Below are 58,084 nucleotides of genomic sequence, written 5' to 3' on the forward strand. Positions count from 1 at the left end.
AGGTTCTACCACCTCCACATTGCCACTCTGGGGACCAAAATTTCAGCACATGGACATTGAGGAGATACACTCAAACCATATCCAAGCCATACTTAATTCTGTTTCTGTGGGATCTTGGATTAGTTGTAAATCTATCTACTTTTCAGCTACAGATTCTAGGAATCCTTACTTGGTCCACCAATACAGTTTGGATGTTATCAAAGCCATGTCAGCTGAGCTTTGAACAGTACACAGTTTGGAAGACCAAGTGTATCCCTCATCCACAAGGTTGTGAGACTGTCTTTTGATGAAGACACAAACTTGAGCCTATAAGTTATTGAAGTCTTTGAGCAAGCATCAAAATGAAAGAAAAACCATCTGCAGATAACACAGACTTGATGTTTATAGTTCAATTATTACTGCTATTTTTCAGTGAAATTCATAAGAATAATGCAACTGACAAGGAAATTTAATTCTTTCTGTACAGAACAAGTTTTTTTTTTAACCCTCTACTTGCTCTCTCTATCTCTATATAGATGGCCTGCCCAGATACCAATCAATCCTTGAGAGTCTAGGGATTTGGCCGCAATAAGACTCAGGGGCAAGGAGTTGTCCAAAACCAGCCCTCAGCCCAGCAAATAGTAATGGCTGGCAGCTTAAAATAGATCTGGGGAGGGCTCATTGACATAGCATGCCAAGCAGTTCAGCACCTTGGGTCTTTTACATTCTGGAAATTACTTTGATCGATTTTTATTTCCTTCTAGTCAATAGGCCAAAAAATACAGACCTTTACCAACGTATTTATCACAATTTGATGATTAATTTAGATCAGCCAAGATACTTGTTCTACAGGGACACAGAAATTCAACCTCTGTTCAGAAAATCCCTGACATCTGACATAGGAGGATTTATAGGTTTAGTGGAAATTGCTTTCTCTTGCTCACCAGATTACATACTGCTGGTTGATTTTTTTGTGCAAGTAAACATCCTCCTACTAATGAACAGACCAATAATGTCTTAAGAAAGAAAAAGAACATCCGTTTCCTTTTTTCGGATTTTGGAGAGGACTGTTTGGATTTGGAAGCCCATGTTGGCTGTCCAGAATATGAAATTTGGCATCTTCCTTTTGTGGTGGGGATGGGTTTTGGCCACTGAAAGCAGAGTGCATTGGCCAGGAAGAGAAGTACACGAGATGTCTAAGAAAGGCAGGTGAGTGGATGTTGTGGGGCAGAGGACTTAGGGAACGAGGATGTGCAGAGCTAGCTTATAGCATTGTTCTGGAAAACAAGCATCCTTTCCAGCTTCTGTGCTTTGTGTGGATGGCTTTATCCTCCTTTTCCCTTTGTTCTCCTCTTTCCCCTATTTTAGCAAGTTAGAATTATGTTTCCTTTTATAATAAATTTCTCTTATTATTGTATATTGTAATTCATTGTATTACAATGCCATTGTAATTCTTTATTATCTGTCCTGGGTGAAAGATAGATTATGGAAAAAAGAATACACACAATTTCCTTAAATATCAGGGACAATTCTTTGATGTCTATTATCCTATGGTTAGAACAAATCTGTGCATTCTCAAATCACTAATGGGAAACTTCCAATCTGTGAGAATGATTATTATTTTTAATTGTTTGTTAGATACACATGTGAGTTTCTTTTGAATCTTAGAAAAGCAGTTTTTTTCAAGCTGTATGGCTAGAATGATTATTAGATTGTTCCCTACCTATAAATTGGGAGGGGGTAGAAATGGAGCTGCCAGGACTGTACGTACCACCCAGTCCGTACCAGCCTGTGCATATGGGGCTTAGACAGGAGCGACTCCCCACCTGCCCCTGCACACGAAGACTTACCTGGGCAGCTCTGATGGCAGCACTGGTGTGTATGTGGGCTGCACACCTGCTTCGATGGCACTGGTCAATAAAATAGGACACTAGAGACAACCTAATGGATTATCCCTACTGTATCTTTGCTGATGAGGAAATAGAGTCAGTGAGGGGATCTGATTTTTGAGCATCAGCCTAACTCCAAATCCAACTTTAGTTTTCTCTATATCTGGATGTAAATATGAAGGGTCAGAAATATCTATTAATATGAACGGGGATCCAGGTTTTGGCAGTGTGGGGAAGCAGGAGGGCTGTATGTCTTGCTCTTCAGTGTGCTCCTCCCCGAGGTTTGGGAGAAGCCCTCCCATATGGGCTTCTAAACAGCGAGCTGAAACTCACAGAACTTATTTCAAGCTGTACTTACAATATTACAGAACTAGGACCTGAAATATCTAGTGGTCACAGTGAGGTCTGGGGCACTGAGAAAGAACACTGTGTCCACCAGTTAGCAGTTGCTTGGGCAAACAGCAAGGTCTGTGGAATGGTGCAGTCACAGAGATTATTTGAATCAAATATGCTCATAGGAACTAAAAGCAGTAGGAAGAAACCCTATTGGTTGTCATAAAAAACTTCTCAGCTTTTCTTCTAAGCCAGAGTTAGAATGGTAACTTATTAGCAAATGTCAATTATTAGAAAATCCCAGAGAATGAAAATGGCTTTTGTTTTTAAAATTACATTTAATTAAAAATTCTTTTTCTTTAAATTTTTTATTTTTAAAGTTTTATTGTAAATTGATAAATTATAATTGTATATACTAATAGGGTACAAAGTGATGTGATACATGTATACAGTGTAGAATGATTAAATCAAGCTAATTAACATATCTATTACCCTAGACTGGTGATGTAATTTGTAATCTCAGCATTCTGGGAGGCTGAAGCAGAAGGATCTCAAGTTCAAGACCAGCCTGGGCATCTTAGTGACTTAGCAAGATCCTGTCTCAAAAAATTTTGAAAGGGCTGGGGATGTAGCTCAGTATGAAGGCCCTGAGTTCAATTCTCCAATACTACAAAATAAAACAAAAAACATATCCACCACCTCAAATACCATTTTCTTGTGGTTAGAACATTTGAAATGTCTTCTTTTAGCAGTTTTGAAATATACATTATTAACTATAGTCACTATACTGTGCATATATGTAAAAACTACATTCCTTTTGTCTAGCTGAAATTTTGTACCCTTTGACCAGCATCTTCCGCCAATCTTCACCTCTGGTAACTACGTCTCTTCTGCTTCTATGAATTCAGTTGTTTTAGACTCCACAGGAAAAACTGAGACGGTATACTGTGGTATTTAGATAGGTCTATTTTTAGACATTAAATTTAAGAACTTGATGATATATCCCATGGAGACTTCTTTTAGGCATTTAAAAACAGGCAATTAGAATGGGGTTAGAGTTCTGGCCTATGAAGGAGACTGAGAGTCTTAGGTATTTGTAGATCTGTGCCTGGCTTATTGAACTTAGCATAATGTCTACCAGGTTCATCCATGCTGCCACAAATGGTAGAATCCCTTCTTTTTAAAGGCTGGATACTATCCCATTCATCCAATGGTGGACATTTAAGTAGAGTCCATAATTTGGCCATTGTGAACAGTGCTGCAATGAGTATGAGAATGTAGACATCTCTTCAACACACTGAATTCAAGTGCTTTTACATACTTGCAAGTAAGATTGCTAGGTCATTCCATAGTTCTAGTTTTCAAGTTTTTCTGTTTTTTGGGTTTTTTTTGTATTAAATTCTTTTATTGGTACATTGTAGGTGTACAACACAATTACATTTCTCACTGGGAATTGTACCTTTATATAATGCACCTTGGTTCTTATTTTTTCCCCATTCCTAGCCCTCCCTTCACCCCCTCCACCCTTCCCTATTTACAAAGGCTTTATTTCCATTTTTTCCATTTCTCATCATTTTTCCTTTCCCCTCTTTCCTTTCCCCTGCCCCTCCCACTACCCCTACTCCTTTGGACCTTTTCTTCCTATTTTGCATTATTGATTATTCATTCTAATCATTGGTACATTTTAGGTATACAATATAATGACATTCATCATTGGAAATTTGCACCTTTTCATAGTCTCTCTTGGTTCTTATTTTTCACCCTTGCCCAGCCCTCCCTTCAACCCCTCCAGTCCTCCCTACTTACAAAGATTTTGTTCCTATTTTTCCATTTTCTCATATTAATCCCATTCCCTTCTATACTTTCCCCTAGCCCTCCCACTTCCTTCCCCTTTGCCCCTTTTCTTCCTATTTCACATGACCTATTATACATTTAGTCCTTATTTACACTTTCAGTTTCTCACACCAAAGAAACTATTCGGTATTTACACATCTGTGTCCTATTTATTTCACTTAAGAGTATTGCCTCAATGTGCATCCACTTAGCTGTAAATGTCTCTAATTTCTCATTTTTAATGGCTGAGTAGTACTCCATTTTATTAAAAAAACACATTTTCTTTATCCAGTCTCCAGTTGATGAGCATTTGGGCTGTTTCCAAATTTTAGCTATTACAAACTGCGCTGCTATGAACATGGGTGCACATATATCACTGTGGTATGATTCTTTTAATTCTTTGGGGAAGATCTCCAGCAGTGGAATAGTGGGGTCAAATGGGACTTCCAGTCCTAGTTCTTTGAGGTATCTCCATACTGATTTCCACAGTGCTTGCACCAGTCTACACTCCCACCAGCAGTGGAGCAGTGTTCCTCTTTCCCCACAGCCTCGCCAGCATTTCTTATTGGTTGATTTCATGATAGCAGCCAGTCTTTCTGGAGTGAAGTGGAATCTCAGCGTTGTTTTCATTTGCATCTCTCGAATGACCAGAGATGTTGAGCATTTTTTCATGTATTTATTTGCTATTTCAACTTCTTTGTCTGAGAAATGTCTGTTCATTTCAGATGCCCATTTTTGGATTGGGTCTTTAAATTTGGGAGGTCTCATCTTTTGAAGTTCTTTATAGATTCGAGACAGTAGACCTTTGTCTGAGGAAGAGCAGGTGACGATTTTTTCCCACATTGTGGGTTGTCTCTTCACACTGCTGGTGGTTTCTCTTGCTCTGCAGAAGCTTTTTAATAAGAAGAGATCCCATTTGTTGATTGTTTGTGCTAGTTCACAGGCAACTGAGGTTTTGTTCATAAAATCTTTTCCTACACCGATGTCTTCAAGGGTTCTACCTAACCTCTGTTCCAACTGGTTCAGAGTTTCTATTTTAATATTTAGATCTTTAATCCATTTTGATTTTAGTTTACTGCATGGTGAGAGATATAGGTCTAGTTTTAATCTTTGGCAAGTTGAAGCCCAATTTTTCCAGCACCATTTATTAAAGAGGCTGTCTTTCCTCCAGTGAGGGTGTTTGGCTCCTTTGTCGAAGACGAGATGGCTGAGTGTGTCTGGCATTGTTTCTGCATCTTCTAATCGGTTCCCCTGGTCCTCAGGTCTGTTTCTTTGCCAGTAGTACCATGCTGTTTTTATCACAGTAGCTTTGTAGTAGAGTTGCAGGTTGGGGATTGTGATACCCCCTGCCATGTCTCTGTTACCTAGAATTGCTTTTGCTATTCTGGGTCTCTTCTTGCTCCAAATGAATTTTTGGATTGTTTTTTCGAGGTCTATGAAGTATGCTGCTGGGATCTCAATTGGAATTGCATAAAATCTATATAGCAGTTTTGGAAGTATGGCCATTTTCACTATATTAATCCTTCCTACCCAGGAGCAGGGGATGTCTGTCCATTTTCTGATATCATCTTCAATCTCTCTTTTCAGAGTGCCATAGTTTTCAGAGAAGAGGTCTTTGATTTCTTTCATTAGGATGATTCCTAGGTATTTCAGTTTTTTGGATGCTATTGTGAAAGGAATTATTTGCCCTATTTCTCTCTCAGTGAGTCTGTCATTGGTGTAGAGGAAAGCTATTGCTTTTTGTGTGTTGACCTTGTAACCAGCTACTTGACTGAATTTGGTTATTAAGTCTAGAAGACTTTTGGTGGAGTTCTTGGGGTCTTCTATATAGAGTATCATGTCATCTGCAAATAATGACAATTTGACTTCTTCATTTCCTATCTTTATTCCTTTTATTTCTTTCTCTTGTCTAATTGCCATGACTAATGTTTCCAGAACTATATTGAACAAGAGTGGTGATAGTGGACATCCTTGTCTTGTTCCTGATTTGAGTGTGAAGGATTTCAGTTTTTGACCATTTAGTATGATATTGGCTGTTCGTTTTTCATAGATGGCTTCTATCAGTTTGAGGTAGAGACCATCTATTCCAATTTTTTGTAGGGTTTTTATCATCAATGCATGTTGGATTTTGTGAAATGCTTTTTCTGCTTCTATGGAGATAATCATATGGTTTTTGTCCTTGGCTCTATTGATATAGTGTATTACATTGATTGATTTTCATATATTGAACCATCCCTGCATCCCTGGGATGAATCCCACTTGATCAGGGTGTATGATCTTCTTGATGATCTTCTGCATTCTGTTTGCCAGTATCTTATTAAGGATTTTTGCATCTATGCTCATTAGTGAGATTGGCCTATAGTTCTCCTTTTTGGTTGAGTCTTTCTCTGCTTTGGGGATCAAGGTGATGCTTGCTTCCAGGAATGAATTTGGGAGTATTGCTTCCCTTTCAATTTCATTGAAGAGTTTAAACAATAGTGGCAGCAGTTCCTCTCTAAATGTCTTATAGAATTCAGCAGTGAAGCCATCAGGGTCTGGGCTTTTCTTAGTTGATAAGTTTTTAATTACATTTTCAATTTCATTGGTTGATATTGGGTTGTTCAGAAGTTTTAGGTCTTCTTTGTTCAACTTTGGTAATTCATATGTATCTAGGAATCTGTCCATTTCTTCTGTGTTGTCCATCTTATTGGCGTATAGGTTCTGGAAGTAGGTATTGATGATCCTCTGGATTTCTGCTGGGTCTGTTGTCATTTCACCCTTTTCATTCCTAATTGCATGGATTTGGGCCTTTTCTTTCCTTTTTCTGAGAAGGTTGACTAAAGGTTTATCAATTTTGTTGATTCTTTCAAAGAACCAACTCTTGGCTTCATTGATTTATTGTATCGTTCTGTTAGTCTCCATTGCATTGATTTCTCCTCTGATCTTTATAATTTCCTTCCTTGTATGAGCTTTGGGCTTGTCCTGCTCGTCTTTTTCTAGAAGCTTGAGGTTCACCATCAGGTTGTTTAATTGGGATCATTCTGTTTTCCTAATATGCGTATTCACTGCTATGAATTTCCTTCATAAGACTGCTTTCATTTTGTCCGATAGATTCCGATATGTTGTATTGTCATTGTCATTTAATTGAAGGAACTGTCTGATTTCTTCTTTAATTTCCTCTGTGACCCATGGGTTATTCAGAAGTGTGTTGTTCAATTTCCATGTGTTTATGAAATTTTTTGAGTTTCTTTTGCTATGGATCTCCAATTTCATCGCACTATGGTCTGATAATATACAGGGGATAACTTCAATTCCTTTGCACTTACTTAAACATGTTCTATGTGTGAGTATGTGGTCTATTTTGGAGAATGACCCATGTGCAGCTGAGAAGAATGTGTATTCTGATTTTGTGGGGTGGAAGACTCTGTAAACATCTGTTAAGTTCATTTGTTCAACAGTTCAATTGAGTTCTAGTATTTCATTACTTATTTTTAGTCTAGTTGATCTATCTATTTGTGACAGTGGGGTGTTGAGGTCCCCCACTACAAATGTATTAGTGCATATATGGCTTTTCATGCCGGTTAGTATTTGTTTTATATAGTTGGGTGCACTAGTGTTTGGTGCATAGATATTTATGATTGTCATCTCTTCCTCTTGGATTCTTCCCTTTACAAGGATGTAGTGTCCTTCTTTGTCTCTCTTAATTAGCGTTGGTTTGAAATCTACTGGATCTGCCAAGAGGATAGCTACTCCTGCTTTTTTTCAGGTTCCTGTTGCATGCAGTATTGTTTTCCACCTTTTAACTTTCAGTCTATGAGTTTCCTTTTGAATTAAGTGTGTTTCTTGGATGCAGCATATCCTTGGATTTTGCTTCTTGACCCATTCTGCCAGTCTATTTCTTTTGATTGGTGAATTGAGACCATTAACATTGATGGTTATAACTGAAACATATTGACTTGTCATTGCCATGACTTTTTCTTTTTGTTGGGTTCTCCCTCTTTCCATTTAATTTCTTGTCATGCCAGATGGGTTCATTGTGCTTTGCTTCCTGGGGTTGTGATCCTCAATGTCTGTTCCTAGGATATTGTGTAAAATTCTTTGGAGTGCTGGTTTGGTATTCACAAAGTTCCTAAGGTGCTCTTTGTCATGAAAGTATCTTATTTCTCCATCCATTTTGAAAAATAGTTTTGCAGGGTACATCAATCTGGGTTGGAGGCTGTTTTCTTTTAGGGCTTGGAATATGTCACTCCAAGCTCTTCTTGCCTTGATGGTTTGTGTTGAGAAGTCTGCTGTGATTCTGATGGGCTTTCCTTGTATGTGATTTGTTTCTTTTCTCTGCTTGGAGAACTTTGTCCTTCTGCTGTGTTTCTGGAATCTTAGCAATTATATGCCTATGTGTAGATTTTTTTTGATCAAGGCTATTTGGAGTCCTAGATGCCTCACTTATCTGTATGTCAAGCTCTTTTCCCCTGCTTAGGAAGTTTTCTGCCATTATTTCTGTGAAGAGATTTTTTATGTCATCTGCACTCTCTCTTGTTTCTTCATTGAGCCCAATCAGTCTTATGTTATTCTTTTTTGCATCATCTAGCAGCTGCTGGATTGATTTCTCATGTTCCCTTATAATTTTGAAGCAATTTTTCTTTTCCTGGTCACTAATTGCAATCTTATCTTCTATATCTGAAATTCTGTCCTCACATCGGCTCATTCTGCTGTGTAGACTTTCAGTGGAGTTTTTCATGTCCTGGAAATCTGTTTGTATCTGTTTTATGGATTCCATTTGTTTCTTATGTTGGGATTTCATCATGTTCCTCAGCTCCTCTCTAGATTTATTAGTCATGTCTTGCACTAGGGGCACAATTTCTCCTGTTATCTGAGAAATTATTTCTGATTTCATTTTTTCCAGATCCCCTTTTGTTGCCAGTTCAGTGGGTCTAGGTGGTTGAGTATCAGAGTGTTCCATCTCATTTCCCTTTGGGGTTGCTGTAGGTGATCTGGAAGTCTGGTTTTGAGACTTATTTACGTGTTTTCTCATTTCGAGTGGGGCAGGGGGCTGTTAGCGCCTGCACGGATTACCTCCTCTGAGCTGGGTGAGGTGGGACAGGGGCCAGGAGCAGCAGTAGGGATGGTAACCCAAAAGCCCTTTCCTGTGGGCTGGGAGCAGCCAGAGGGATGGTTGCTGGGAAACCCCTTCCTTTGGCCCAGGAGCAGTGGGATGGTGGCTCAGAAGCCCCTCCCTCTGGGCCAGGAGGGGTGGGAGGGATGGTGGCCCGGAAGCCCCTTCCTCTGGACCAGGAGCAGTGGGACGACGGCTCAGAAGCCCCTACCTCTGGGCTGGGAACAGTGGGACTCAGTACCTTGGTCTGGTGGTCTGGTGTCCTCTGCGTCTTTGTAGTGTGGAATCAGGTGGCTGCCTGTCTGCAGCGGGGTCATTAGGCATCTTCTGTGTGACTCAGGACCTCGGTAGGGTGTGCACAGACCTGCCTGTCTGCAGGGGGCTGATTCGGTGTGTTCTCTAGTTTTCAAGTTTTGAAGAACATCCATACAATTTTTCAAGGACCTCCATGCAGTTTTCTATAATAGCCGTAATAATTTTCATTCTCACCAATAGTATACAAGGATTCTCTTTTCTATGCATCTTGTCCAGCACTCATCATTTGTCTTTTTGATGTTGGTCATTCTGACATGTGCGAAGAAATATCTCACTGTGGTTTTAAATTGTGTTTCTCTAGTGATTAGGGATATTGAGAATTTTTTTCATTTATCAGTTGGTGATTTTTATGTTTTTTTTCTTAAATTGGGGTTCTTTGGGCTTTTAAAATCATTTTGGAGGTATGGGATTTCACTGTGTTGCCCAGGGTGGTCTCCAACTCTTGGGCTCAAGCAATCCTTTCATCTCTTCCTCCAGAATATACTAAGGATTTAAGGGCCTCACACATCAAGTGCCCTACAATGGAACTACATCCCCAGCCTCTTAAATTTTATTTTTAAATTTTTTGTACCAGGGATTCAAACTTGGGACCTTGTACTTGCAAGGAAGGCAGGGCACCACTGAGCCAAATCCCCAGCTAAATTTTATTTTGAGACAGGGCTTTTCTAAGTTGCCCAGCCTGAGCTCAAACTTGCTATCTTCCTGCCTGCACCACCTAAGTAGCTGAGATTACAGCAGTGTACCACCATGTCAGTCTCCAGTCTGCCCTGCTAAAAATCTGGGGTGGGGGGGTGGGGGGAGGGAAGAAAAGAAAAAAACTCTGGGGATTTTTTTCTTGCTATTGAGTTGACTTCCTTGTATATTCTGGGTAGTAACTTTCATTCTGTTAATTATTTCCTTTGCTGTGCAGAATCTTTTTCGTTTGATGAAATCCCACTTGTCTACCAGGGATCAAACTCGGGACCTTGTGCTTTTGAGGCAGGCAGCAGAACCATTGAGCTACATCCCAGCCTTATAATTATTTAATTAGATGTATCTAATTGGATGTATCCTGGATCAACTGGCATGAGATAATTTAAAGCTTTGGTATATTTAGCCAAATTTCTTTCCCAAGTGAAAAGTGGACCCACTTTGTACCCAATCATACAAGTTAAATTCTATTTTTATGTGGCCTATCCTTTTAAAGAACTCACTTAGTTTCATCCAGACTCTAAACCATAAACTGCTAGTAAGTTGTATCGAGACTCCTTTCCATAGTTCATGCTAATAAAGTAAGAAGCAAGATTAATACAGACATATGGGGTAAGGCAGCCACGGTGACTAGGGTACAAAATGTAAGGAGATGATTGTACAAACATAGGGGTGACTGTCCCTTTAAATATTGTTCTGTGAGCATCTCATTTGCTTTCCCTCAGCTATGCCCTGGGAAATAATTCATGTTTTCACAAATCCCCATGGGAGGCATAATCAGATAGGACCCTGTCTTCATGAATCATACAGGGTAAAGATTAGAATTCTACAACATTGGGCTGTGTTTCTAGAATGAATCAATGCTTACTGTCTCCTTGAGAAGAAAGAAACAACCTGTCTTATACAACAGGCCCCTGAAAATACCAGCTCAGGCCTTGGGAGGGCAAAATGACCCTACCAGAGCCAGAAGAACCATTATCTGACATTGTTTATTATATCAATAAATTCACAATATATTGAGAACCAAAGAGGATCTGACCAGCAGATTTCCATTTCCAGTTCAGAGAGCTTGCTTGCTGCCTTGGTGTGTGGATGGGAAGGGTTTGAGAGAAGAGAAAGAAAGAAAGTAACTCAGAGTCTATATCTGAGACCAGGTGAGATACAATGAAAGGCTGAGCTAGGATAATATCAGTCAGATGAACAGGGGTGGGAGAGATGGAGCTCAGAGCTTTGAAAGAGCTAGACTTGCCAGAATTTGATTGGCCTTTGGGTGAGAGAGAAACTGCATATTTAAATTTTATGATTGGGTTGATGTGGTGCAGGGGGTAGACAGCAGGAGAAGGAGCAGTTTTGAGAATAAAGGGTTCAGTAGACCATACAGACCTGGATGGACTTGCAAGATACCTAGAGATGCCTGTTGAGTTGCAGGAGATACAGGTCTGCAGCTCAGGAGGGAAATTGGACCAACAGATGAAGATTTAAGGATCTTGAGTTCAATCTCATAAAGGGAGTCCTCATGATCAGAGGTGAATGAAGTGCCCAGAGAGATCACATAGCATGAAATAAGAGTAAGGCCAAAGAGATCTTTTCTGGGAAGCCTTCCTTGGCCTGCCTCTCAAGTCTCAGGTGATTTACTTCTGTGCTTCCCCAACACTCAGCCATGCCTCTTTAGGAGGACTAATCATTAGCATTGTCTTTTTCATCTCATTTGTTACTACTTCCAGACTATGAGTCCTTCAGGGCTCAACCTGCACCATTTATCTTTGTTTCCCATGGTCAATTGCAATGTCCAATACTTGGTAAATGCTCAAGAAATGCTGGGCATAAGTAAATGAGTGAATTCTACCCTTTGCTAATCCTGTACTTCATTAATTCATCCATCTATCCATTCCTTCAACAAATATCTATTGAGGATCCTGTGCTCCAGTACTGTGCCTATGGCTTGAGAGACAATGGTGAACAACATAGACCTGCTCCTTCCTCCAAGGCATTGACAGTCTAGTGCAGGGAGACAGACATTCATCAAATAACATTTGCAGAATGTCAGACCTTCAAGGACCTTAAAACTCCCTTGTTTTATAGATGAGAAGGACAAAGCCCAAAAAGGTACAAAAAACTTGTGCCATCATCCCACAACATACCTGGAGTTTCCCACCCTTCAGTTTTCCACTTCCTGTACACTCTCCATCATAAATTGAAAACAGACATTTATATTGATAGATACAAAACTTAAATTGAACCATGAGAAAATGTTTTTAGTAAGTCAAAAACTGAATGTCAGCTGTTTCACGTGGTTTAAATTAATGTTTTCTTGCTTAATCCTTACTACAATCCTGTGATTAGTGTAAGTTAGTGTTATTGCCCCATTTTATAGGAAATAGAGGTGCACAAAGATCAAGTAACCAGCCCAAGGTGAAACCCTAGTGTGTGGCCTCTTTGGGAGTCAAACTGACTAATGCTAAACTTGCGCTCCTTCCCATACTGTAAGCTGCCTCATCAAGTAAGTGTAACTTTAAGCAAGCAATTGGAACCCTTGACAATGACATTCTCCCAAGCAGCCTGAGTGGTTACTCACCCCCTGCTGTGGGGCTGTGCTCTCTGTTCCAGTCCCCAGGAAAGAAGAGCCAGGTAGAGAATTTCAGTCAGCACCTTGACAGCGACAGCAACCTGGGCCTCTTCTTGACAAACATACTCGTTTTCATTTGTTGTTTTGTTATTTGGCAGATGATACATTTAATTGTGAGAATCTCAAAAGAGATTTACCAAGAGTTTTAACATATTCAAACTCACATGAGCACATAGTGAATAGAATTTAATCACTAAACAAAGGTTGCTCATAAAGGAAGTGATGTTGGTATGGGAGACAAATGATATGTAAAAGTAAAAAAATAGTCCTTTCTATAACAAATGGGAAAAGTACAATCTGTTCTGTCAAAGTGAGTAGGTGGAAAAAATTCAGAGCTCTAAATTTTAAAAAAGTAACCCAGTGTCTTCCAGAGAGAAAGCATAGAAAGCTTACATTCAGAACAATCCTAAAATTCATATGGAGCCAAAAGAGACTCAGAATAGCAAAAGCAAGTTGGGGCAATAAGAGAAAAACAGGAGGCATAGCAATACCTGACGTCAAGCTATACCACAAACCAATAGTGATAAAAACAGCATGGTACTGGAACAAAAACAGATATGTGGATCAATGAAACAGAATTGATACAGAAACCTCTCCAGACATATTTAACTATTTGATCATTGACAAAAGGTCAAAAGCATATTTTGGAAGAAAGATAGCTTATTCAACAAGTGATGCTGGGAAAACTGGTTATCTATTTGAAGAAGATTGAAACTATATCCTTATCTCTCAGCATATACTAAAGTTAAAATAAAAATGGATCAAAGATCTAAACATTAAACCAGAAACATTAAACTTACTGGAAGATAAAATAAGTAGAACACTTGAAGTCGTAGGTGTAGGAAAGGATTTTCTAAGTGGAACCTCAGTTGCACAAGAAATAGCAGCAAGAATCAACAAGTGGGATTATACAGACTAAAATGCTTCTGCACAACAAAAGAATCAATCAGTAGAGTGAAGAGATAACCTTCAGAATGGAAAAAAAATTTGCCAGTTACTCCTCAGACAGAGGACTGATACGTAGAATATACAAAGAGCTCAGAAAATTTAACCACCTAAAATTAAAGACCCAGTCAAGAAATGGGCAAGAGAAATGAACAGACACTTCACAGAGGAAGAAATACAAATGGTCAACAAATATATGAAAAATGCTCAACATCTCTGGCCATTAGGGAAATGCAAATTAAAACAACATTAAGATTCCATCTTACTCTGCAAAGGATGGCAATCACAAATACTGGCATGGCTATGGTGAAAAGGAACCCTCCTGCATTGTTGGTGCCAATGCAAACTAGTTCAGCCACTATGGAAATCAGTACGGAGATTTCTCAAAGAATTGAAATTAGAAATTCCATATGACTCAGCTATTCCCCTGGTAGGTATCTTACCCAAAGAGCTTAAGTTATCATACTACAGTGATACGTGCACACCAATGTTATAGAAGCACAATTTATAATAGCTAAATCCTGGAAGCAGCCTGTATACCCATCAACAGATGATTGGATAAAAAAATGTGGCATTTATATAGTGGAATATTACTTGGCTATAACAAGTGACAAATTTGAAACATTTGTAGGAAAATGGATGCATCTGGAAAATATAATGTTGAGTGAAATAAACCAGACATACAAGCTTAAATACCATATGGTATCTCTCATGTGAATGAGTCAAAGTACAAACAAAAAAAAGATAAAGGATGGATAGAAAGGAACAAGGGGATGGATCACATGAAATAGGAAGTGGACCCAGGGAACAGGGGTGGGAGGGAGGGGAAATGAGAGGAACAAAGATGTTCAGATAACCCCAATTAATGCAAACACTATATGCCATACAATAAGCTAAGACAAATAATATCAACAGGAATGAAAAATGGGATAGGAGAACTGGACAAGGAGTGAGGGGAGAGGGAGGGAAGAGGGAAAGGATTTTAAAAAAGAAATATGCTGTAATATGTATATGTAACCATTCCCCAAGAAGATTGTAAACTACATGAACTGCAAACATGTACAAATAAAATTTAAAAAATTTAAAGAAACAATGAATTAGAAAGAAAGAAAAAAAGAAAGCTTCTATTCAGGCACATGTACAAGGAGGAAAAAAAAAATAATGGTCTAGATTGAGATGTTACCTAAAAAGCAAACAGACAAAAATACTCTCAATGTACCCTTATTTCTCCCAGGAGGGTAATGGCAGGCTAGGTTTATGTGTTAGTGAACAATCAGGTTGGTAGGAACAGAAGCCAGTGAAGGCGGCAGAGAAACAAAAGATGACCCCAAGATAGGACAGAGCTGGCAGTCAAAGCTTGGCTAGTTGTACCCACACTATACAGCCACTGCTCTCCTTTGGATCCAGACAACACCTCAGAGCTCCTTAGACACGCAGACCTTGGGTGTCAAGGAGAGTTTATGCTCTGTATTAGTCAGGGATCTTCAGGGAAACAGACTATTAGTGTGTACATATGTACATCCACATCTATCTATCTATCTAACATACCAACAGTATATATATATATATATATATATATATATATATATGCACATCCATATACATCTATCTACCTATCTATCCAGCCATCCATCCAGCTATCCATCCATCAGTGAGGGAGAGGGAGTGAGGAGAGATAGAGACTAGGATATATGCGGGGGTTGCCAAGTCTGAAATCCGCGGGGCAGGCACAGGCTGGAAACTGGCAAGAGCTGACACTGCAGCCCTGAGTATGAAGTCAGACTCAAAGTAGAATTCCTCTTCTTTTGGTAAACTTCAGTCTTTTTTTCTAAAGACCTTCAACTGGTTGGATTGGATTAGGCCCACTCCATTATGAAGGGTAATCTACTTTACTCAAAGTCCACTGATTTAAACATTAATCACATCTTTAAAAATACCTAGATGTTTAATCAAAAACTGGGCACCATAGTCTAGCTCTGTTGACCCATAAAACTAATTATCACACATTCTAGAGACTGTGACTTGAAAAGCAGATTACTAGTTACCAAAAATCCGCCAAGTAAGGAATGAAAAGGGATAAACCATTTAAATCCAATGAAAAATACAGGATACTCATTATGTGGAAAGGTGCAGCTTTTACAAAATTCCAAGAAATGGAGTTAAAAAAGTAGTTTGAGAACACTCATGAAATAAAGAAGAACTAAATACAAAGCTACAGTGCTGCTGGTGGGTCTCTGTGGAAACTGATACTTACATTGATGGAGTTTTCAGCCTTACCTTCAGCTAATAGGACTTTAGCTATGACATCCCTCACACCTCAGGGATGCTGCTACTTCTTGGAAAGACTTGAAGCTCTCTAAGATACCTTGCAGCCCAATCCTTCATTTCACAGATGAGGAAAAAACCTCGAGAGAAGAAGCTTACCATGTCTCCCAGCAGTCGAAAAACCTGGGGTTTGGAATAGCATGCTAGCTTCCTAACTGCCTACTGTCCTCCTGAATCATCAGGTCATTCCTCAAAGAGCTGCACAAAGATCAGGGTGTACAGAATGCCATAGCAGGGTCACTTGTGGAGAAACTAGGGACCAGCACCTGTTATATCAGGTACACAGGGAAGTAAACCCAGAGGGTCTGACCTAGGCTGTTCTCTGAGCTGCTGTCTCACTGGTTCAGCCATGCTGGCCTCCTCATCAAGGGAGTTCCATCTCATGGCCTTTGTCCTACTTGTCACCTTCTCAGGGAAGATTCTCTGGCCACCTACATAAAACAACCTCAGCTTCCAATGCCCACACCCTAACCCCTTATCTGTTATCATCAGAGCTTAGAATTCATGTGCCCATAAGGTAAGGTAGAGCCCAGTTTGTGTGCCCTTGAAGATTTCCTTTGGGGTACAGCTTGGGTACAAACAGCTATATCCAACCCCAATAATTTTTCAGCAAGCCTGAAGAGACAGTGGTAGGAAGTCTGCCTACATACAGTAAGAAGTACAAGCTCTGGAACTTGGCCCTGCAATGTACTTGCTCTGTGGCCTTGGATAAGTAACCTCACACCCTTGAGGCTGTTTCTTCTGTACCACAGAGTCAGTTGTCTGACACTTCAGGTTTGTTACCAGGATTGTGTGAGCCAATGTATGCATACTTTGACTATTGTAAACTCAGTAAACTCACAAAGACTTATGCCATCCTGTGCTGGGCACAGATGAGACAAGTTTGGGCAGGCCTTTATTCTTAGGGTTTTTTTTGTGTTTGGGGGACAGTTGTACTATAAGGCCCTGTGGAAATACTTCCCTTCTCAGCTAACCTGGAGGACCCTCCCAGGAATGTGAACAGGTTAGGGTGTCTTGCTCTGCCTGAACACACACCAATCTGATGTCACCAACATGATCCAACACAGTAATAGTCCTGACTTGTTTTGTAGTCAAAGTTCTAGAACATGGCCAGGAATCAACCTGGAGCTTTACCCTAGCTGTTTGCACAGTAATCTTTGATGAATATCAAGAAAGCATCTCTCCATCTCTAGTCTTCTGGGTTCCCTCTTATCTTCCATGTTTTCTTTGCTGCAAGGTCCTTAAATTTCATGAGATGTCATTTATCTTAGTCTGTAGGCTTGAGTTCCATTTTAAAAAATTATAATCTTCAGCAATGGCTAAACTGTGGAACCATCTAAGGAGGAAGGAAGGCTGTTGATGGCTGGGTCACCCTCAGACCTCTGATTTAGTTGGTCTGGTGTGTGGCTTGGTATCTGAACTCCTCAGATGAATCCCCAGATGTGCAATCAGGGCCGAGAGCCAGATGATTTCATGCTCTTGTGTTCACTATCCTATGGTGTAACTAATTTTATACTTTCTTTTCAATTTGAAGAGTATTCTCTTTGACAGGGAATATAACAATAAAATTAGATTCTGTTAGCAGACTCTCAGCCTTATTGTCATTGTTAACACTCATATCTTCTCCAACCAGCATATTTCCTTCTCCTGACTCTCCTGGCTAGATTGCACCTTTATAGAATTTGAGTTATCTTGCACATGTCTCTTGAATTTATAGAATTTGGGTTGTCTTTCACAGATCTTTTGAATCTCACCTCATATAGGCAATGGCTTTCTTGACATATTTTTTATGGGTCCTCTCAGATCTCAGGAATACAGTGCTAGGTGTGTCTATAAGATCAGCTTTACACATTGCTGAAGGGCTAAAGAGAACTATAAGATAGAGGTCCTCTTCTACTGAACTCACCACAGAGTGAGAGATAGTCCGAAAGACACTTCCATGCAGGAGAGCACTTCCTAATGAAAGTACACATGTAAAGAATTCAGTGGGAAGGAGAAAAGCCTAGGAATACTTCCAGGAGGAGGTGGCGCTTGATCTGGGAGTAAGCCAAGCTGTCTAGATAAGCAGGGGTATGACAAATGGTAAGTAGGACATTTCAAATAGGACATCAGGAGCAAAGCATAGTGATACAATTGGCAATTGAAAGAAGTTAAAATAGAGTGGAGCAGAGGCTGGGAAGATATGTAGGAGCCTTCTTATGGGATTCCTATGTCCAGATTCTATGGATTTGACTTTAAGGGTGAAGGGTTTTAAGAGAGGAAGTAGCATGATTGTGACTTTTATTTCCCAGTGATGGGAAAATGGATGGGTCAGAGAAGGGCAAAGCCAGAGGCAGGAAAACCTGTTGCTTCTTTTGTGAGAAATAATAATGCATAAGACAGTAGGAGTTGGAATGGAGAGGGCAGAATAGGGCGAGAGAGGACCAGCTGGCCAAGTGGTATAGGCAAAGCCCTGGCTGAAACATTCAGGGTCTCTGTCCACACCGGAAAATGGCACCCCTACGAGCAGATACACCTCCAAGCAGTTGAACCAGGGCTGCATTCACAGTAGTTGTTCTCGGTGGTGCTGGGTGAGGGTAAGAAAGAGAGGGGGGATGAGATATAGAGGATGACTGCTGGGTCACTTGGATTACATGCAAGAATTTCTTTCACTGGTGATTACAAATGGGAAGAGAGCAGAACCATTTTCATTAGCTAGTTCTTGCTATCTTGTTAAAATTAACTTCTCTATCTTCTCAAAGATGGTGTAGTCAGCAAAGTGAAGTAGAACTTACCAGGTGCTCTGGTGGTGGCTAAATGAGCCCTCCAGCAGCCCTACATCACAGGCCCCAACTCTCACTCCACCTCCCAGAGGATTCACAGAGCTGCTGTGGGAAAACATCATCCACATACAGACTTACTAGGAACTTACAAGAAGTAGACACCAAGAAGTCCCTAGGTGGGAACCTTTCATTCCATCCAAAATAAAAGTGAATGTTCAAAAAATATCCATCCTCTGATCAGTGCCAAGAGCTGTCTCAAATGTCACCCTATATCATCTTAACTTAGGACATGTCTATCCTTTCTTCATACTTGCCCAGGGTCTCATTCAATAAACACTTGGTGGCACCAATTTTCTGCAAGGTCCTACTAACTTCTACATAAGAAAAAGACAAGCTCAGACCTTTTGCACTGAACCTAAATTCCTGCCAGGGGGAGGCAAGTCTCCCAACAAGATGCGGTGGCCACCTGTGCTTCTAACCCCTGGGACAGAACCCCTGGGTCTGACTCCTGGCTCCATTGCTTTTAAAAGTTATTGAAATCCTCTGTGTTTTAGTTTCCTCCTATATAAATTAGGGAGAATAATAAGGCCTGCTTCACGGGGTGTTGTGGTGAATAACTTAATACATGTCACATGACTTAGAGTAATACCTACTAACCAGCAGTGTTAGTTGTTCCTATTATTTATTTGGTGTTATAGTGTACTTCATTTTGACATTAATAATCACACCCATGGCTAGTAAAAAGATGCTAATGACATGAAAAAATATACCATAATCTTGAAACTTGAGTTTAAAAGCAAGTTACAGTATGTTTTCCCTCTAAGGGTCTCTATGGAATGATGAGGATTATTTTTGTGTTGCTTACATCTCCTTTATGCTTAATCTATTCTTTAATTGTTTTTACATGGGTATTTAGAAATTTAACAACAATGGGAAAGACTTTAGGGATCCTCTGTATCAGTCTTTCCTAGGCTAGAATCTAAGCTTCACAAAAGCAACAGCAAGGGCAGCTCAGAGCGTGACAAACCTCCCTGTTTAGTCAGTGTGCAGTTCTGTTACAGTCCTGCTGGAAGCTAAAGGTAGAGGTGGGCCAATACTCAGGAGGCTGGGGTGGGAGGATTACAAGTTTATTGTCAACCCTGGCAGCCTAGCAAGACCCTCTCTCAAGATAAATTGGGTGAGGGGATGTAGCTCACTGGTAGACCCTCACCTAGCATACTTGGCGCCCTGGGTTCAATCCCCAGGATGAAAAAAAGGAGGAGACTGGCCAAGTTTGTTTTCTATTTGACCTACTTGTACAATCTCATCCATCTCTCTTTCCAGGTGCCTATGTTAGGAAGCTGATTCCTTCCTTCCTTCATTTAACAAGCGTTGAAAATCCACCGGGCCCAGCTCTGTGCAAGGTGCTGGAAGTGAAGAGGACTCTGCTCTCAGTGGCTTATCCCCCCTCTAGTCTTAGATTTCCCCTCTCCTGACTCAGTCCTGAACAGCTCACACCTGTCTCTGGTCCACTTTGCTACAGATAACATAATCCCTGTACATCCACCGTAATGTGTCCCAGTGTATCAGTGGGTCCCAGCAGAAAACAGTACTACTGCACTCAAAAGGCTTAACTAATGATAGTGGAATAAAAGGACTACTCACAGAGATGTGGGCAGTGAACTAACCAGGTATGCTCATGCCAGTGCTCGGAAGAGCAGGCAGCCATGCCTACCCCGGGCAAAATAACACAAGCATTGCTAGTGCCTGGCATCAAAGAGGGGAGAGAAAGAGGAATAAATATTCTGACTTCTCTTTCCTCTTCCTGTTTCATCTTACAGCATGAAACCATAACCAGAAGACAAGAATGGCCAAGAGAAAACATTTACTAAGTTACAATGTGCAGTCTTTAAGAACTAACCCTCTGCAAAAGTGGGATCAATTTCAGGCCTGGGTCCATCAGTGAGGGGAATATTAAGTCAAATCAAAACAGCTTTTCTGAACAATTACTCTTCTAGTCCCTGTTCCTGTGGGTAGTTGGGAAATGCTCATTGAAAAGCTAAATTGATGCACCAAAGCTTCATTTTTTCCACATTTTATTCTGGTTAGATTTGAGGCAAATCTGGAGGGGAAGGAGTGCTTCATTGGTTCAAGTATCTTACTGTCTCTAGAATGTTTTTATTTTTTATTTTCACAGCAGGCCTCAAAGACAGAGACGAGAACCACATGAGGATGCCCTCAAGCACAGCAGGTAGGGCCATCAATGTACACATACCGCTCTAAAGACATGTCTGCCCCACACCTGTGGTGATTTTCAGCGAGAACCATGAAGCAATGGTGGGAGACAAGAGAAAGGGAGCCAAAGAGGAAGTGGGGGCTCCTGCATCAAGCTGCCTGAGAAAGGGTGTCTGTGCGCAGCAAGGCTTCCCGCCCTTGGTGTTCCCAGCTTCCCCCCCTCACACCCACAAATAGGTGGCCCATCTTCCTTGGCTCCCAGCAGGCACCTCCCTCACTGCACAGGATGCTCCCTCCTTGGCTTCTTCCCTTTGCATACCACTTTACAGTTTGAAAAGTCCTTCCACAAACATTGTCCCCTTCAACCCTCCCACCCCATGTAGTCGCAAAGCTCTACCTTTAATCAGTTGGGAAAACTGAATCTCAAGGAAGAAAACAAGTTGCCCAAATGCAGGTAGCAGGCAGTTTTGGTAAGGGACTGAAGGGTGGGCTGAGCCAGTCACAAGGAAGGAGGAGGCTGTGTGGGCGCACCCAGGATAAAATGCACCCGGGCAGGACTCCCCTCCCAGTGCTGTCTCCCGATTAGCAGCATCAGCAGCTTGTCGGTAATGCAAATTCTTGGGCCTCAGCCAGACCTACTGCATCAGACACTGCAGGGAGCAGGGAGGTTAGAAATGTAGGGGTTTTTTTGGGTACTGGGGATCGAACTCAGGACATTGCACTTGCAAGGTGCCGCTGAGCTAAATCTCCAGCCCTAGAAATGTAGATTTTAACAGCCCTCCAGGGGGTAATGACAAGCCCTCACACCAAAGTTTCGGACCCTCAGCACTGGGGAGAGCAAGTGTGTGTGGTTGCCCCTGGGGAGGACACAGCCTGATGTCAGCACAGGGAGGAGCTAGGAAGATAATTATTTCTGAGGGCTCCAAGGATGGTGCTGATGGGTAAATGAAACATGGTCAAGGCCATTGCAATTTTGCTTGTACAGTAATGGCAAAAGAGTGCGAGTGACTCCATGTTGTCTGCCATAGATTATCCTTTCCAGGAACCTATGTAGTAGAAAAAGAGCAAGCATCTCAGGGCATTCTGGTGTGAAAAACAAAGTCATATTAAATAAAGGAAAAGTATGGAAGAGTTTATATAACATGAACTGTGTATAAAGAAGGAGAGAACTAAGAATATATATTTATATTTATTTATTTCTAAATAAAACCTTGAAATTATACTACAAATGTACTAATAAAAATTCAAAAGAAACTCTAGACACATGGCCTAGGAACCAGTAAGAGAAGAACCTGGGGATGTGGTCAGGGGGTGGGACACAGAGGCAGAAGGGAGTAGGCAGAAGGGGGAGGCTTACTTTTGACTGCATGTTATTTTAAATTGTCAAACCCTGTAAATATATTACCCATTTAGAAAAAGGGAAAGTGAACAAAATTGCCCTAAGTGCAATTCAGAGGCTGCCTCCCGTGGAGATGGGGCAGTTGACTTGAGAGTGAGCCCACCCTTCCTCCACAGAGTGGTCCAAAGAGGTCAAGGCACCCAGGCCCAGCCTTCTGGCTTCCTCTTCAACCCACCTCTCCAGAAATGGCCGAGGCCCTTTGGATGAGTTTAGGTTCATTAATAAAACCAGGAGAAGTAGCTGTCAGTCTTGGTTATGCATTCAAACCATCTGGGAAGACCCCACCCCATGAGCCCAGTGGTGCTTGGGATCAAACCCAGAGCTCTGCACATGCTAGGCAAGTGCTCTACCACTGAGCTGTACTTCCAACCTTGGGAAGTTTTAAAAAAATACCAGTTTCTACACCCAATTCCCAGACCACTCAAATCAGAATCTCTGAGGTCCGGTCTGGGTATCTTTATTTAAAAAACCCTCCATTGTGATTGAGAATCACTGTCTTGGACTTTCTCGTCAGTTTATTTATCCAGGAAACTGGAGAAAGGAACAGGGACTATCCAGTGTCTAAAGGAAAATATAGCACATCCTGTCAAACCTGTCAGGATCAAGTTGGAATGCAAATGGTTTTTATCTGCCTTGGTTAGAATATGTGATCAACCTGTTTCTCCCTGGCCCTTGGTAGCCCAATTCTGAAGCGGAGCCCTGACATCACCAAATTACCACTGACAAAGTCAGAGCAGCTGCTGAGGATAGATGACCATGACTTCAGCATGCGGCCTGGCTTTGGAGGTAAGAAATGTACACCTTGGTGGGGGTGTCTTCTTTCTTAGGGTCCTTCTAGCGTCCATGGGCAGGAAATCAAGCCCAGGAGCTGCCTGGCTCTGCTCTCCCCAGGTCAGGTCTGCTTCAGGTGTACATGATGGATAAAGGACCAAGCTCACAGCACCTTCTGAGTGAGAGCTCTGGCTCTGCTGACACATTCTTGGGAGCACCTGACAGTGGGCAACTAGACTAGGCCAGCCAGCTGCCCCTTGGGCTACTGCTCCTGAGAAGGAAAGCTAAAAATCAGTGAGAACAACAGCTGGCTGTGGGAAGACAGGGCAGCTGCAGCCCAAAGCTGCCTCCTGAAAATGTCCTGAAATTTAGTCCAACAACCTTGGACTAAATTTGCTCTCATCTGGAAGCTGGCAGATGAGCTCTGTATAGAGGATAGAGTGTGGTCTGCTGGGTTTAACTAAATGAAAATAGCTTGAGAAAATAATGACTTGGTGCAGAAAAATGCCAAAGCCCTTTGAAGCTTAGCCTGCAGCTGCCGGGTTTCTGCCCGCTTAGAGTCAGAGGGTTTTCCTCCTTATGGGCTTTATATTTTTTTCCTGGAGAAAAATATTTGCTTTAGAAATCATTCTGATATCTTTATTTCTTCCAATCACCTTTGGCTAAAGGACAAATAGGTAGGGCTGGGGATTTAGCTCAGTGGTTTCGCCACCTGCTGTGCAAGTGTAAGGACCTGAGTTTGATCCCTGGTACCAAAAAAAAAAAAGGGAGAAAATAAAGCCATATTCATATCTAGATCTAAATATATATCTTCCAAAGGACAAATAGGTTCTGGAAAAGAAGCTCAACTCCATAATCTCCTTTTGTTGGATCCATCCCCCCTTTTCATTCCATGATGATTCAAGTGTGCTCCATCCCTGACCCACATACTGACAGTGGAGGAAAGGGGCTGAATCTATTTATTTTACTAAGCTTTCTTATTCCTTATCCATAAGTTTTTATAACCTCAAAATAATACTCAATATAATGATTTTTAAGGCCATCCTGATACATCAGCTGATCTATTATGTAGCAAGTATGCAGATCTGTGAGTTTGATAAATGATTTGAATATGGCTTCAGTTCTGGGTACTGTTAACAAGGAATGCCTCTGATAGCCAGGCAAGAGCTTTCCATGAGGAAAGAGGGTGCAAGTCAGGAAGTAAATACAGAAAGTAAAATGGGTTGCATCATGTTAAGGAATAAGTCCTTAGATCAGACCCAGCCTTTACCTAGGTCTTTATCATAGTTTTAGATGAGTATAAGAAACAAAAATTGAAAGCCATATATTAATCTCATAGTTTTAAAATCATCTGGATGATTCAGACCAAAACACTTTGGCAATGATGAATGTAAATGTATTGTATACCTAAAATGTACCAGTAAAAGAATTTAAGAGAAAAAAAACCACTTTGGAATGGGTACAGAAAAGGGGTGGGATATTCCAAGGAGCCAGCCCATGAGTCCACTCATCTCTGGTTTAACTTCAGGTTGTCACGACCAAACTTTCAAATCTAATATGACTCTGAGGTTCCAAGTTAAACACTTTTTTGCCTATGTCTTGCATGGTTGAAAGTTCAAGTAAAAAGAATGAATACTCTTGTCATGCCGTGTCCACAGGCCCAGCCATTCCTGTTGGTGTGGATGTGCAGGTGGAGAGCTTGGATAGCATCTCTGAGGTTGACATGGTAAGTGCTTCTCTTCCAAGGGCTGTGGGCAGGGAGATATTCATGGGTCTGACCCTGGCTAGACCTCCATGCACCTGAATCCACTTGGTCCCATAATTTCCCCGGGAGGTGAGAATTCCCACATTCATTTTACAGATGGCCCAGCCAGGTTATGACACTTGCTCAAAGCTACCCTCTTGGTAGGAGACAGGGCCAGATGACAAACTTGACCTTTCCCTTTTTAGTACCTAGGATTTTGCTATTGGGATGCATGCTCTGGGCCAAGGCTCCAGACAGAGCTTATAACTGCTGATTCTGTGTGGGTCTATGGAAATGCCAAAGCAAGAGTACCCCCCTTTTTACCCTTTTGGTGGTGTCAGATAAAACACAGAATATTTTACACTTATTTCATGGGACTTTTTAGGACATTATCTTGGTTTTGGTCCCCCAAGAAGCAGACCTGAGACAGGCACTGCAGCATAAGTAGTTTACTGGGGAGGTGATCCTGGGGTACACCAAAACAGAGCCAGGAAGTGACAGGGAAGGGAAAGAAGCAAACAGGTCTGAGCTCCCAAACCAGCCATTCCTCTAGCATGCAATCTGACAGACTCTCCAGGAATGAGCAAAGAAGACAGCTCAGGGCTACAGGGAGCTGGAGCATTAACCCACCACCTTCTCTTGTTGAGGGTGGCTCGAGGGCATGAACTCTCATATACTTGCAGCTTGAGTGTCAGATGTGGGCAGCAACAGCTTCTCCAGTGTAGAGGCCAACACGAGGGTGGCATGGGGTTCCTGGACACTGTCAGCTGCAGGCTTCTGGCTGAACCTCTCTACTTTATTGTCCTCTTCCTCTTGTAGCAAACCGAGGATCTAGAAGCAAGGCCTGGATGGGCTCAGTTTCCCAGCCAGGTGATGGCTTTTTCTGACAGAATCTCCTGCTGATCCTCTGTGGTTTCCTTCTGCCCTCTGCCCCCCAGGACTTTACCATGACTCTCTACCTGAGGCACTACTGGAAGGATGAGAGGCTGTCTTTTCCAAGCACCAACAATCTCAGCATGACATTTGATGGCCGGCTGGTAAAGAAGATATGGGTCCCTGACATGTTCTTCGTGCACTCCAAGCACTCTTTCATCCATGACACCACCACGGACAATGTCATGCTTCGAGTCCAGCCTGATGGGAAGGTGCTCTACAGCCTCAGGTGGGTGGAGGGCATGTCCTGCAGCCTTGCCAAGACAGACATTGCTTTACACCAGCCATTTTACTTTTGGGCTTTGAATATTTAACTTTTCAGCAGCTGCTAAATTTGTTAACATCAAGGAAAATTAACTTTACATATGAGTAGAAATTTTAAAGAATCATTCAATCTTGGAAGTACATTTGGGGAAATTTTTCAAGATGATACTTATGCTTTATGCCTTATCCTATGTATTTTAACTTTTGAAAGTTTACTTTAATAAAAATAATTTAGCTTGGTGTAGTGGCACACACCTATGATCCCAGAACTTCAGATGTTGAGACAGGAGGATTGCAAGTTTGAGCCCAGCCTGGACTACATAGTTTGACTACAGACAAACAAACAAATAAAACAGATTTGCTTTTCTGATCTCTAGTCCCTGGTTTAGGGGGTATATGTTTAGGACTTCAGTTTTAAAAAGTCTTTTGCCCCATCTGGCCAGCCACATGCATATTTTTTCTATCCTGAAAAGATATGGAGCTCTGGGCCACTTTATGACATTATGACATCATGACATTTATGACATTATGAGCATCACTTTTATAATTTAAAGTATAAAATCTTTTCTTCTCATGAGTGCAGATACCTTAGAAATGATTCACTGCTGCTGGGGCTCTGAATCACAGAAGCTGTCCCTCAATACAGCATGCAGCATGGTGTCATTTCCCTGGGAGGGAGAGAGGAAGGGTGGAGGTGAGTTCAGGTCCTCACAGAGAAGGGATGCATTACTTGCTGTGATTTACTCCTCTTGTGTGGCACAGATGGTGCAGTTCAGGTTTATGAACTTGCTTTGGCTTGTGTATTGATGAATGATAAAGATGAACCCACACTAATGTCTAAGAAGAGGCTTCCTGGATGATCGCACAGTTTTATCTTTGGAGTCAGAAATGGTGAGACTGAGTTTCTGTTCACATCCCCTAAAGGAATATTTATAATGACCCCTCAATACTCTTCCTGGCTTGGAATCTAAGCAGGTACCAGACTTAGAGCGAGATTATGGAATTTTCATCTCCAAAGCTTAAAATGTCCTCTCCTATAGGGGGTCAAGGATATTGGGCACGTTCTCCCTGGAATCCTCATTTATGACAGGTTGTCAAGGATCTTAAGGTTCAAAATCCACCAACAAGATAACACAACCCTGGGGTAGCACCAGGGCTTCAAAGAACTAGGCCGTAAAACATGTGACCATTGGTGTGCTAGTAAATGTTTAGCAACTGCTTGTCTGGGGGAAGTACACATAAAGTTTATTATAAACATTAACAGTTTATTACAAAGTTTATTATAAACATTACTGACATAAAGCACATGATTTACATTTGAAATAATACTGAGTAATACATATATAATATTCTTTAGTATAAATTCCATAAACATATAACTTGAGCATGATTGTCTTTTTCTTGTAAAAACCACTACCAGTTTTTATAACTCTATCACCAACAATAGTTCTGCAAAGTCAGACTATAAGTAAATGTTTGTATTCATTATTCTCACTTATATGATTGACAATTGAGTATAGATTTGATGAATATTGGTTGATATTTTTGTGTATATTAATAAGACAAGAATGGGACAATGAAGTACTATGTGGGAACTTTATTCATTCATCAAATAAATAAGCAATATTTTTGCTAAGTTGGATAATAGTTTTCAAATACTGAAAGAATGTTTCTTCAGTGTGCTGCACTATTGAAAATCTAATGATATTAGACACAAATTACTTTTAGTTTTAAAGTGCTTTCTTAGTCTAGACAAGTAATAAACCAATAAATCAAGTCCTGATGTGCTTAGTTCTGTAGAGCGAATACTCCCATCATGGCTGATTTCAAGCTGCTGAACTGAAGTTACTGAGAGCAGAGCTGGGAAGAGACGTGGGCAGCATAGCACTGCATAGCACTTCCACCCTGTGGACACCACATGTGCTTCCGGAGCACAGAGGATAGAGGATGGGGTTATATAATTAGGAAGCAATGAGTTTTGAGTTTTATTCCTTTGGTTTCTAATGTAACTGTCTTAGTCTACTTGTGCTGACATAACACCTGAGTATGAGTAATTTATAAAGAATAAAAATTTAAACTGGATATGGTGGCATATGCCTGTAACCCCAGCTCCTTCCTGAGGCAGGAAGAGCCCAAGTTTGAGCCTTGTTTGGGCAACTTAGTGAGACCCTGTCTCAAAATGAAAAATAATACTAATAAAGGGTTGAGGGGATAACTCAGTGGTAGAGCACTTGCCTGGCATATGTGAAGTACTGAGTTAACCCCCAATACCATAGAAAAATAAATAAATGAAAAGAATGGAAATTTATTTTCTCAGAGTTCTAGAGGATGGGAAGTACAAGATCCAAGTGTCAGTGGCTTTGGTGTGTGGTGAGGGCCTGTTCCTCACATAGCACCTTCTTGCTATGTCCTCACATGGGGGAAGGATGGACAGTGAAAAACCTAGCTGGCTTCCTTTAGTCCCTTTATAAGGGCACTTATGCCATCCATGGGGCAGAGTCTTCATGGCTTAGTCACCTCCCAAAGGCCTTCCTTGCCTCTTAATACCAACACTTTGTGATTTAAGTTCTAATGTATGGATTTTGGAGGGACACATACATTCAAAGCATAGCAACAACTTATTTAATTTTAAATTTAATTTTCAGTAATAGCTCTGTTTAAGAACTGGCTTACAAACTTCTGGAAGAATCTAACAATTGTAGAAGTCTAGTTTAGTGCACAACTGGGAGTGACCACAAGAAGCAGAACAGAGGAAACAAGGAGTGGAAAACCCACTGTGTGTTTAGGAAAACCTCAGTGAGCCTCACCAAGGGAAACACCTCTTCTTGTCTTTGTGCCCAAAGCCAAATTATTTGATTTCTCATTACAAACAAAGGCATATGTTTGTTTAATTTAAATTTTAAAAATGAGGCCTAAGTTACTGAGAACTACCACCATGAGATTTATTTTAGGGACAATGAGGTGCACGTGGATATTGGCAACTCTGTCAGCAGCTGTTCAGCTCCTAAAGTTCATGCTATAGATTATTCTCCCACCTCATCCACTCATTCATTCATTCAACAGATTTTTATTTGTTTTGATTTGTTTTTATGGTGCTGCTGCTTAAACCCAGAGCCTCGTGCATGTAAGCAAGCTGTCTATCACTGAGCTACACCCCAGCCACATTCAACAGATTTTTAATAAGACCCTTGTCAGGTCCTGTCTCAGACTCTGAGGATGCAAAGGTGAGTGATATAGTCACCACTCTTAATGTGACTGCAGCATAGTGGAGGACAGGAGTATAACCAAATGAAAAGAGTGCAAATTGAGATGTGGCTGCCATTGGGTAGGCAAAGGGGCAGGGAGCAAAAGGAAGGGTGGCAAAATCAGAGTGTATTAGGCACCAAAATCAGTGTCCTATGCATCAGAATGTCCTAGGCACCAAGGCAAAATTCGCAAATGAAGTGTTCTATCACAGTAGGTAGATTTTACTAAGAAATGTTGAGAAAGTAATTCCATGGCTTTTGAATTCAAGATATAAAAGAGTTAATGATTGTGGGAGAAAGAAAAGATTTGTGCAGTGTTTCTTGGTGAGTGGCTCTTCCCTGGGACCACTTGGGGAGCTTGGTATGTGTGTGCCTACAGTTGGGGAGCACTGTACAGTTCGAAGGGAGAAGAAAGCTGTCTAGCCACCCTGGGAACAGAGCCAGAAGACCTTGCAGAAGACCAGTGGGTTCAGTCTGCACCACAGTAGTGTTGGGAATAGTTAAGAGTGTGTGGAGTGATGGTGAGTGAACAAAGAGTTGGGCAGGGGAGTTGCTACTGGAGAATTGAAACCTGAAGCATGAGGGTGCCCAGCTAGCTGTGGGCATGAAGATCCCAGGGAGAAAAGTACTGACTTCCCCTATGTGGCAGGTCCATAGAGCATGCAGTCACTCAGCCTGGACACTCTCCTGCCCCACCTCCCTCTTTCCTCTCATTTCTACCTGTCATAGCAGTGATCAGACATGGGCACAAATCAACTGCTCAAATGCCAGTTGTGTATCTCCATGGATGAAGGAGAGCAGAACTCTTTTTTTTTTTTTTGGTACTGGGAATCAACTCAGGACCTTGTACTTGCAAGGCAGGTGGCGGCACCACTGAGCTAAATCCCCGGCCCCAGATCTCTTAATTTGAATGAAATTTCAAGTATTGACTAACATCTCAGACCAAAATGCTTAATATCTGAATTGAGATGTGGCTTGTTACTTATTTTGACTATCACATGAGAGGGAGCAGAAAAAGCGCAGGACCTGCCAAGTTCCCATGCAGGGCAAGGGATGATCCTCCCTGGTAAACTGACTTAAAAGCACTTGGAGAAACAAAAAGAAGCATGGGTTTGGGTAACATCACAGACACTTGTTCAATATATAGGGTATGAGTGGAAAGGCATCAAGTCAGGGCAGGAAGAGCTAGTCTGAAGATGTCTGGGATTCTAAAAATGTCTGTTTGTATATAAGCTAATACAAAGAGATGTTCAATCCGGATTCATTTAACAAAAAAGTCCTGCATTTGATATTTCATGTCCCTACAGTTAGCTCTAGGTGTCCCCAAACTTAGTTCCTGTTTTTTTTCTTGCTGGTTATGCCATTGGGCATAGTTATACTGCACCCAAAAATATGGAAGTCCACCCATCATGTGTCTGAGGCAGGGAATGCTTGAATCCCCTCCCAGCACACCCCAATATACCTAGTTTATCAGGATTTTAAGCAGATGTTAGACTTCCCAGCTGCCAGTGATCCAAAATACCCAGTAAGACACAAACATTTCACACTTAAAGTGGGGAAAGTGAAGGAAATATTTGGATAATTCCATTTTGAGAATGTTCTTCTCTTTTTCCATTTAAATAAAAAGTGTGTGTATGTTTCTTTTCTTTTCTTTTTTTTTTTTTTTGGTACTGGGTATCGAATTCCAGACCTTGTGCTTGTGAGGCAGGTGTCAGAACCACTGAGCTAAATCCCAGACATGTATGTTTCTTTTTAGACATGAATTATGCAGACTATTTTCATAATTTATGCATACCATATTTTGTGTGGCTGGAGGAAAAATAGTACATTCAATACCAGCCAACAGTGGTTAATTTCGTCCTGCTGTAAAGCTTCCCACTGGATGGGAGCCTTTTCATCTATGTCTAATAATCTGTATTTGTTTGTTCTTTGATGCAGATGCCAACTTTCCTGTGTAGAGTCTGAAACAAAATCATTAGATGCTAGCAAGTACTTGCATGTTAGTGCAATAGATTTTTTAGTGATCCTAGCATGCATGAGGCTCAATCTCCAATAATACACACACACACACACACACACACACACACACAAACACATGCACAGAAACACATGCAGGCCAATTCATATGAGCTTTATTTCATACAGTTATATTGATTGAGACAGTTGCTTCTTTAAAATGTTGAATGTGCCAGAACACTAGGACACATTTTGATGCTGCATACTGAACCTAATGTTAAATGATAAATACCTAAGAGTCCTCCAAAGAGGCTACCTCATAAGCTTCTTATGTAAATTCTGACACATGGCTTATGAGTTATAAGAAAGATACAGTTGGGCTGGGGCTTTAGCTCAGTGGTTCCGGCGCCTGCCTCACAAGCGCAAGGTCCCGAGTTCGATCCCCAGTACCAAGAAAAAGAAAAAGAAAGATACAGTTATATTGCAAGGAAGTAGAGGCCTTTTCTGTTTGCTTTATCATTCTGTACTTGTCTTGCAGGCTCTGAAAACTTGGGTTTTGTCTTCTTGTTTCTAGGGTTACAGTGACTGCCATGTGCAACATGGACTTCAGCCGATTTCCCCTGGACACACAAACATGCTCACTTGAAATTGAAAGCTGTGAGTAGAATTGTGCCTAGGCATGGGTACACAGTTTCTTTTTTTTTTTTTTTTTTCCTGGTGCCGGGGATCGAACTCAGGTCCTTGCGCTTGCACAGTAGGCAGTGAAACCACTGAGCCAAATCCCCGGCCCTGACAGTTTCTAAGTAATTCTAAACACTTCTGACTGTCAACAGCAGGAACAGTAAGGATTTCCCACCCATGGCTATGCTTTTAAAATTGATTTTTTTTTTAGGTTGAAGCTAAGTCTAAGATGATTTTAAAAATCAGGTGTGAATTTGGACCCAAGATTTTCTAGTCCTACAATTGATCTTTCTAATGTCTTTTCACACTGGTTTCAAATCACTTCACCAGGACTCAGGCATTATCATAGTGCCCCAGGGCAACTTCTAGGGAAGAGTTGATGGCTTTGTGAATGTGGGTCTCCTTAGACACACACACACACACACACACACACACACACACACACACACACACAGAGTCCATCCAGAGAGCTTGTTTTTGCTCTGTTTTATTGCTCTTCTAAATATGGTTTCTGCTGGAGAAAGGATTTCCTGGCAATAAGAAGTTTTGGCAACAGTTGTCCTAGGGAACTGAAACTGAGTACTGAGTTCATGTGGGAGTAGAGACTCAAGTACAACCAACAGAACTCAGGAAACCTACACGTACATATATGTCCTCGAAAAGTTTAAAAACCAGGCTCCATAATATCATAGGCACAGGCAACAAAAGAAAAAACAGACAAATCAGATTTCATGAAAATTTTAATATTTTGTGCATCAGAAGATAATATCAGGTAGCTGGGGATGTAGCTTAATGTTAGAACACTTGCCTAGCACATGCAAAGCCCAGCATCATCACACACACACACACACACACACACACACACACACCACTATCAACGAAGTCAAAGGGAACCCCCAAAATGGAAGGAAATATTTGCAAATTATATATCTGATAAGGAATTGATAGTCACAGTATAAGAGAACTCCTAAAATTTAAAACAACAAACTGCTTTAAAAATGGGCAAAAGACTCAAATAGATATTTCTCCAAAGAACATATATAAATGGCTAAGAAGCACATGAAAAGATCCTCAATGTCACTAATTATCAGAGAAATGCACATCAGGATAGCAAGATACCACTTCACAGTCATTATGATGGCTACCATTAAAAACCGGAAAACAGTGTTGTAAGGAGATGGAGAAATTGGAACACTGTGCACTGCAAGAATGTTATGATCCCTGGCATTCAAAGGAGGATGGAACTTGCTTTGGACACAGAGCTGAGGGGCAAAGCTAGGCTGAAATACCAAATGTGTTGGCTCCAGAGCCTTGTTTTCCCCACTTGGCCAGGCAGCCTCTGCCCCTATCTGTAGCGTAGCTTATTCCAGGTTTTAGTAGTCAAGGTTCTGCCAGAGAAGCAGAACCAACAAGATATACTTAGCAAGAGATGTATTGCAAGGAATTGGTCCCCAGGATTGTGGGGCCAACTCTGTTCTCCTGTAAAACAGGAACAGGCCATCAAGAGGGAAGCCTAGGAACTTTCAGACCGGAACTGAGGCCACAGACCACAGGTGGAAGCTCTTTCAGGAAACTTCAGCACTGCTCTTCAGACTTTTCACCTGACTGGACTGGGCTCATCTAGATTATCCAGGATAATATCCTCTGAGTAGGATAGATGAGTAGTAGATGAGTAGATGAGTCACATCTATAAAATACCTGCACAGATTAGTGACTGATTGAATAACTGGGTAGTATAGCCAGCCAAGCTGACACAAGAAATCTATCACATAGATCAAGGGTTGGAAAATGGAATAACATGGTATTAGGGAGCCCCAGAAAGAATGGGTTACACATGGATGGATGGGTCTGGTGACTCCATTAGATTTTACCTCAATCATGTCCAGGCTGCAGGTGGGTTTGTGCAAAGTGGATTCACCTGAAGGGCATGGTGTTGGGGAAAATGGTAGCACCAGAGAGTGTGATGATCATGGAACCATTTCAACTTTACTCTGGGTGGGCCGGTGCAGTTGGAGGCCTACAGAAGAAGGTCTTATTCTACCTTATTACTTCATGGGTCCTCTCTTGCTAGAACATAGTCCTTATTACCTGATAGTGTTTAAAGGCATTTGCCATCAATCGATGAATTCCTATACTTTGAAAGAAAGAAAATAAGGGCTAAATGACCCTTGGTTTATAAGGCTGAACTATGTGAAAGTTTGCAAATATTTAACCCCTTCTGACCTACAAAATAGCAATTCCGTTTTGTTTAACCTAAAAATGATAGGCCAAACTGTTGGGCTGAGTCCTTTTTCAGGAATCATGAGCATTTAAGCTTGAGATTTTCTGATGACTTTCAGAAGAGCAGGGAGAATTAATTTGTCTTTTTGCACTTTGTTTTGCTTTGTTCAGAATGTAGTTTGTTTATTCAAAGTGCCTTAACATAATTCCAATACAGTAGTTTGTGTGGGAGATCAGAATGCACAGCTTCCATGTAGCCCCTGCCTCCAGACAGTCCCATCTTGCCACACGGTGCCTGACACAGGCTCCTATCTTTTCAGATGCCTATACAGAAGATGACCTCATGCTCTACTGGAAAAAAGGCAATGACTCCTTAAAGACAGATGAGCGGATTTCACTGTCCCAGTTCCTCATTCAAGAATTCCACACTACCACTAAACTAGCTTTCTACAGCAGCACAGGTGAGCATGGAGTAGGGGCCAAGCACCTGAGAAGCTTCAGATTATCCTCTATTTCAGGAAAAGTATGATTTTGTTATCAAGTAAGCAGAGCCTGTGTTACTTGATTTGAAATCAAAGATGAGAGTCCTCAATGAAGTCTAGTGTGTGGCAAGCATAGGGTGGTAGTCACTTTTTTATACCACCAATCCATCAGAAGTGTTTACCTAGGAAACATTAGCAAGGACTGAAGCATAAGCCATGTCAGTAGGTTTGAGACAATCACACTGAGCTTAGCAGGTGGATCTCACCCCTGATACACTCACCAGAAGCCCCCAATTTCAATTCGTTGTTTTCCATTCATAGTCTCCCTGCTCCAGCCAGCACCCCCGGGTGCTCCACTATTATCCACTATATTCAGCTACACTGTCTACGCAGCCCCTCTGTATGACCCTTTATTAAGCCTGAGTGCAGGAACTCCAGTCATTCCCCCGTGGACCTGCTTTTTCCTCTTGGGGTCAAGGGTCTTGAGCCTACAACAGTCTATGTGTCTCTTGCCGGCTTGAACTCCGGTCCCTGAACTCCAGCTGACTTGAACTGAGCACCGCACTGAGACACCAGAAGCCACTAGATGGAGTCCACCCACAGCTGTTCTGAGTTCTGAGCTCAGTTAGCCTCTCTCCAAGATGGCTACCAGCCAGTCACCCTCTCCTGGGTGAGGTCTGAACAAGGATAATTCACCAGCCGCTGCAGTCCTCTGCTCCATTCCACTGGTGCATTTCTCCGTGGAGGCCTCTGGGGTCATCAGTAGTCACTGTGGCTGTGCAGGTTCGGCCCTGCCATTCCCTTGAGAGGAGTCCAGGCTCTGAGACCTCCCTCTCCTTTGTTAAAGTCTCTCTCTTCACTCTTCCTGAAGACTTCAATTCTCACCTCAGATCCTTTCTGGGTCCTGGGGACCCACTTCCCTCCCCTTTGTCCTCCCCGTGCTGCTATATTCCAGTGTCAGGACACCAAATCTCAGAGAGGCTCTTTATTTGCTGTTCACCACTCTGCCATCTTCCCAGAGGTAGGGGGTCAAGGTTTTGACAGGCTTGTCAACACTCTGGCTCCTCCAGACACCTCTCACTTGTTGCCTGAGGGGATGCTCTGTGGCCTTCTTTCAGGCACTCAGCCAGTGCCACTTAAACTGCAGAGGTTAACTCTCTCCACCCATGACTCCTATTTTGACAAAGCACCTTTCAGGATGATTTTGCTCCATCTTTATGCAGTTTTTCTTGCTAAAACCTTGTATGACTGATTGTACATGGATGTGCAACCTTTTAAGTAAACCTAGTCTTGCTGGGGATTTAGCTCAGTGGTTCTGCTGCCTGCCTCTGCAAGCGCAAGGACCTGAGTTCAATCCCTGGTACCAAAAAAAAAAGTACACCTAGTTTTCTAATCAATGAAAGAACCATTTTTCTCCAGTCTAGGACGGCATTCCTGCTGTGTCCATTGCTCAAAAAGGCTTGGTTCTTTTGACCCTCAGCCTTCTGATGGTCCCTCCACAATCACTTGCTGGTTCCAAGAGGCATGTCCAATGCAGTGCCTAGGATGCCAAATTCCAAGTTAATGCTGTCATGTCCCCACTTATTCTCAGTCCTAGGGATCTCATGCTTATCCTGCATTTTCTTTTTCCTCCCATCATCCTTTCTTTGCCTTCACCTCCTCCTCACATCTTTTTCCTTATAAAGAACACAAGGGGAGAGCAAGGCATAGCTGGTTGAAGGATCATTCACTCTGTACCTAAATACAATATTGTGCTCAGCTGTATATCTTTTTTTTTTTTTTTGGTACCGGAGATCGAACTCGGGTCAGCTGTATATCTTTAACACCCCCCCCCCCAAGAAATTAAACTGCTTAAATTGGTACTTCTCAATCTTTGACTGCATACAAATCATGTGGGGAAACTATTAAATGGAGATGCTGTGGTAAGGAGTCTGAATTTCTAACAACCACCCAGGTGACAGAGAGGGATCTGGGTCCTAGACCAGATTTTGAGTAACAAGAGTTTAAATGACTTTTTCTAGGGCTTCCCTTTGTGTTTAGGATTGGGGAGGTTCTTGAGATGAATTTACTCAGATAGTGTGGTTATCATTTAATCCTTGGTTCCCTGGCTTTTTCACTTCCACCCTATAAAGGTATGATAAGGCTCCCGTGGGATGGCTAAGGCAGTTATGATTCTCTGAATTAAATTTCTTACATAAAGGAGCTGCTATCTTTTCTTCTTTGTATCCCCCAGGCTGGTACAATCGCCTATACATTAATTTCACTTTGCGTCGGCACATATTCTTTTTCTTGCTCCAAACCTATTTTCCCGCGACCCTGATGGTCATGCTGTCCTGGGTGTCCTTCTGGATTGACCGCAGAGCTGTGCCCGCCAGAGTTCCCTTAGGTAAGAAACATCTCAAGTACACATTCCAAATATCTGAAAATACAAATCATTCCTTCCAGGTAAAGCCATTCTTTTCAAATTGATCTTATATTCCTTTTGGCATTCTAACTTGAAAATTCCCCAAGATATTGATTCATAGGTAAAAATTCCATTATTAAGACTACATAGCAAAACTGTTTCCAGGTTTCCATAAGTGCCTATCCAAACAGCCCACCTTTGGTCTGGTTGAGCTGTGTCTTAAGGTGGAGGATCCTGGTCTTTGGATGATTTATCTGATCATCTATATAACTATTCTATAACAGGGCTTGTTAAAACGTGGCCCAAGGGATCTTAGTGACAGAATCTCTGAAGGAAATTATTAAAAATGAAGAGTCTGGGGCCGGGGATTTAGCTCAGTGGTTCCGCTGCCTGCCTTGAAAGCACAAGGTCCTGAGTTCAATCCCTGGTACCAAAAAAAAAGAAAGAAAGAAAAAAAAAAGGAATCTGGCATTTCTTCTTATCTGAAGAATCAGAATCTGAGGGAGAACCAGCAACTTGAATTTTTAAACAAGTTCTCCCAACTAATTCTTGTACATGTTGCAGTCTGAAAATTGCAGTCTCTATAAGAATTCCACCAGTGGCAAGTTGCCATCCACTCTTTCTCACTTTAGATACAGTATTGTATCCACTTAATCACACACACCACTATTGCTCAGTTCAGGGCTACAAGGGAGAGTGTGACCACCAGGTTTTAGTGAAAATTGATTGGACTTGGCCTCTGGGATCACCCCAATCCCCTGTGATTTGTGTTTGCCAAGCAAATGTTCTGAGCTTAATTTGAAATCCCAGCCAAATTTCCATGGACACATGCCCTGTCCTCTAATAGTTGTTTTGCTGCTCGAACAGTTAGTATGCTAAGTAAGTGTACATTTAAGTTTTCAAATTGGTCTCCTATAAATGAAGTTCACACCATCATCCTTTGTAAAAATGAACTGTAAGTCCCCAAGTGAACACTGCTGGATGGACAGCTGGGTCCTGTTTGGGGTGGCTGCCAGAGGTGCCTGACAGCTAATAAGACAGGTCCAGGACTAGAGAACTTTACAACAGCATGAAGGACACAAATATAATAAACCTCACATGCTTTCTTCCCTTTGATTGAATACTTATGAGAAACATAAACCTGCTTATATATGTTGGCTTTTCCCCTCCAGTACTGGGAATTGAACCCAGGAGTGCTCTGTCACTGAGCTATACCTCCACTCCCTTTTATTTTTTTACTTTGGACACAATTTAGCTAAATTGTCCAGCTTGACTCAAACTTGCCATCCTCCTCCTGTCTCAATCCCTTACCCTGGCTCACAGTGGTATAAGCCACTGTGCCCAACACGGCAATCTTGTTTTTATTTTTTTAAACAATTGAAAGGAATACCTTAATGTCAAAATATTCAGAGTTCTCTGCAGAAGGATAAAGTGATTCAATACTATGATGAATGTACAAGCTACATATGGAAGGGTGGGAGGTGGAGAGGTGGTGGAAGGGTAAAGGAATAGTGTGTTGTGGAGACAGGAACGTGGAAATTTTCCTAAAAGGGAAATCTTGAAAGATGAGTAGGTGTTCACTAGACAGAGGGGGAGGGCAGAGACTTTCTAGGCTGAGGGAGTAATAGTGACAAAGAAAGACACCAAGTTATCTAGAATTTAGTGAAAGACAGCACGTTTATCCCTCACTCAATGCTTGTTGCAGGCATCACAACAGTGCTGACCATGTCCACCATCATCACAGGCGTGAACGCCTCCATGCCCCGCGTGTCCTACATCAAGGCCGTGGACATCTACCTTTGGGTCAGCTTTGTGTTTGTGTTCCTCTCCGTGCTGGAGTACGCGGCCGTCAACTACCTGACTACCGTGCAGGAGCGGAAGGAGCGGAAGCTGCGGGAGAAGGTGACTTTCCGGAGCACCGAGAGAGTCCTAGGCAGGTTGGGGCCTAGTCCACTTCTGAGATTGTGGGCAGGTCAGACTCTGTAAAATGGGGGCCATAATATACCCCTCCTGCACTTGCTTCACAAGTGTGCTGTGAAGAGCAAGCAAAATGATGTATAACAGTGTGAAATCTAGTCTGGGCTACAGCTTTCATTCACTAAAACATTTATTTGGCACCTATCATATACCAGGAGCCACTAAGCCAGCTTAACTAAGACATAGTCCTTTTTATCATGGTGATGTTCAGTTTCGTTGCAGAATCCCAGAAGAAAAATGACAATTTAACATTGTGGAACAAACTGTATGAACAGAGAAATAGAATAAAGAACACTTGAGGGATGAACATCCTCATTCTAGGGCATTTTCCCTCATATGTGACCTCCTACATCTCCCATTATTTCACCTTATTTTCCTCCCACCTGGCTTTCCTTTCTCCCTCCAGTCTGCAACTCAGTGGTTATCCAGAAAAATCTAACCAGAATAGTGAGCTAACCCCATAATGCCATGTCTTTCCAGTTCCCACCCCAACACCATATGCACACTCACACTAATGTGGTCTTAAACACTTTTATCAATGGCTAGTGTGTTTACTATCTCATGGAGAACGGGGCTATTAATCTAACCGAATATATTCTTGTCTCTGGTATGACATTATGCTGTTTTCTGACTCACTATCTAAACTTTGTTTCAACAAAAATGGATATGTACTATTTAAGGATGTTTACAGAGGCACCAGCTTTATTTTCCTACCTTTCCCCCAAAGTGGGAATAAAAGAAACTAGAAAAAGACAACACTCTGAACCCTGCAGTTGCTTTGGTGGGGCTTCTGAGGGATGCTGCTGAGCTCACACCAGTGTGTGTTTGCTGTGTTTGCAGCTGCCCTGTACCTGTGGGTTACCTCAGCCCCGTGCGGTGATGCTCGACTACAGTGATGGTGAGGTGAATGACCTGGGTAACTACATGCCAGAAAATGGGGAGAAGCCCGAAAGGATGATGGTACAGTTGACCTTGGCCTCGGAGAGGGGCTCCCCCCAGAGGAAGAGTCAGAGAAGCAGCTATGTGAGCATGAAGATCAATACCCATGCCATTGACAAATACTCCAGGATCATTTTTCCAGCAGCATATATTTTATTCAATTTAATATACTGGTCTATTTTTTCGTAGATGCTTTTAATTCAGTAAATTCCACTTTTTAATGGTATGTACTACAGGAAAAACCTGGTATGATGAAAATAATTTAAGATTTTTTTTTCTAAAAACATTGCCACCAATGTCTTTACTATCTCTTCCAAAACTATATAACAAGACACTTCTTCCACTCACTAAGCACCTGTTGTATACACAGCATTACACAAGATGCTGCAGCAATTTGACACCAAGCAGCAGATGTTGTCACTCAGATCTCCCAAAAAAGCTCAGTGCCAATGTTGTGGACACACTAGTTCAATCTCTTTTAGAGCCCAGATGCTTATTCACATGAGTGATTTCCTTCATATGAGTGTCATTATATTCTTTGAACTACTTAGAATTGGAAAGCACCTAAAGTTCATTTGCATGGAACCTACATGGACTAAATCCCCTCTTTGACAGAAACTTATGCTTCAGTTTATAGTCTATTAGCTATTTTTATGCATCTCTTCATGTTTAACAAAAGGCGATTAATATTCACTTAGTATTATTCTTATTTACAATCTGAAGTTCACAAGGTTTTGTGTCTTAACAAGAAAGCCCTTCAGATTGGTACAATAGTTTCTGACTTGGTGGAATTTCTCTGGTAGGGAAACTTTGAAGATAAGGATATATGCATTCATTTTTGTTTCATATAGGGGCTGGAGATTTAGCTCAGTAGTTCAGCAGTCTGCCTCGCAAGTGCAAGGTCCTGAGTTTGATCCCTGGTACCAAAAAAAAAAAAAAAAAAAGAATTAATAACATTTTTGTTTTGTGATAGAGATAATTAGGCTAGAAAACTTGTGTTTGTGTTCCCTTCATGTAATCACTGCTCCATGCATTTCTACTTTGGAGCAGGTCTTCATTCAAAATGAATGTGGTATCCTTACTGAGAAACTTGGGAAGACACTAATTACTTCTCTATTAACAACACTCAAGAAAATGCATAATTTGAGACTACTTGTAACTCATGAGAAATACATAGTTTCTTAAAGAGAAAAAGAACATCACAGTCCAAAACAAATGGAAAGACATCACTGGACACCTGCATTTATATTCAGTGGATACCAGCATTTTCTACAAACCAGCAAACAGTCATCATCTAGACCAGACAGCGCCTGTGCCAGGCAGAAGGATGGCCCAGTGGCAAGGGAAGTGCTGTAAGGGAATGGGATAAAAAGAGGGTTCTAGTGCCGGGGATTTAGCTCAGTGGTTCTGCCACCTGCTCTGCAAACACAAGGACCCGAGTTTGATCCCCAGTACTAACAAAAGAGGGGTCTAATTTAATGTATTATTTTAAAACAAAGTTTTTATGCTATGTATCTATAAACTATGTAGATCAAGCCTAACTGAATTTATCTAAACAGTATTTGTCATATTTAAAACTCACTTTAATAAAGTGAATAATGCACAATAACATTTTCATTTTAAACTTAATTGCTTTTTCTTAAATTCTTTTATTGGTACATTTTAGGTATACAACACAATTGCATTTCTCATTGGGAACTTATACCTTTACGTGATGCATCTTGGTTCTTATTTTTTCCCCATTCCTAGCCCTCCCTTCACCCCCTCCACCCTTCCCTATTTACAAAGACTTTATTTCCATTTGTTCCATTTCTCATCATTTTTCCTTTCCCTTCTTTCCTTTCCCCTGCCCTCCCACTACCCCTTTGGACATTTTCTTCCTATTTTGCATTATTGATTATTCATTCTAATCATTGGTACATTTTAGGTATACAATATAATGACATTCATAGTTGGAAATTTGCACCTTTACATAATCTCTCTTGGTTCTTATTTTTCACCCTTGCCCAGCCCTCCCTTCAACCCCTCCATTCCTCCCTATTTACAAAGATTTTGTTCCTATTTTTCCATTTTCTCATATTAATTCCATACCCTTCTTTCCTTTCCCCTACACCTCCAACTTCTTTCCCCTTTGTCCCTTTTCTTCCTATTTCACATTACCTATTATACATTTCAGTCCTTATTTACACTTTCAGTTTCTCACACCAGAGAAACTATTTGGTATTTACACATCTGTGTCCTATTTATTCCACTTAAGAGTATTGCCTCAATGTGCATCCATTTAGCTATAAATGTCTCTAATTTCTCATTTTTGATGGCTGAGTAGTACTCCATTTTATAAAAAAAACACATTTTCTTTATCCAGTCTCCAGTTGATGGGTATTTGGGCTGTTTCCAAGTTTTAGCTATCACAAACTGTGCTGCTATGAACATGGGCACACATATATCACTGTGGTATGATTCTTTTAATTCTTTGGGGAAGATCCCCAGCAGTGGAATAGTGGGGTCAAATGGGACTTCCAGTCCTAGTTCTTTGAGGTATCTCCATACTGATTTCCACAGTGCTTGCACCAGTCTACACTCCCACCAGCAGTGGAGCAGGGTTCCTCTTTCCCCACAGCCCCGCCAGCATTTCTTATTGGTTGATTTCATGATAGCAGCCATTCTTTCTGGAGTGAGGTGGAATCTCAGCGTTGTTTTCATTTGCATCTCTCAAATGACCAGTGATGTTGAACTTTTTTTCATGTATTTATTTGGTATTTCTACTTCTTTGTGTGAGAAATGTCTGTTCATTTCAGATGCCCATTTTTGGATTGGGTCTTTAAATTTGGGAGGTCTGATCTTTTTAAGTTCTTTATAGATTCGAGATAGTAGACATTTGTTTGAGGAAGAGCAGGTGAAGATTTCTTCCCACATTGTGGGTTGTCTCTTCACACTGCTGGTGGTTTCTCTTGCTGTGCTGCAGAAGCTTTTTAATAAGAAGAGATCCCACTTGTTGATTGTTTGTGCTACTTCACGGGCAACTGAGGTTTTGTTCATAAAATCTTTTCCTACACCAATGTCTTCAAGAGTTCTACCTAACCTCTGTTCCAACTGGATCAGCATTTCTATTTTAATGTTTAGATCTTTAATCCATTTTGATTTTAGTTTAGTGCATGGTGAGAGATATAGGTCTTTTAATCTTTGGCAAGTTGAAAGCCAACTTTTCCAGCACCATTTATTAAAGAGGCTGTCTTTCCTCCAGTGAGGGTGTCTGGCTCCTTTATCGAAGATGAGATGGCTGAGTGTCTGGAGTTGTGTCTGCATCTTCTAATTTGTTCCACTGGTCCTCAGGTCTGTTTCTTTGCCAGTAGTACCATGCTGTTTTTATCACAGTAGCTTTGTAGTAGAGTTGCAGGTTGGGGATTGTGATACCCCCTGCCATGTCTCTGTTACCTAGAATTGCTTTTGCTATTCTGGGCCTCTTCTTGTTCCAAATGAATTTTTGAATTGTTTTTTTAAGGTCCGTGAAGTATGCTGCTGGGATCTCTATTGGAATTGCATTAAATCTATATAGCAGTTTTGGAAGTATGGCCATTTTCACTATATTAATCCTTCCTACCCAGGAGCAGGGGATGTCTGTCCATTTTCTGATATCATCTTCAATCTCTCTTTTCAGAGTGCCATAGTTTTCAGAGAAGAGGTCTTTGATTTCTTTCATTAGGTTGATTCCTAGGTATTTCAGTTTTTTAGATGCTATTCTGAAAGGAATTGTTTGCCCTATTTCTCTCTCAGTGAGTCTGTCATTGGTGTAGAGGAGAGCTATTGATTTTTGTGTGTTGACCTTGTAACCAGCTACTTGACTGAATTTGGTTATTAAGTCTAGAAGACTTTTGGTGGCATTCTTGGGGTCTTCTATATGCAGTATCATGTCATCTGCAAATAATGACAATTTGACTTCTTCATTTCCTATCTTTTTGCCTTTTATTTCTTTCTCTTGTCTAATTGCTGTGGCTAATGTTTCCAAAACTATATTGAACAAGAGTGGTGATAGTGGACATCCTTGTCTTGTTCCTGATTTGAGTGGGAAGGATTTCAGTTTTTGACCATTTAGTATGATATTGGCTGTTGGTTTTTCATAGATGGCTTTTATCAGTTTGAGGTAGAGACCATCTATTCCAATTTTTTGTAAGGTTTTTATCATAAATGTGTGTTGGATTTTGTCAAATGCTTTTTCTGTGTCTATGGAGATAATCATATGGTTTTTGTCCTTGGCTCTATTGATATAGTGTATTACATTGATTGATTTGCATATGTTGAACCATCCCTGCATCCCTGGGATGAATCCCACTTGATCAGGGTGTATGATCTTCTTGATGATCTTCTGCATTCTATTTGCCAGTATCTTAGTAAGGGTTTTTGCATCTATGTTCATTAGTGAGATTGGCCTATAGTTCTCCTTTTTGGTTGGGTCTTTCTCTGCTTTGGGGATCAAGGTGATGCTTGCTTCCAGGAATGAATTTGGGAGTATTGCTTCCCTTTCAATTTCACTGAAGAGTATAAACAGTACTGGCAGTAGTTCCTCTCTGAATGTCTTGTAGAATTCAGCAATGAGGCCATCAGGACCCGGGCTTTGCTTAGTTGATAAGTTTTGAATTATGTTTTCAATTTCATTGGTTGATATTGGGTTTAGAATTTTTAGGTCTTCTTCATTCAACTTCGGTAATTCATATGTATCTAGGAATCTGTCCATTTCTTCTGTGTTGTCCATCTTATTGGCGTATAGGTTCTGGAAGTAGGTATTGATGATCCTCTGGATTTCTGCTGGGTCTGTTGTCATTTCACCCTTTTCATTTCTAACTGCACGGATTTAGGCCTTTTCTTTCCTTTTTCTGATAAGGTTGGCTAAGGGTTTGTCAATTTTGTTGATTCTTTCAAAGAACCAACTCCTGGCTTCATTGATTTTTTTGTATTGTTCTCAGTCTCCATTTCATTGATTTGTCCTCTATCTTTATAATTTCCTCCCTTGTATGAGCTTTGGGGTTGTTATGCTCTTCTTTTTCTAGAAGCTTGAGGTTCAGCATCAGGTTGTTTAATTGGGCTCATTCTGTTTTCCTAATATGCGTATTCACTGCTAAGATTTTCCCTTGTAAGACTGCTTTCATTGTGTCCCATAGATTCTGATATGTTGTGTTGGCATTGCCATTTAATTGAAGGAACTGTCTGATTTCTTCTTTAATTTCCTCTATGACCCATGGGTTATTCAGAAGTGTGTTGTTCAATTTCCATGTGTTTATGAAATTTTTTGAGTTTCTTTTGCTATGGATCTCCAATTTCATTGCACTATGGTCTGATAATATACAGGGGATAACTTCAATTCCTTTGCACTTACTTAAACATGTTCTATGTGTGAGTATGTGGTCTATTTTGGAGAATGACCCATGTGCAGCTGAGAAGAATGTGTATTCTGATTTTGTGGGGTGGAAGACTCTGTAAACATCTGTTAAGTTCATTTGTTCAAGAGTTCGATTGAGTTCTAGTATTTACTTATTTTTTGTCTAGTTGATTTGTGACAGTGGAGTGTTGAGGTCCCCCACTACAATTGTATTAGTGCATATATGACTCTTCATGTCCATTACTATTTGTTTTATATAGTTGGGCGCACTAGTGTTTGGTGCATAGATATTTATAATTGTCACCTCTTTCTTTTGGATTGTTCCCTTTACAAGGATGTAGTGTCCTTCTTCATCTCTCTTAATCAGTGTTGGTTTGAAATCTACTTCATCTGCAAAGAGGATAGCTACTCCTGCTTTTTTGGGGGTTCCTGTCACATGGAGTATTGTTTTCCACCCTTTAACTTTCAGTCTATAAGTTTCCTTTTAAATTAAGTGTGTTTCTTGTATGCAGCATATTGTTGGATTTTGCTTCTTGACCCATTCTGCCAGTCTGTTTCTTTTGATGGGTTAATTGAGACCATTAACGTTGATGGCTATAACTACAATGTATTGACTTACCATTGCCATGACTTTCTTTTTGTTGGGTTCTCCCCCTTTACATTCAATTTCTTGTTGTTCAAGATGGGTTCATTCTGCTGGGCTTCCTGGGGTTGTGATCCTCAATGTCTGTTCCTAGGATATTGTGTAAAATTCTTTGGAGTGCTTGTTTGGTATTCACAAAGTTCCTAAGGTGCTCTTTGTCATGAAAGTATCTTATTTCTCCATCCATTTTGAAAGATAGTTTTGCAGGGTACATCAATCTGGGTTGGAGGCTGTTTTCTTTTAGGGCTTGGAATATGTCACTCCAAGCTCTTCTTGCCTTGTTGATTTGTGTTGAGAAGTCTGCTGTGATTCTGATGGGCTTTCCTTTGTATGTGATTTGTTTCTTTTCTCTAACTGCTTGTAGAACTTTGTTCTTCTGTTGAGTTTCTGGAATCTTAACAATTATATGCCTATGTGTAGATTTTTTTTGATCAAGGCTATTTGGAGTCCTATATGCCTCACTTATCTGTATGCCAATTCTTTTCCCCTACTTGGGAAGTTTTCTGCCATTACTTGTGTGAAGAGTTTTTTATGTCATCTGCACTCTCTCCTGTTTCTTCATTGACTCTGATCAGTCTTATGTTATTCTTCTTTGGATCGTCTAGCAGCTGCTGGATTGATTTCTCATGTTCCCTTATAATTTTGAAACAATTTTTTCTTTTCCTGGTCATTAATTGCAATCTTATCTTCTATAGCTGAAATTCTGTCCTCACATTGGTTCATTCTGCTGTGTAGACTTTCAATGGAGTTTTTCATGTCCTGGAAATCTATTTGCCTCTGTTTTATGGATTCCATTTGTTTCTTATGTTGGGATTTCATCATGTTCCTCAGCTCCTTGCTAGATTTATTAATCATGTCTTGCACTAGGGGCACAATTTCTCCTGTTATCTGAGAAATTATTTCTGATTTCATTTTTTCCAGATCCCCTTTTGTTGCCAGTTCAGTGGGTCCAGGTGGTTGGTTATCAGAGTGTTCCATGTCATTTCCCTTTGGGGTTGCTGTAGGTGATCTGGAAGTCTGGTTTTGAGACTTATTTACATGTTTTCTCATTTCGACTGGGGTGGGCAGGGGGGCGCTGTTGGTGTCCACACAGCTCACCTCCTCTGAGGTGGGAGAGGTGAGCCAGGGGCCGGGAGCAGTGGTAGGGATGTTGGCCTGAAAGCCCCTTCCTCTGGACCAGGAGCAGTGGGACGGCAGCTCAGGAGCCCCTACCTCTGGGCAGGAATTCTTTAAATGCTGAGAACTTGATTAGCTCCAGTACAGTGGTCTGGTGGTCCAGTGTCCTCTGCATCTTTGTAGTGTGGAACCAGGTGGCTGTACAGAGAAGAGGCCAAAGGAGCGGGGGGGGGTGGGTGGTCTAGTGGATTGCTGCCAGGACACGGGCTGATTCGGTGTTTTCAGATCAACCGGGGACCTCAGGACTGCGTCCACAGATCTGCCTGTCTGCAGCGGGCTGATTCAGTTTTCACCATGACTGGTGACCTCAGGACTGGGTCTGCAGACCTGCCTGTCTGCAGCAGGCTGATTCAGTGTTTTCAGCATGACTGGCAACCTCAGGACCGCATCCGCAGACCTGCCTGTCTGCAGCAGGCTGATTCAGTGTTTTCTGTGTGACTGGTGACCTCAGGACCATTTTAAACTTAATTTGATCCACAGCAAATAATATGGAATTTTTTAGTACAGGGCTATATTTTATTCTAATTTTTAAAAATCCTTGTTGAATAAGTCCAAATTATAAGATAATCTTCCATTTCCCCCAGTGAAAGTTCCATCAGGAGTGTTTTGGGCAAACTCAAGTAAGTAAACTTAAAGGAATATGGATGAAATCATTAAATGTTAACTTTTGATATTTAAAAATATCTTTAAAACACTGCTGTTTCCATGCTTACTTTATGAAACAATTGCAGCCAAACTACTCACAGACAACTTTGCTACTGTATTCTTTCTCATCACCAAGACCACCGAGTCATCTAGGTTTCCACGACACACCATCTGAACATTCACCTACTTTGGGATACTCCACCATTTGAACCAGCATATATCATGCTTTATTAGTCTGCTAAAACTGCCACACCAAAGTACCACAGACCATGTGGCTTAAACAACAGAACTTTATTCCCCCACAATTCTGGAGGCTGAAGTCCAAGGTCAGGGATTGGCCAATTTGGCTACTCCAGAGGGCTCTCTCTTCCTGGCTCACAAATGGCCACCTTCTTGCTATGTCCTCATATAATCTTTCCTTTGCACCCATCTATGTCCACATCTCCTCTTCTCTCTAGGGCCTACCTCAATGACCTCATTTAACCTTAATTATTTTTTTTAAAAGAGTATAGGTAATTTTATTGTAAGATGATAAGATTTTTCAGAGCAAGAGGGAGAATACACCTTCAAGCATGAAGGTAGGAAACTGCCAAGATAGCAGTTGTGTTGAATGAGGTCTCAGGTTACATTTATAAAGTTAAGTGAATCTTTTAAAGAATATCCTTTCATTCCTCTGGGATCATTCTTCTTTTACAAGGATAATGAGCTGTCACTTCCTTCTGCTATTTTCAGAGGGAAGTAGGTCCCTGTTTAGTCACTAATTGCTTGTTCTCCACTTAGTTTGAAATGATGGTTTTCTAATTAATTACTTCTTTAAAGGCCCTATTTCCAAACAAGATCACATTGGGGTTTAGGTCTTGAACATACAAATTTTGGTGTGAGGGGAGGGGACATAAATCATTCTGTAATAGATGCCTATAGAAATTATCCACTGGCATAGCACTACATCTAACACCCCTTATGTTTTTTTCTTTACCACAACATAATCACATACAGTATAGTTTTAAAGCTTGTTTATACCAATAGCTCCACTGTAACTGTGAGGAATAAATGATTAAACTCATATGAAATTTCTTTGCTTTCTCTAGCAATTCTCTGGTGACCTTTACAAGCATCTGAAGCTAGGACTGGTTGAGATAATTTTCATGTTGATGTTTTCTCAAGGCTGTACTTTGCTGTCAAAGACATGTGACTGAAAGAGAGGTCTGTAATATGACTTTGTAAGAATTCAAGCATAAAGCAAATCTTTTCTGATGGATAATTTTGGAGAAAATCTCATTATATATGTGGCCACCTATAGTACTTAATAAGCTTTTACTGGGATGGATAGAAAGATTTGGTTAATAATATTATCAGTTTGGTAGGCAGGTACCATAAGGCCATGTTGAATAATTTTTAAAGTTAAAATGCTGTAAAATATACTTGATTAAAACTATATCAAACATAATGTAACTTCTGCTTGATTGTTCAAAAGATACTTTAGAATTCTGAGGGTATCATGGCATTGTTGTGATATAATGTGGACATAACAATATGTAGAAATGTTAGCCATTAGCAAATTGATGTTTTACTCAAACCAGCTTTTAATTAGTGGCAATATTCTCTTCTTGTGTTATATATTCCTAATTAATGTTCTCTAGTTTTTTTCATAATTCATAGAGATGGTGATGATAGACTTTAGAGAGAATAAAAATGGTTTCTGTTAGTAACAATGAAAACTAACACTTATAAACTTAGTTTTACAAAAAGCAGTTTCAAGGTAAGTGAAAGACTCCTAACTCAATGGCTATTCAACTTACTATAGGACTGTCGTGCACAATATAAACACTAGTGTAAGAAAATATTCTGAGTAAGCAATAACCTCATTCATTCATCAAGTAATAATGGATACCTATAATGTAGTAGGCAACATTCTAGACCAGTGCTTCTCAAATTATTTGTGTTGAAAAAAAATTATTTGTGTTGAAAGACTAGTTACTATTTCTCAATTTTCAACTATTAGCTTTCCATCACTGTGACAAAATATTGACATCAATGACCTTTAAGAAAGAAAGGTTTAGAGCCAGGGATTTAGCTCAGTGGTTCTGCTGCCTGCCCTGCAAGCGCAAGCTCCTGAATTTGATCCCTGGTACAAAAAAAAAAAAAAAAAAGAAGAAGAAGGAAGAAGAAGGAAAGGTTTATTTTGGCTCAGGGTTTCAGTCCACAGTCAGCAGCTCCACTGCTTTTGGCCTGTGGTGAGGCAGAAACATCATGGAAGGGCGTGGCAGAGGAATGCTGCTCACCCTGTGGCAGCCAGAAAGGAGGGAGACAAGGAGAGGGGAGAGGGAGAGAGAAAGGGACAGGGAGAGAGGAAGAGAGAAAAAAAGCAGAGAAAGACCAGAGTCTAGAAAGTCCTCAGGGTCACACCCCATCAACCCATTCCCTTCAACTAGGCCTCCTCTTCAAAGTTTCCATTACCTCCAAATAATGCATCAAATTGTGATCTCACCAATGGACTAATCCACTGATGAAGTTAGAGCCCTCATGATTCAATTACCTTCCATATCTGAACACATGAGACTTTTCGGGGATACTGCAGATGTACACCATAACATCAATCCACCAACTTTTTGTATAAGTATTTTGAAAACAAGTGGAATTCCTGATATAACCTAATCCTGCACTTCCATTCCACTTCTAGGAACATGAACTTGTGAGTGTCAATCATAAGACTACCATCTGTGTACATAATCACAAGAATGACAATAATCCATGTACAGAAAGAACAATTTCATTTTGAAGTTATTAAGAACAACTGTGTTAGACAACAGAATTTCAGGAATTGCTATGTATGAGAAATCTCAGTACCTGAAGGAATAAAAAGTATATTATCCTATGTACACATATAGAATTTTATAGAGTAACAGCAATTTATAATAGTAACTTTATAGCTAGCTCTCTTCAGTATTATCGTAAACTCAAAACAGGCAGGGGCTCCAGCTTTTTCAATTCCATATTCTGAATTTACTTTTAATCTATTTTCTTATTATTCCATTTTATTTCTAATAATAGCATCTGTGTACAAGGACACACCTTTACTCTTGAGACCAAAGTAATAAATGCCCTTTGGTTTACTTCAAGAACAATGTACATATTGGTGAGTTTAGGTTTCTTCAAGTGGCACAGCTTTGTACTGTTTAAATGTCATTGTACAAAATATCCATTTGCAGGGCAACTAGCTGGCATGCAGGCCTTGACCTGAGAACTGAATGAAGTTAACTGAATCAAATCCATGTTAAAGTAAGGTTATATAAGGTATCTGACATCTAATTATGCCTTGCATCTGTAATAGGAGGTAGAAAAAAGAGAAGCTTTTAGCTTTTTCATTTTTCATAATTTCCAAGTTTCTTGAGGTTAAAGACTCAACCTTCAAGTACAAAAATCTTTCATAATAACTCACTGAAGAATGCACACTAAGAGACATGGGCTAAAAATTTAATGAAGGAAAATAATAAAATTAAGTAAACATTCTTAATGAAAATTTTAAAGTTAGCAGGAAAATAACCCCTCAAAACTTCCATGTTTAGGCCAAATGAGGGTTAAATGTAACTCCAATGACTGTATGATAAGGTACAGATAATTTCTTTGGGTCTATATAATCCTCACCAGTTTGACTGGTATGCTGAATCAAATGGCTATTGTGGCATTTTTAAGATTGAACCCTAAAGAGCTTATGTAAAGTTTGTGGCTCTTCAATAAAATAAAAACCCATTCAACCATTTATAGGTCTAATTGATTCTGAAAATAAAAATAAGAGAACAACACTATTAAAAGATCCAAAAAGTAAGTCATCCTAAATTCCCACCATTTTCTTTGGCTTAGATTTTTGCTATTTCTAAAAGAGGTACTGGGGAATACCCACTGGAGCAAGAAAAAATACTTCAGTAAGAAATACAACACATAGCCTATAACTTTTGTTGTAATGTAGAACCTAGATGAATGAAATTTCAAAATGAAAAGGAGATTCCAAAGAAAAAAGAAATTTTTGCAGGCTAAAGGGTCATTGGAATTATTTGATAATGATTAAAGAGGCAAAGTTGCTTTAGGAAATTTTACTGGCTACAGTGCCAAGATTTCCCTTATGCAAAGATCAAGTTTTAAATCTCATTCAAGCATACCTAAACAGGATCCCACTTGTAATTTTCTAGTGCTTTCTTTCTCTTTGGCCTTCTATTGGAAATCAATCAACTTTATATTGCCTAATTTAATGATATGCCCTGAGAACTAGTTCAAGCATGATGAAAGAAAAAAAATGTTCTCTGAAAATTTCTCAATTTTAACCTCCAAAATTGAAACCATTTTTTCATGTTATGCATCTGCATGTAACTATTCCTATTTAAAAACCAATTCCATTGTTCTGGCTTCTCTCCAAAATACTGTGACTATAACATAATATGAACTTAGCTACACAGTTGTTGCATTTTGCTATTCAGTATAGATCTGTTTTTGCAAAGTGGTCTTTAGTTGTGAAACACAGCATGATTGCATGTGGTAGCTGTACTTAAAAACTGAAGATTTCACCACAGCAATCAGAACTATTTTCCCATTTTGCAACACTGTTCCTAACAGGGTTTAATTGCCATGGCACTCTTCAAGTTAGATTTTCACTCTTGATTCATCACCATAGCACTTTTTGAAACAAATACAATTTTGGTTTTTGGAACTCAAAGTATCCCCAGAGCAGCACTGCATTACCTAGAAATATAATTCCCAAATATGTGAGGAAAGTAGAATCTCAGACCCCACCCACCTCAGACCCACAGAATAACCCAGAATAACAGAATAACCCAGGTGATTCATAGTCAAGTTAGCAAAGCTCTGAACCAGGTTTTCATAACTACACACCTTTAAGCATCATTCAGAAACTGATATGAATGCTGAATTTATATATTCAATAATTTATTCAATACTGAATGCTTACTGTATGTTCTAAGTACTCTGTTAAGTACCATAGCTGATTTATTGGTCTCAAAGAAGTTGGTTATCTAGAGCCTTCCCCAACCACAGCTCAAAGAAATGTTTATACATGGATATTTAATAAATATTCCTCTATCATAAAGTTCCATCATGTTCAGAAACTTAATTCTGGAAGAGTATGAAATGGAATTACTTGAGATATAAGTGCTGATTTGGGAGGTAAACTTCCTTTTGTTTTTCTCCCCTTTTCTGAAGGGGGCAGTAGTCTGTAATGTTTATAAAAGTTACAGAAAGCAGATAAAAATCATTTATAATCTTATTAGCCAGCAGCAAACAGTATTATTTCCCATTTTCTCTTCCATATATTTTATATAGTTGATATCATGTTTTATGTGCAAATTAATTTTTGTTCTTTTCTATAACATAGCATGACCATTTTATACTAAAAATTTCCTTTGATATTTTGCAGTCATTGCAACCACTGCATACTATGGATGTACAAGTCAATTTTTTCCCTCATATTGGATGAAAAACAGTACTAGGATAAATGATTTAAAGTCATATAATTTTGTCAGTGTAAACTATTTCCTTATGTCAACAACGAATATATAGGATGGATGTTGATTTGAGATCAACATTCTTTATTAAACATTCTTGTTAATTTACAGTATGTCAGTCTAAGTTCCCAGCTATCATCTAATGCTCTAATAATTAATTAGGAATGGATATCAAATGATATAATTATCCCTCGGTATCCAATCCTTGGTATTGGGGATTGTTTCCAGGACCTCCGGCCAACCCCCCATGGATGGCAAAATCCAAAGGTGCTCAAGTCCCTTATATAAAATGGCATGGTATTTTTAGTAATTTATTTGCATATAACTATATACCTCCTGTGTACTTTAAATCACCTCTAGATTATTTATAATATCTAGTATACTATAAATGCTGTGCAATAATTGTTATACTGTATTGTTCAGGGAACAGGGAACCAGAAGAAAAGTCTGTACATGTTCAGTACTAGTGTATTTTTTTTCCTGAGTACAGTATTTTCAATCTACAGTTGGTTGAATCCATTCAGAAACTATGGGTAGAGGGCTAACTGTATTTAAGAATATGGATCAGTAATCCATTCAATCTTAAGAAATAGAAAACAGGAACTCAGATATGAAATTAAGGAAAGTTCAGCTGGGTCTTATGAAAACTGGAAGATTTAACTGCTTCTCTATATAGGCAGCACAGTACTTTTCATTCTTGCTAGGTGAATCCTTTATGCTATCAAGAATGTCCTTCTTTGCTCATCCGTGATGTTCAGCTCCAAGCTTACTATCCTCAGAATTCCAAAGCTCATCATCATCTCAATGATCCTGTCTCAACAGTAAATTCCCAAGAAAGCTACATTCAACTGCTCACTCTTATCAAAATTCCATTTCAGTTGATGTAGCCCTTCCAAACTGCTGAAAGAGGGAAAGCTGGTCCTTCAGGAAACCTGGAAGGCACTAGTAACCAGAACCAGGTTAAGAATTTCCTGCTAGCACACCCTGAACTCAATAATGAGCAGAACCAGAGTGATCCTTCAAACTTAAAAAAAAAAAAAAAAAAAAAAAATCAGCAACTAGTTCAATATAAAAGACATGCTTTTGAAATATGTAGAAAATAATTTCTTTAGAAGGCTGGGGGTGTAGCTCAGTGGTGTCACACCTGCCTGGCAAGCACAAAGTCCTGAGTTCAATTCCTGGTACCAAAAATTAAAAAAAGAAAATAGATTTCTTTGGCAATAGGGATAGATAAAGCCATGACGTTAAGTAATAAATATGGTTGTGACGTATTGAGGTAAGAACTGCAAGATTTTTGTTAAGTTTTCTGTCCCTGTTACAAAATCCCTGATATAACTTAGAAAAAGGGTTTATTCTGGCTTACAGTTTCAGTCCACGGTCACTTGGGCCTATTGCTTTGGGCCTGTGACAACACAGTATATCATGGCAGGAGCACATGGTAGAGATCTGTTCACTTTATAGCAGACATGAAACAGAAAGACAGGAAGGGGCCTGGGTCCTAACTCTCCCTAGAGGGAGGGAAACATCAGAATACACAATATCAGGGCCTGGGATTTAGCTCAGTGGCACTGCGCCTGCCTTGGAAGCACAAGGTTGTTGAGTACGATCCCCCGTACCAAAAAAAAAGAATACACAACATCAGAATACACATTCTTCTCAGCTGCACAATGGATGTTCTCCAAAATAGGCCACATACTAGCTCATAGAACATGCTTAAGTAAATGCAAAGGAATTGAAATTATCCTACATACATTATCGGACCACAGTGCAATGAAATTGGAAATCAATGGCAAAAAAACCCCACAAAAAACTTTATAAACACATGGAAATTAACACCATCCTGAACAATAAACATTGAACATTAAAGAAGAAATTAGACAGTTTCCACAATTAAATGATAATGTCAATACAACATATAGTAACATATGAGATGCAGTAAAAGCAGTTCCATGAGGAAAATTCAGTGGTAAATTCTCACATCAGAAAAGAATAACGAGCTCAAATAAATAACATAATCCTGAAACTCAAGTTTCTAGAGAAAGAAGAGCAAGTCAAGCCCAAAGCTCATCTGAGAGAGGAAATTATAGATTAGAGCAAAAAGTAATGCAACTAAGACTAAGAAAATATAAAGAATCAATAATCAGAGTTTGTTATTTGAAAGATAAAATAAAATTGACAAACCCTTAGCCAACCTTATCAAAAAAAGGAAAGAAAAGACTCATATCTATGTAATTAGGAATGAAAACGGTGAAATCACAAGGAAACCTGCAGAAATCCAGAAGATCTTTAACACGTACTTTGAAAATCTGTATTGTAATAAGATGAAAAACAAAGAAGAAATGAACAGATTCCTAGATTCAAAGCTGAATCAAGAAGACAAAAGATTTTAAATAACCCAGTATCAGTCAATGAAACTGAAAATGTAATTAAAAATCTACCAACAAAGAAAAGCCCAGGCCCTGACAGATTCACTGCTGAATTCTACAAGAAATCTAGAGAAGATCTAATGCTATTTCTTAAACTCTTTAATGAAATTGAAAGGGAAGCAATACTCCCAAACTCATTCCTAGAACCAAGCATTACCCTGATACCAAAACCAGAGAAGGAGCCAACAAAAAGAGAGTTACAATCCAATCTCCCTATTGAACATAGACACAAAAATCCTCAATGAGATTCTGGCAGACAGAATGAAGTAAATCATCAAGAAGTCTATACACCATGACCAAGTAGGATTCATTCCAGGGATGCAGGGATGGTTCAACATATGCAAATAAATAAATGTAATACATCATATTAATAGAGCCAAGGACAAAAACATATGATCATCTCAGTAGAGGCAGAAAAGTGTCTGACAAAGTCCAACAGCCATTCATGATAAAAATCCTACAGAAAATTAGAATAGATGGTCTTTATCTCAATCTGATAAAAGCCATCCATGACAAACTAACAGCCAATATCATACTAAATGGTCAAAAGCTGAAAGATTTCACACAAAATCAAGAGACAAGGAGTGCACTATTACCACTCTTACTCAATATAGTTGAGAGAGAATGATACAAAAAATCAATGAAGCCAGGATTGGTTCTTCGAAAGAATCAACAAAATTGACAAACCCTTAGCCAACCTTATCAAAAAAAGGAAAGAAAAGGCCCAACTCCATGCAAGTAGGAATGAAAAGGGTGAAATTACAACAGACTCAGCAGAAATCCAGAGGATCATCAATACCTACTTCCAGAACCTATATGCCAATAAGATGGACAACACAGAAGAAATGGACAGATTCCTAGATACATATGAATTACCAAAGTTGAATGAAGAAGACCTAAAACTTCTGAGCAACCCAATATCAACCAATGAAATTGAAAACATAATTAAAAACTTATCAGCTCAGCAAAGCCCGGGCCCTGATGGCTTCACTGCTGAATTCTACAAGACATTTAAAGAGGAACTGTTGCCACTACTGTTTAAACTCTTCAATGAAATTGAAAGGGAAGCAATACTCCCAAATTCATTCCTGGAAGCAAGCATCACCTTGATCCTCAAAGCAGAGAAAGACCCAACAAAAAGGAGAACTATAGGCCAATCTCACTAATGAACATAGATGCAAAAATACGATATTGGCAAACAGAATGCAGAAGATCATCAAGAAGATCATACACCCTGATCAAGTGGGATTCATCCCAGGGATGCAGGGATGGTTCAATATATGCAAATCAGTCAATGTAATACACTATATCAATAGAGCCAAGGACAAAAACCATATGATTATCTCCATAGAAGCAGAAAAAGCATTTGACAAAATCCAACATGCATTTACGATAAAAACCTTACAAAAAATTGGAATAGATGGTCTCTACCTCAAACTGATAAAAGCCATCTATGAAAAACCAAGAGCCAATATCATATTAAATGGTCAAAAACTGAAATCCTTCCCACTCAAATCAGGAACAAGACAAGGATGTCCACTATCACCACTCTTGTTCAGTATAGTTTTGGAAACATTAGCCACAGCAATTAGACAAGAGAAAGAAATAAAAGGAATAAAGACAGGAAATGAAGAAATCAAATTGTCATTATTTGCAGATGACATGATACTGTATATAGAAGACCCCAAGAACTCCAACAAAAATCTTCTAGACTTAATAATCAAATTCAGTCAAGTAGCTGGTTACAAGGTCAACACACAAAAATCAATAGCTTTCCTCTACACAAATGACAGACTCACTGAGAGAGAAATAGGGCAAATAATTCCTTTCACAATAGCATCCAAAAACCTGAAATACCTAGGAATCAACCTAACGAAAGAAATCAAAGCCCTCTTCTCTGAAAACTATGGCACTCTGAAAAGAGAGATTGAAGATGATATCAGAAAATGGACAGACATCCCCTGCTCCTGGGTAGGAAGGATTAATATAGTGAAAATGGCCATACTTCCAAAACTGCTATATAGATTTAATGCAATTCCAATTGAGATCCCAGCAGCATACTTCATGGACCTTGAAAAAACAATCCAAAAATTCATTTGGAACAAGAAGAGGCCCAGAATAGCAAAAGCAATTCTAGGTAACAGAGACATGGCAGGGGGTATCACAATCCCCAACCTGCAACTCTACTACAAAGCTACTGTGATAAAAACAGCATGGTACTACTGGCAAAGAAACAGACCTGAGGACCAGCGGAACAGATTAGAAGATGCAGACACAACTCCAGACACT

At 40.1% G+C, this 58,084-nt stretch overlaps 1 protein-coding gene across 1 annotated transcript; it reads left to right on the plus strand.

Moving 5' to 3' along the window:
* The first annotated feature begins 882 nt into the window (after positions 1-882).
* Gabrr1 (gamma-aminobutyric acid type A receptor subunit rho1) lies at positions 883-40,969 on the plus strand. Its single transcript, XM_087188018.1, has 12 exons — positions 883-1,188; positions 20,966-21,019; positions 21,989-22,007; positions 23,044-23,048; positions 23,082-23,188; positions 24,832-24,899; positions 25,856-26,079; positions 31,890-31,972; positions 34,537-34,677; positions 36,932-37,084; positions 38,808-39,004; positions 39,920-40,969. The coding sequence occupies exons 1-12, from the start codon at positions 1,067-1,069 to the stop codon at positions 40,205-40,207; spliced, it is 1,461 nt and encodes a 486-aa protein (XP_087044144.1). The 5' UTR covers positions 883-1,066; the 3' UTR covers positions 40,208-40,969.
* The last annotated feature ends 17,115 nt before the right edge of the window (positions 40,970-58,084 follow it).

This window comes from Heterocephalus glaber, unplaced genomic scaffold, assembly GCF_053883595.1.
Source record: "Heterocephalus glaber isolate CG9 unplaced genomic scaffold, H.glaber_assembly_v1.0 deba00001523, whole genome shotgun sequence".
Classification (NCBI taxonomy): Eukaryota; Metazoa; Chordata; class Mammalia; order Rodentia; family Bathyergidae; genus Heterocephalus; species Heterocephalus glaber.

What these genes read in the sequence shown, in the direction of transcription:
- Gabrr1 (XM_087188018.1), top strand. Translation starts at nt 1,067, where the DNA reads ATGTTGGCTGTCCAGAATATGAAATTTGGCATCTTCCTTTTGTGGTGG. An exon ending in GAGATGTCTAAGAAAGGCAG is followed by an intron (nt 1,189 to 20,965) that starts GTGAGTGGATGT and finishes TTATTTTCACAG; the next exon opens with CAGGCCTCAAAGACAGAGAC. An exon ending in GCCCGCCAGAGTTCCCTTAG is followed by an intron (nt 37,085 to 38,807) that starts GTAAGAAACATC and finishes TGCTTGTTGCAG; the next exon opens with GCATCACAACAGTGCTGACC.